The sequence below is a fragment of the Helianthus annuus genome, chromosome 8 (assembly GCF_002127325.2).
Source record: "Helianthus annuus cultivar XRQ/B chromosome 8, HanXRQr2.0-SUNRISE, whole genome shotgun sequence".
Lineage (NCBI taxonomy): Eukaryota > Viridiplantae > Streptophyta > Magnoliopsida > Asterales > Asteraceae > Helianthus > Helianthus annuus.
This window is the reverse complement of record NC_035440.2, coordinates 108,724,708-108,796,796: the sequence shown is the minus strand read 5'-3', so window position 1 is coordinate 108,796,796 and position 72,089 is coordinate 108,724,708. Positions and strand designations below refer to the sequence as shown.

General features: G+C 38.2%; 4 protein-coding genes, 1 long non-coding RNA gene and 1 other non-coding gene across 7 annotated transcripts; 5 read left to right on the top strand and 1 right to left on the bottom strand.

Annotated features, from left to right (window-relative positions):
* Positions 1–22,083: 22,083 nt before the first annotated feature.
* Positions 22,084–22,156, top strand: TRNAA-AGC. The gene has a single exon. It is a non-coding gene; the product is annotated as a tRNA-Ala (tRNA).
* Positions 22,157–22,250: 94 nt separating this feature from the next.
* LOC110873629 (50S ribosomal protein L13) lies at positions 22,251–26,242 on the top strand. The gene is made up of 5 exons (XM_022122592.2): positions 22,251–22,449; positions 23,755–23,826; positions 24,240–24,406; positions 25,625–25,736; positions 25,819–26,242. The coding sequence occupies exons 1-5, from the start codon at positions 22,411–22,413 to the stop codon at positions 26,035–26,037; spliced, it is 609 nt and encodes a 202-aa protein (XP_021978284.1). The 5' UTR covers positions 22,251–22,410; the 3' UTR covers positions 26,038–26,242.
* A 2,900-nt stretch (positions 26,243–29,142) lies between these two features.
* Positions 29,143–33,232, top strand: LOC110871433. The gene is made up of 3 exons (XR_002553731.1): positions 29,143–29,739; positions 32,604–32,711; positions 33,089–33,232. It is a non-coding gene; the product is annotated as an uncharacterized LOC110871433 (long non-coding RNA).
* Positions 30,183–31,873, top strand: LOC110871432 (glutathione S-transferase T3-like). Its single transcript, XM_022120192.2, has 2 exons — positions 30,183–31,138; positions 31,231–31,873. The coding sequence occupies exons 1-2, from the start codon at positions 30,440–30,442 to the stop codon at positions 31,594–31,596; spliced, it is 1,065 nt and encodes a 354-aa protein (XP_021975884.1). The 5' UTR covers positions 30,183–30,439; the 3' UTR covers positions 31,597–31,873.
* Positions 33,233–50,933: 17,701 nt separating the features above from the next.
* LOC110873630 (transcription factor ILR3) lies at positions 50,934–55,715 on the top strand. Its single transcript, XM_022122593.2, has 5 exons — positions 50,934–51,144; positions 52,529–52,591; positions 52,933–53,007; positions 54,234–54,396; positions 55,268–55,715. The coding sequence occupies exons 1-5, from the start codon at positions 50,999–51,001 to the stop codon at positions 55,547–55,549; spliced, it is 729 nt and encodes a 242-aa protein (XP_021978285.1). The 5' UTR covers positions 50,934–50,998; the 3' UTR covers positions 55,550–55,715.
* Positions 55,716–58,872: 3,157 nt separating this feature from the next.
* LOC110873631 (autophagy-related protein 18f) lies at positions 58,873–67,538 on the bottom strand. 2 transcript variants are annotated; one of them, XM_022122594.2, is made up of 7 exons: positions 66,788–67,538; positions 65,139–65,600; positions 64,130–64,558; positions 62,327–63,274; positions 61,629–61,795; positions 60,029–60,343; positions 58,873–59,149 (listed from the first exon to the last, which is right to left on the bottom strand). In XM_022122594.2, exons 1-6 carry the CDS (start codon positions 66,983–66,985, stop codon positions 60,031–60,033), a joined length of 2,517 nt encoding a protein of 838 aa, XP_021978286.1. In that variant the 5' UTR covers positions 66,986–67,538; the 3' UTR covers positions 58,873–59,149; positions 60,029–60,030. The 2 variants fall into 2 exon arrangements, with proteins under 2 accessions (XP_021978286.1, XP_021978288.1); XM_022122596.2 differs by having other exon boundaries at positions 60,029–60,322.
* Between the last annotated feature and the right edge of the window lie 4,551 nt (positions 67,539–72,089).

The window sequence follows — 72,089 nt, the reverse complement described above, 5'->3', positions numbered from 1 at the left end:
ACCAAAAATGCTTTTAGTTCATACAAGATCCGGGTTTTAACAAAACTAGCATTTTTCACTTGGTTCTTTCGAAAAACCACTTGTAGGTCTTTAGATCTACAAGTTTGTAACCTTATTTTTCAAGAAAAATTACATTTATTCAAGTTCATGGTTTATATATGGATGGTTTCATCATCCATCCTTCAAATATCTAACATTTACATCTTACTAGTTCATGTTCTTGAACATGATCTAGCATGTCTAGATGATGATCCATCCTACTTCTACAAACAAACAACATCAAGTAATCATAACTACACAAGATTTACATGATTTACCCATATATCTTCTCTTTATCCACCCTTTATCACTTTATGTTCAAGACTTGTTCATGTTCTTTAGAGTTTCTTAACTTTTTATCATTCTATCATCTATTAACCACCAAATACAAGAACAAGATGATGTTTTAGAGCACTTACTACTAGCACAAGGCTAGGGGAGAAACAAGGCATAAAAGTGGTGGATAAAAGAAAACTAGAGCAGTTCTTGAACTTCCGAGTGCACCATGCTTGTTTGTTGAACCTCTTGCACCTTTGAGTGTATGAAAATGGCTTGAAAGGAGGTTGATGGTGGTTGTAGGGTGGTGTGGTGGTTGCGGCCGTAAGTGGTGGAGGAGGAAGGAGAGAAAGGAGTTGTTTGGTGTGTTGTTGAATGAAAGAAGATGAAGATCTCTTAGACTTATTTATAAACCAAACTTCATGTTTATCCAATATGTAAAGTGTTCCTTAATGTCCAACAATCAACAAATTAAATATTCAAAAGAAGTGTGGGGGTGTCCCACACTTGTAACCATCGAAGGTGGGGGGGGGGGTATGGGGTTGGGATGTAATGGAATGGTAACTATCTAGTTAGTTTTAGTTAGGATTTTTGTTAGGGTATTAGTGTGTTATCTAATATAAAGGGTGTTAGGGTATTCGGGGACCCTAACTAGCTCAGAAAAATAAAAACAATGTGTTTGGCAATATTTTTATGTTCCGGGTAAAGTCTGGTTGTTCGGTTGGATGTTGATTCGTTAAAGTGCTAAATAAAGCTTTAAAGTGTCTTTTATATTGTTTTTAGTGACACATTAAATTTCCAACTCTTTGGAAAGTGTCTATGACTATTTTGCCAGGTTTTTGCACTTTACTAGCTTTGTTAAAAGCTGAATTTTTTGTATTTAGTGCAGAATTTTGCACTTAAAGTATGTTTTTGGCACTTCCCGGCACTATAACTATCACCTAGTGATGCAGTTTAATGGTCCTCACATCGCTACACTCCCTACTAGTGTAGTAATCTATTCCTGGCTCATTCTGGCCTCAAAAACAATGTCTGTTTAGTGCTGGCATTGTCAGCATGTTTACTGGGTTATCCGCTCACTGTGCTAACTGTGCTTTGTGCATCAAGTTTGTCACTATTGTTTGTGTATAATAAATGGAGTGACGGTATAAAATGTGATGCATGAGTATGAAGGTATCAGAAATCAGAAAGCAGTTTAATCATAAATGTAATCAAGCACAGTAATTAAGCACTAATTAAATATCAATTAATTTGTACGGATACCTGGATTTGTGAGGGTTGTCACATTCTTCCCCCGTTAAGAAAATTTCGTCCCGAAATTTTAAGTTCTGCTTCTAGTCGCAGGGGTTGTAACAACTGTCACTAAAATCAATAATTAAGACAATAATTAGACACTACGAAAACCCTAATTGAGACACCCAATTAAGTCTACACTAGCCCTAAAATTTTCAGGACAATCGAATTAGGATCAGGACCCCTAAAACTCAAGGGGGGTAAACCCTAATTGGATGTTTATCTATTAAAAACGTTGTTAACCTCTGATTGGTTAAAATTCTTGACTCATCCAAGCTACTCCCGTGCATGGCAAGTCTAGGACATTTAGGTATCCCTTACGGACCGTAAGGGATCAGGCTTACGGTCCGTAAGCAATGCCAAATTTTGGCTATAAATAGCCGACCTTGGGACTCGATCTGGGAAGTTAAAACGACGTCCAAATACTCTGTGTGCGTCGAATTAAGGCAGAAACACTACAATAAACACACACACGAATCACGAAGTGCTGCCGCAATCAGGGTAATAACTCGATCGCTATTACGATTCAACGTCCGATCGATTATAACTATCCAACGATTGTCCGAGTGCTGCTCAAATTGAGCTTCTACTTTGATTATTCGTCGTGATTGCGACTCGAATATTTGAGTGTTGTTCGAATTCGGACTATGCTCTGTTATTTGTTGTGAATCCGATTGAATTATTAAGTATTGCACTTGTTAATCATTGTGAGGGTTTAATCTCGTGAATTGACGTAACTGCTGTATTAAGTTACTAACCTATTGTGTGTGCATTATTATTAAAATAGGTTAAATCAAGGCTAATCAGTAGGCTTATACCTTGCCCGTTAAATCCGCAATGTGAGTCATTCTCTTTTTATCAACTGTTTTACAATACCTCAAAGTATTTTCAAAATGTGATAATTACAGGGATTAAGTCGTGGTTATCTTAACCGCTGGCTAGTGGGGTATTGTGCACATTACTAATTTCTCACCGTTAGGCAATAAGCCCTAACATGGGTTAGGCTGTTAAGACCTAACAGTGATAGAACGTCACTAATTGGGTGACTGGACCCAATAGTGGTATGACCATCGTCACACGGGTGGCAAGGCCAGATATTAATTAAGATACTGCCATAGTAATCGCTCTTATGCTGTAATTCATAACTATGTGTCATTTTATCAAAATGAATGATTCACTCAGTATTTCCCCGCTGACAAAACATTTTTACAACATGTTTCAGGTGACATACTGTGATTTCAGTACACGTGCTACGGAGCACCATCAAGCTTGAAATAGTGGCTCAATTAAATCAACATGTTTGTAAAATAATGAAATTATAAGATTTACGGGATTTATCCTGAAATGTAAATAAATAATATTCGGGCATTTTTCAAGTTTAAAACGATCCTGTTAAGACTTCCGCTGTAAAAATAAATACCACGGGATTTTCTGTCCCGCGGCTCCTGAAACGGGTCAAACCGGGTTGGGGGCCGTGACAGAAAAAGGTGGTATCAGAGCCACTGATCAAGCCACTGATTTAAGCTTACTATTGATTTTAGCCTATTAAAGTAATTGAGAAATACTTAGGAATTTCTAATTGTTATTTGATGATTATGTGTTTTATTATCTGACTAATTGAATACAGCATAGGACAGATCTTTATATGCTAGCCAATATAGCCATTAATGCATATCTTTAACCCAAGTTTTAGTACCTTTATTATCCATAGTTTAGAAGCCTTATTCAGTAAGTAAATAAACTTACAAATAAAACCTAGGGTATTTTAAATTTTAGTTGTTTTGGTAGTTAAACAGTATGAAATGATATTTCAAAGTTTTCTATCAAAATTTGTTATAAATTCTAATTTAGTAATTGTGCTATGTTGTTAAACAGTATGAGTGACTTGTCTGACGCCCTTCAGAATTTAAATCTCTATCCAGTAAGAATAGAAGTCTCCAAAGATTTTCATAGGTATATACCAGACATAGAGGAACCTATAGAATTCGATGCTTTACCTTGCGAGAAACCCAAGCCTAGGGAAATGGAAATTGGAGAAAATTCTAGGCAAATTGAAAAATTACCATCTCAGGAAGAGTTTATAATGACAAGCTATAACCCTATTGAACCTACTAGCGAAAATATTTTTATTCATTCTCTTGAAACACAACTCCCAAAGAACTTAGAACCAGATATTCCAAATCCTTCAATCCACTCGCAAATAGACAAATGGTTGACTAGTGAAATACAGTTACAAAACCATCCCTACAAGCTTTTTCCTCAGTACGATCCAGAACCAAAACCACCAATAAGCAATAAGAATATAGCTAGACTCAGCCACTTTGACTAAGAAATATTGGGAATAGGATCCAAGAAATTGAGGAACAGATCTCCTACGATGAAAGGGAACACCATTACTAGAATATCATCTAACAAAGAATAAGGAATTTATGGAACAGGGATTGTGTAATAATAATAGTCAAAATCAGTCTGTAAAATAACTACAAATAAAATTTTGTAAGATAATGATGTATATTAGGGCATATTATTAATCTAAGAAGAGAATCGAGAAATCAATAGTCTTGGCTATATAAAACTATATAATAATTTTGTGTATACTTGTTATTTATTTGATACTAATACAATTATATATATATATATATATATATACATACAATTAATTATCAGATGGAAAACGCGAATAATGAACCAGTTAATGAAGTTAATCAATCTGAGCAACAACCTGGGGATCAATATATGACTAGGCAGGATATAGAAAATATAGTTGCTCAAGGAATAGCTAACACTATTCCAACAATAATTGCTCAAGGGATAGCCAACGCTATTCCAGCAATCTCGCTGCTATTAAAAATCCAATAGAACCACAAATCATTCCTAGCAAACGTATTACTGAAGATAACTTCAGTAATAGTGTAAACGGAGGCAATGATCATGTTAATCATGATGAGGAATTACGACAAGCTCTGCTCCCTAAGAAAAGGAAAGCTGCAACGCCTGGTTGCACTTACAAGGAGTTCCTTGCCTGTAAACCTGTAGAGTTCGCAGGCAACGAATGAGCAACTGCGGCACTGCGTTGGTTAGAGAAAACCGAGGCAGTGATCAGAATAAGTAAATGTGTTGAGGAAGACAAGGTTATGTACGCTTCGCACCTTTTCAAGGAAGAAGCGTTAGAATGGTGGAATACAGTGTTACAAGCTAAAGGAAGTGACGTAGCCTATGCCATGAGTTGGGAAGAATTTAAGCAAATAATTGAAAGAAAATTCTGTCCCGAATATGAGAAAGAGCAAATGGCAAATAAGTTTTTAAGTCACCGAATGGTGGATGTAGATTGTCGAGGGTATACTTCAAAATTCTTTGAGTATGCCAGAATTGTACCTACTCTGGCTTCGCCAGAACCGGTACTTATCTCTCGCTATATCTGGGGTTTGATTAGTGAGATTCGTGACATTGTCAAAGCTGCGAGACCCCGCACGATTGACGATGCGGTAGAATTAGCTAACACTCTAACTGACGGATTGGTACGCACTCGGGAAGAAAATAGAAGGAAGGATTTAGCCCAGAAAATTTCCCAAGAATTTTATATGGGCAATAATAACAATTTCAAGAAAAGAGAAAACAGGCGATTTTCCACTATTCCATTTTGCAATACCTGCAAAGGGAAGCATTTTGGAAAATGCAAAGGATGCTGCAATTACTGCAAAATTCCAGGACATCTAGAAGAGGATTGCAGGAAAAAGAAGGCAATAATCTGCTACAATTGTGGAGAACCCGGACATTTCAGAACAAACTGCCCGAAATTAGGCAACCCAGCAAACGAAAAGACGAAACCTGCAGAAGGGACTACCAAGAAAAACGCAAGAGTTTTTCAATTAACTACTCAGGAAGCTGAACTAATTCCTGACATCATAGTTGGTACGTTTTAGTTCACAAACATTTATGCAAGTATTATTTGACTCTGGTGCAAACCAAAGTTTTATAAATACTTCATTCTGCCAAGTCCTTAATTTACCCTTAACCAACCGTAGGCAAACTTTTACAGTTGAAACGGCAGATGGGAATTCCGTTAAAATAAATAAGATTTTGCGAAAAGCAAAGATAAAATTTGGGACGTAAATTTTCTGCAAAACTTGTTACTAATTAATTTAAACGGATGCGATGTTATATTAGGAATAGATTGGTTAATAGCCAACTATGCTTGAATTCTCTATAATAAAAAGTTCCATAGAAATCCATACATCCGCAAGAGAATTAGTAATAATAACCGGGGATAAACCACAAAAGTCGCTGAAATTTATCTCAGTAATGAAGCTGGCAATTTCTTCAAGGAAACCAGGAATAGTATATAGGATATCGATAGTTGTTGATACCAAAGATAAGAAAATAAAAAGACATTCCGATTATATCGGAATATCCTGACATTTTCCCCAAAACCTACCATGACTATCACCTAATAAGAGGAGTAGAATTTAGAATTTATCTAAATCTAGGAACTGTACTGATAGCTAAGACACTATATCAGTTAGCACCTACATGCACTCTTAACTTTGTTAAGAAAGGAAAAGCTTTATGCCAAATTCTCAACTTTGGTTACAGGAAGTACAATTTCTAGGATACATGGTGAATCTTGAAGATATTCACTTAGATCCTGCTAAGATAGCAGCAAATTACTAAATGGAAGAGTCCGCAATTCCTAAAGAGAAATTAGGAATTCCGTAAATTTAGACAGATACTATAGGCAGTTTATTAAGAATAATTCTTAGATAGATATATCCCTAACTAAGCTAAAACTGTCACACCCCTTTCTGCGGCGGAAGCACGAGGTGTGATCATGAAAGGTTCTCATTGCATACGAAAGGTAAACATACTATATGCTCGAAAATAACTTTAAACGTTACATTACCGAAAACATAAGTCAAGTGTTTACAACACATGATAGCATATTGTCTTAAAAGTTACAACTTTATTTAACGATAAACAAAGCGACGTCCACGAGCATGCGTAGGACCACGCGCACATCCACCTTTAGTTACCTGAAATACATGTGAGTTTTGGAAAAACATCAACATAATGTTGGTGTGAATTCATGCAGTGATTGTTTTTGAATGTTTAATATCCTTGAATGAAAACATAGTATAAAACTGGTAGAAAGAATGATTGTTTGAATGTAACTCGTAAAACGTATGTATAACTGGGTACTATGACTGTTTGAATGTGTGAGTTTTGCTAGTGGTTTGCAAGGCCACTAACATATGTCACGACATAGGAAGCCACCAAACCTAGGCATTTTTGTCGACTTGACTGAGACACAGAAGCACTCGTTGGTAGAAGTAGGCCAAGAGTGGGGTTGCCTGAAACCCATTAGATCTAACCTTTTGTTCCGCGGTCTGAATGTATACGTTGATTAATGGTGCTTATGGTACCCTATTCGAGACATGGTCTGGAATGTTTCACTTGAATGTTTTTGTACCCATCATAACATATGCAAACAATATTCAATTTGTGACATGTATTTCACCCCCGAAGTGTAAAACAAAAACAGTTAAAGAAAAGGGGGAGCATGAACTCACAACTTTGCGTTCCTGTGCGTCGTAAACTTCACCAGATTTGCTTAATTAACGTCGTAACCTATACGCGTTTTCTTAACGTTAGTCACTAGACTTACGTCGCACAAGTTCAGTCACTCACTTTTGTGTATATTTTCTTGTGTTAAAAATATTTTATATTTTTAACTAAATGTCTTACTTATATTATTTTCTCACGAATAAATATAAGTCTTTTGTGTTTTGCACTTTGCACCCGAATTATGTGTCTTGTATATTGTATGTGTATTTTCATGTTTATACTCCTCATGAGTATTTAGTGTATTTTTACGTCTTAATACGCTAGCTCGTATAACACATACTATATACACTTAGCACAGAAGTTGGTGATAAAATAATATATATTTTTCTCTCAAAAATATACATACTTATATCCATTTTTATTCTTGAAGAAATCCTCATTTCTTATCACCAAAAATTAGGGAAACCTTGGTAATAATCTTAATTACATTTTTAGGGAATAAGTTTCTCAAAAACTTATATTTTTCTAAGTGTCAAGATTTATAAAAATTTTGACAGAGTTTCCCCTAAAAATGAAGGTTTCCCATTTTTTCAAAACATGTGTTTATTTTCTTTTAAATCGTCAATAATCACCAACAACAATTATCAAAAATAACCATCAACAACAATCACTAATTTTCCCCATTTCATGAACTCGAATATTTACAAAAATGTGTAGTAATTTACTAGCACATTTAGTAAGTCTTGTTATCTTTAAAAATAAGTTTAATTTCTTAAAAACTTTATTTTTAAAGAATATGAAGTTCTACAACTTCTAGTCGGTTTTTACGAAAATTATTTCTTTGTTAAAACTTTTGTTACACAAGTGTCCACACACTTGTTTGTTCACAAAAATCATTTTTGTTTGTGTAAGATCCGGTTTAGAACATGTGATTTCTTTTGACGCTTGGTCTTTTGAAAATACCACTTGTAGATACATAGATCGGCTAGTTTTAAACATTATTTCACAAGTAAAAATACTTTTACACAAGTTCATGATTCGTGTGTGGTAGAGTTTCACCCTTTAACCCTTGTTTCATTCAAAACAACCTTATGTCATGATTCATGATCATGACCAACCCAGGTTAAATGATGATCCGAGCTACCACAACATAGATCGGGTCCAAATAATCACACAAATCAATTACTACAACATTTACACATCATATGAGCTTTTAACCATCATTATTTATGTTTTTAGTAGACTTTTAATGCATTAAATTGCAAGATTCCGAGTTTTAACCGTTACATATCATATTAACCACTTCAAAATAGTTCAAAAATGTGATTTAAGCAACATACCACTAGCTCGAGGCTAGGGAAGAATCTACGCGCAAAGGAGGTGGATAAAAGCTAGAGAAAGAGGTCCTTCGAGCTCCGAGTGCACCAAGCCTTCTTATGCGTGACACTTGACACTTGTATGATGTTGGAATGTGAAGAACAAAATCGAAAAATATGATGGATGATCAAGGGGTGTTTGGCCGAAAGTTTTTGAGGGAGAGGAGAGAGTAGTTTTATGGTGTTGAGTGGTGAATTGTCTAATGTGCCATCTCAAGGTATTTATAGACATTCCATATGGCATATTCCTAGCATATTCCTGGCATATTCCTGGAATATTCCTAGCATATTCCTGGCATATTCCTGGAATATTCCTAATATATTTCTGGCATATTCCTGGAATATTCCTAGCATATTCCTGGCATATTCCTGGAATATTCCTAGCATATTCCTGGAATATTCCTAGCATATTCCTGGCATATTCCTGGAATATTCCTAGCATATTCCTGGTATATTCCTGGAATATTCCTAGCATATTCCTAGGTTTTATGCGCTGTCTGCGTTTTGCAGTGTAAGCACTGTGTCGCGTAGGAACACACGGTACGCGCTTAAACATGAAAAAAATAACGTTTTTAAGCGTTTTAACTTATTTTTTCAACACGAACCTGATTAAAATTAAATTTTAATCATAACAGAATATTTGTGGGATTAAATATTATCCGGGCGGCCATCAACGTTCGTCTCGCAGTTTTGTCGTAATTAGTTCTGCTCTTAAAGTGTGTTTCGGGTGCTTTTAGTGCTTATTTTTGCTTTCGCAATGTCTATAAATTAAACCCTTATATGTATTCTTGGGTTTTAATGTATTCTTGTCGTAGGACCTACACCTAGGCCTCCATTCTAATGTCTGACTGCTTTCTGCAGTTCTGTTGACACATTGTGTCTTACCGGTGAGTTTGCTTAGTATTTTTTTTTGACGCAACGCTCTCGTTTATGCATAAAGCAATATTTTGTAGTATACAACGTGCATGAATTCACTTGTTTAACATGTGTTCAGACATTGCTGACAATTAAGCACATAATTGTAGTTATTAAATAATAATTAAAGTGTACGGAAGTTACCGGTTTGGTGCCAGTTGTCACAAAAACAATTAAGGTTGAATGAGAACCTAAACCAGAAAAAGCCTTTCAGCATAAGGTTCCAATTCTAGCCTTACCAGAAGGAACAGAAGGTTTTAAAGTATACGGTGATACTTCAAAGCTAGAATTTGAATGTATAAATAATGCAACGCAATAAGGTAATTGTGTATGCATCAAGATAATTGTAAAAAAAAATACGAAGAAAGCTATACCACTTGTAAACCTAAAATTTGAAGCCATAAGTTTACCCTTAAGATTAGGAAACATCATATGTATGGAAGTAAGTTCACTATCCATACAGGTCCTAAAGAATTTAAGATCCCTAATTAAGCAACAAAAATTAAAAAGGAAATCCTCGATGACTACGACTGGGATATTTAATATCACGAAGGAAAGGCTGAAGGCGGTTAGAAGAATTATACGAATAATAAAACGAAAGTCATTGGAGTTCGAGTTGGAGACAAAAAGGCTATTGAAAGTATCTCCTTGGAAAGGAGTTATTAGATTTAGTAAGAAAGGAAAGCTAAGTCTAAGATACGTAGATCCATTCCTATAATTCAACGTATAGGACCAGTAGCTTATCGTTTACAACTACCAGAAGAGTTAGCAGGACTACATGATGTGTTTCATGTATCCAATCTCAAGAAAAATTTAGCAAGACGAATCCCTGCTAGTACCTCTTCAAGAGGTAGAGGTAAACGAAAAATTAAAATTCGTAGAGAAACCACTACAGATAGAAAATAGAAGAGTTAAGTTTCTTAACCATAAACAACTAGTATTAGTGGGACTCAAAGGAAGAACCCGAATATATCTGAAAACTGGAATCAGAAATGAAGCGAAGGTACCCTCATCTATTTCAGTAAATCTCGAGGACGAGATTTTTCTCAAGGTGGGGAGGATGTAACAACTGTCACTAAAATCAATAATTAAGACAATAATTAGACATTACGAAAACCCTAATTGAGACACCCAATTAATTCTGCACTAGCCCTAAAATTTTCAGGACAATCGGAATTAGGATCAGGACCCCTAAAACTCAAGGGGGGTAAACCCTAATTGGATGTTTATCTATTAAAAACGTTGTTAACCTCTGATTGGTTAAAATTCTTGACTCATCCAAGCTACTCCCGTGCATGGCAAGTCTAGGACATTTAGGTATCCCTTACGGACCGTAAGGGATCAGGCTTACGGTCCGTAAGCAAGGCCAAATTTTGGCTATAAATAGCCGACCTTGGGACTCGATCTGGGAAGTTAAAACGACGTCCAAATACTCTGTGTGCGTCGAATTAAGGCAGAAACACTACAATAAACACACACACGAATCACGAAGTGCTGCCGCAATCAGGGTAATAACTCGATCGCTATTACGATTCAACGTCCGATCGATTATAACTATCCAACGATTGTCCGAGTGCTGCTCAAATTGAGCTTCTACTTTGATTATTCGTCGTGATTGCGACTCGAATATTTGAGTGCTGTTCGAATTCGGACTATGCTCTGTTATTCGTTGTAAATCCGATTGAATTATTAAGTATTGCACTTGTTAATCATTGTGAGGGTTTAATCTCGTGAATTGACGTAACTGCTGTATTAAGTTACTAACCTATTGTGTGTGCATTATTATTAAAATAGGTTAAATCAAGGCTAATCAGTAGGCTTATACCTTGCCCGTTAGATCCGCAATGTGAGTCATTCTCTTTTTATCAACTGTTTTACGATACCTCAAAGTATTTTCAAAATGTTATAATTACAGGGATTAAGTCATGGTTATCTTAACCGCTGGCTAGTGGGGTATTGTGCACATTACTAATTTCTCACCGTTAGGCAATAAGCCCTAACATGGGTTAGGCTGTTAAGACCTAACAGTGACAGAACGTCACTAATTGGGTGACTGGACCCAATAGTGGTATGACCATCGTCACACGGGTGGCAAGGCCAGATATTAATTAAGATACTGCCATAGTGATCGCTCTTATGCTGTAATTCATAACTATGTGTCATTTTATCAAAATGAATGATTCACTCAGTATTTCCCCGCTGACAAAACATTTTTACAACATGTTTCAGGTGACATACTGTGATTTCAGTACACGTGCTACGGAGCACCATCAAGCTTGAAATAGTGGCTCAATTAAATCAACATGTTTGTAAAATAATGAAATTATAAGATTTACGAGATTTATCCTGAAATGTAAATAAATAATATTCGGGCATTTTTCAAGTTTAAAACGATCCTATTAAGACTTCCGCTGTAAAAATAAATACCACGGGATTTTCTGTCCCGCGGCTCCTGAAACGGGTCAAACCGGGTTGGGGGCCGTGACAGGGGTCTTGGGAAATAAATGGGGGTATTTTTCTTTCATACGATCCTCACGTTCCCATGTGAATTCTGGACCATGTCTGGCATTCCATCGAACTTTGACGAGCTTGACACTACTCCTGCGGGTTTTGTTTATCTTCCAGTCCGTAACCTCAACGGGTTCTGCAACCAAGTGGAGCGTGTCGTCGATATGAACTTCATCGGCAGGAATGACAACGGTCTCCTGAGTTGGACTCTTTTTCAGATTTGATACATGGAATGTATCATGAACACCGTTAAGTTCAGCAGGTAAGTCCAACTTGTATGCTACTAAACCAACCCTCTTCAAAATCTTGAATGGACCGATGAAACGCGGATTCAACTTTCCACGCTTTCCAAAGTGTGCCACACCCTTCCAGGGTGAAACCTTCAATAATACCATATTTCCTACCTCGAACTCCAGAGGTTTCCTTCTTCGGTCCGCATAACACTTTTGACGATCGTGAGCCGCCTTGATGCGTTCTCGGATCTGTGCAATCTTGTCTGTGGTTTCCTGGACCACTTCCGGACCAACTAACTGTCTATCACCTACATCAGCCTAACAGATCGGTGATCGAAATTTGCGTCCGTATAGAGCTTCGAACGGTGCGGCTTGAATACTTGCGTGATAACTATTGTTGTATGAAAATTCGACCAATGGTAGGTGAGTATCCCAACTTCCACCTAAATCCATTACGCAAGCTCTCAGCATATCTTCTAATGTCTGGATCGTTCGTTCACTTTGTCCGTCTGTCTGCGGGTGAAAGGCTGTACTCAGATTCAACTGAGAACCAAATGCTTCTTGAAAGGATTGCCAAATCCTTGACACGAATCTTCCGTCTCTATCAGAGATGATTGAGAGAGGCACTCCATGACGTGCAACGATCTCTCTCATGTATATCTCAGCAAGTTTACTCATATTATCTTTTTCTTTGATTAGCAGGAAATGCGCAGATTTCATTAGGCGGTCTACTATTACCCAAATAGTATCGTGACCTTTGGGCGTTCTTGGCAGCTTCGTGATGAAATCCATTGAAATCTGTTCCCATTTCCATTTGGGTATTTCAGGTTGCTGCAGTAGACCTGAAGGCTTCTGGTACTCGGCTTTTACCTTGGCGCACGTTAAACATTTACTAACATAAACTGCAACATCGCCTTTCATCCTAGGCCACCAGTAGAAATCCATAAGATCTTGGTACATCGTTCTGGGTAGTTTCGATGTTGTTATTGGGATGGATTGGTTATCTCATCAGCAAGCATAAATTCTTTGCAACGAGAAGATTGTCCGCATTCCTCGTTCTGGTAAGGAACCCCTCGTAATTCGTGGCGACAAGAGTGGTGCTGTTGTGGGCATCATCTCTTTCCTTAAGGCCCAGAAGTGGTTGCGAAAGGGCCACACTGCTATTCTAGCCCTCGTTTCTGACACATCCTCGGAAGAAAGGAAGATAGAAGACATACCTATTGTACGTGATTTTCCTGAGGTATTTCCTTAGGAATTACCTGGTCTTCCGCCTCATCATCAAGTTGAGTTTCAAATCGAGCTAGCTCCTGGAGCAGCGCCCATAGCTCGAGCACCTTATCGTCTAGCTCCATCAGAACTTGAAGAACTGTCCGCGCAACTACAAGAACTCTTGGAAAAGGGTTTCATACGTCCTAGCTCTTCGCCTTGGGGAGCTCCAGTGTTATTCGTGAAAAAGAAAGACGGTACCTTCAGAATGTGTATTGACTACCGCGAACTCAACAAGGTGACCGTGAAGAATCGTTATCCTCTTCCACGCATTGATGACTTATTCGACCAGTTGCAAGGGTCGAGTTTCTATTCCAAGATTGACCTAAGGTCAGGCTACCACCAACTGAGAGTCCGAGACGAGGATGTCCCTAAAACAGCATTTAGGACTCGTTATGGGCACTACGAGTTTCTGGTTATGCCTTTCGGATTAACTAATGCACCTGCGGTTTTCATGGATCTCATGAACAGAGTGTGCAAGCCTTACCTGGATAAGTTTGTCATTGTATTCATCGACGACATCCTGATCTATTCTAAGAGTCAGGAGGAACACAAGCAACACCTGAGGCTCATTTTGGAACTTCTTCGAACAGAGCAGTTGTATGCCAAGTTTTCGAAATGCAACTTCTGGCTTCGCGAAGTCCACTTTCTAGCCCACGTGGTAAACAAGGATGGGATTCATGTTGATCCATCCAAGGTTGACTCGATCAAGAACTGGCCTGCACCCCATACACCAACAGAAATCCACCAATTTTTGGGTTTGGCAGGATATTACAGAAGGTTTATCAAGGATTTCTCAAAGATTGCGCAACCTCTCACTTCACCGACTCAGAAGGGTGTCACCAATCGTTAGGGTGATGCACAGGAGTCCGCATTTCAGCACTTAAAAGATAGACTTTGTAGCGCGCCTATCCTCTCATTGCCTGAAGGCAAAAATGATTTTGTGGTTTATTGCGACGCTTCCATCCAAGGACTTGGTTGCGTGTTGATGCAACGTGACAAGGTCATTGCTTACGCATCGCGCCAACTTAAAGTTCACGAAAGGAACTACACTACGCACGACTTGGAATTGGGAGCAGTTGTTTTCGCACTTAATATATGGAGACATTATCTGTACGGTACCAAGTGCACCATTTACACCGATCACAGGAGTCTCGAGCATATCTTCAAGCAAAAGGAATTAAACATGCGACAACGTCAATGGGTCGAACTCTTGAATGATTACGAATGTGCGATCAAGTATCATCCGGGCAAAGCCAATGTCGTGGCTGACGCTCTCAGTCGAAAGGACACTATACCAAAGCGTGTACGTGCGTTACAGCTTACCATTTACTCTAACCTTCCCGCTCAAATTCGTGATGCTCAGGTTGTAGCACTGAAAGTAGAAAACATCAGGGCTTAGTCCCTGCGAGGATCAAGGAAACGGTTAGAACAAAAGGAAGATGGCGCCTACTATGTTAACGGGCGCATCTGGGTTCCACTGTATGGAGACTTACGCGAGCTTGTAATGGACGAAGCACATAAGTCTCGTTATTTAGTACATCCTGGTTCGGATAAGATGTACCATAATCTCAAGACTACATACTGGTATCCTAGCATGAAAGCCCACATAGCAACCTATGTTAGCAAATGTTTAACTTGTGCGAGAGTCAAGACTTAATATCAGAAACCATTAGGCCTCCTTCAACAACCAGAGATACCTAAATGGAAATGGGAGCAAATTTCCATGGATTTCGTTACTGGTCTGCCTAGATCTCAACGCGGAAATGATACCATTTGGGTGATCGTGGATCGACTGACCAAGTCTGCACATTTTCTGGCTATCAAGGAAACGGATAAGTTTTCTACTCTAGCAGACATCTACCTAAAGGAAGTAGTATCAAGGCACGGAGTGCCAACCTCCATCATCTCTGATCGTGACTCACGTTTTACATCTGAGTTGTGGCAAGCTATGCACAAGTCCTTTGGCTCTCGATTAGATATGAGCACGACATATCATCCGCAGACGGATGGGCAATCTGAACGCACCATCCAAACCCTTGAAGACATGCTCAGGGCATGTGTAATCGATTTTGGTAATGGCTGGGAAAAACACCTCCCACTAGTGGAGTTTTCGTATAACAACAGTTACCACACCAGCATCCAGGCCGCTCCGTTTAAGGCATTGTATGGACGGAAGTGCCGATCACCTCTCTGTTGGGTAGAAGTTGGTGACAACCAAATTACTGGTCCAGAACTTGTAGTAGATACAAACGAGAGAATTGCTCAGATACGACAACGAATGGCGGCAGCTCATGACCGTCAGAAAAGCAATGCTGATAAGCGAAGAAAGCCACTCGAGTTCCAGGTTGGGGATCGGGTGCTACTCAAAGTCTCACCTTGGAAAGGTGTAGTTCATTTTGGCAAACGAGGCAAGCTTAATCCGCGTTATGTCGGACCGTTCGAGATCATTGAGAAAATTGGCAAAGTCGCTTACAGGCTGAATCTACTGGCAGAACTCAGCGGAGTTCACAATGTTTTCCATGTGTCGAATCTGAAGAAGTGTCTGTCAGATGAGACCCTTATAGTTCCTCTCAAGGAGCTCACTATTGACGACCAGCTGCGATTCGTCGAGGAACCAGTAGAGATTACTGGTCGAGATGTTAAGATTCTCAAGTGTACCAGAATACCTCTTGTCCGAGTTCGTTGGAATTCCCGTCGTGGCTCGGAGTATACCTGGGAATGAGAAGACCAAATGAAACTCAAGTACCCCCAGCTGTTTAAGAAAAGTGCAACCACTACTGAGGCTAAAGCTACTGCAGAATTTCGGGACGGAATTCCAAACTAACGGGGGAATGATGTGACACCCCAGGAAAACCAGGAAAACCACGCAGCTTAACTAGCTTCCTCAGTAACCACATGCTAAATTTCGGGAAGAAATTCTCTTAACAGGGGGAGAATGTGACAACCCTCATAATTACATGTGTCCGTACGATTTATTTATGTTAATTAAAGTGCTTGATGTCTGTGCTGAATTACCTAACTGCTTTCTGATTTCTGTGTCATACTTACATGTGCTTGTTAACATACTAGTCTTGTGCAGAAAAGTTACTAAATAGTCCTGTATGCCTTCCTGGGTGTTGGGAATTAAAAATGTTACAAAAAGATATATATAGGACACTAAACAGAATAACTTGACACCTTAACGAACCGGTATCTAACCGAACAACCGGACATTACCCGAAACACCAAAATAATGCTAGAAGCATTGTTTTTATTTTTCTGAACTAGTTATGGTTCCCGAACATCATAACACCTCCTAAAAATATCTACTAACTAAAGTATGTAACTAACACTTGATTTATAACTAGATTGTAACCAAATTGGTTAGCACCTAAGCTAGACCCCCCCACCTATGACCGTCCAACATGGTGGCCCCACCATAGATTTTATTTGATTAATAAATTGGATTATGTTTCCTCTTTTTAAACATAAGAACCAATGGATTTTAAGTATTGGTGGATTTATAAGTAAACCTTAAGACCATAACCTTCATTCCATTCACATTTCACCAACACTTTTCTTCTCCTTCTTTCCCCCTTGATCTCGGCCGAAACCCACAACCATACCACCACCATCTTCAAGTCTTGTTCATCCAATTTCCTAGTAATACAAAGGTGTAAGAAGCTTGTTTAAGGAGCTTGGAGCTTTCGGAAGTTGAAGGACCTTCACCATTTGCTATTAACCACTCTATTTCTACACTTGAATCATCCCTAGCCTTGTGCTAGTGGTAAGATCCTTGATCTATCTATTTCACATCTATTTTAAGTGGTTAATGATGAATCATGATCAAAACATCAAGAACACTAATGAATCATATGAAGAAAACATGAACATAAGCTTGCTAGATGAAGATACCTTGATGAATATGAGTTGTTATGCTTGTTGATTCTTGTTTGTTTGTGGAAATGATGTTGATCATCATGTAGTCTTGCTAGATCATGATTAAAAACATGATCTAGCAAGATGAGAGGATGAACATGTTAAAGGTTATGTATCATCCTCACTAAAGTCATGAACTCGAATGAGTATAATGTTTCTTGTAAAATGATGAACAAAGTAAGTTTAAAGTCTTGTAGATCTAAATATTTCAAGAAAGATTTACCAAGAAACCAAGTTAAAAATACAAGTTTTACTAAATCTTGGTTTTTACATAAATATACATCATTTTTAGTGGTTAACGAAGTGAAGAAACACATGTGTAACAAGAAAAATACATGAAGAAGCATTTTTAGAAAATATGAACATAAGTTGTAAAGATCCATATTCTTTTAAAATGGAGTTTTTAAAGAAGCAATCACAATTTAAGGGGTAACAAGACTTACTAAATACACTAGTAAGTTACTACACATTTTTATAAATTTTCAAGTTCATGAAATGGTAATTTATGCTTGTTTTTAACAAGATTGGTAAGTAAAAATTGTATATTGTTGATTGATGATTGTTGAATAATTTTTGGAAAAGAAAATGATATGCTTATTAGCATGGACACATCCATTTACAAAGGAAACTCTGGCGAAATTTTCTGAAAATTCCAACACTTAGAAAATATTTTTCTAAACAAGCGTTACAAGTATATTTTATAACTTGTGTTTCGAATATAAACTTCGCCATAATTTTTGTAACAAAATACGAAGTGTCGGAGGTTGGTTTTTTGTAAATAAAAACAGGTAAATATATATATTTAGAATATATATATCTTACACTAGAACACTTGTGTGGATACTTATTTATTTTGTGAGATAGTTATATTATTTTAGCATAAGATAATATAACTTAACAAAGTACCTTGACATTAGAATTGTGTGGTACGTGATAGAAGTAATGAGTAGATAAACCATACGTAGGATACGTGTCATGCATGAGAATCTGATTGTTATCTGTACCTTATTAGGACGTGCTTGATTTCCTGATTATTTGAGTAATTAATCTAACCGAGCAAACCAAGGTGAGTTCACACCCTTTCTAAGGCATGGGATTCCCGGTGGTTTGGGAATGGGTTAAAGAATTAAAACGGAACCTACATATCCTCCTTGGGTAGGATATGTACCGCCATCCTCCTTGGGTAGGATGCCAATATTAATCCTGCGTATTCTCCTTGGGTAGAATACGTACGTTCGTCCTCCTTGGGTAGGACAACAACCTTAAAACTTACTAGACAAAACTCTATCATGAAGTCCCTCATTTTATATCGACTTAATCGCCGAGGCCAATGGCGAGCGGGTCATTAGTTAATAGCGCTATTAGGTTTAACAAACCTCACACCGTGCCAGTCGGACGGGCGTGTACTAATGGACTATGGCAAACTGTCAATGATGATAGACATTGACGTAGGGCACAACTATTGTTCGTCAGTTGTCGATATGGTAACGGTCTAGTAGTTCACATGGGGAAGCCCCCACTGATCATGGATATGGTTTGGGTAATAAAGAAGTAACTGGTTAATCATATTTTCAACTATGGGGTAACCCCGTTGGCAAGTAAGCCAGCAAAAGACAAACCATGTTTTCAGAAACAACGTAAAACTAAACAACCAAACGTGAACTCACTCAACTTTGTTGTTGACTCGTTGTTACATGCCTTACAGGTCGTTAGACGCTTATGGAGCTTGCACGAGGAGAAGGTCTATGTGGGATATGGACTATTATGTCTCGTGCTTAATAAATAAACTTTATGAACTTATGGAACTTATGTTTGGGTCTTTAAACTTATGAACTATGAACTTATGTTTTGGTTTTATGTTTTATGCTTCCGCTATTAACTTAAAGTCGGTTACCTTCTTTAGGTCACCAATTATATTGTGGTTGGTTTTATTTACTTAATTACGTTGTTCAATATGATTCGTGGCTCGATCCTGGTAATGTCACGCCTCCAAGCGGTGATACTCCGCATGGTGGATTTTGGGGGTGTGACACGCACCGGGACGATGGGGGGACCGCTGAGTCTAAGTTGATGGTTTCAGACTTTTAGTCAGTTCATACTTTTGTTATCAAGTAAAATTTTAAAAGCAAGTGGATATCATGTTTGCATTTGTATAAAACTAGTGTTTAGGACCTGCATTGGTAAACGTGTAAAAACGTTGAACCACAGACGCTTGTTACGACGTGCTAACTCATAAAAATTAGACCAAAATGTAAGACTTATAAAAGAATAACTAAGTCTGCTTAGGACCCGCGAGTTGTAACGGGGTCGTTAAACCACAAAAAATAGACGTAAAAATGTTGAACCACACATGCACGTTGCAGCATGTTTACTCGCAAAATTTAGACGGAAACGTAAAACGATAGATCTGTAAAAGATGAAAATTAAAGAGGTTAAAAGTTAAAAACTAAAGGGATTGATGTGTATAAAAATGAAAGTTGAGGGGTCAAATATGTAAAAAAAAATGAATAGTAAAAACCACTCACAAACCTTTTTTTCTAAATTAAACCTTTTTTGTTAAATTAAGGATGGATAATTACTTTTATATATAAACAAAAGATCAAATACAAATACCGTTATCATACAAAACGTACGAATAAGGTGAAAAGGTAAAAAATGTGGTGACATTTTCGTAACTATTTACTCGTGTAGTAATTATCAAAATTACCCTACAAATGATCTTGTAGGGTAATTTTGTAAAGGGGAAATGGATTATATCACCCTAAACTAAGCAAAATTGGCCAATACCACTCTCAACTTTCACTTTGGCTCACATCACCACCAACTTAACACTTCATGTGTCCTGTCACCCCAGCGTTAACCAAACAATAACTCAGTTAGTTTTTCTTTGCTGACGTGTCTTTTTATCTGATGTGGCAAGGTGATGTGTCTTTTTTAATTAAGAGTTAAATGCCATTTTAGTCCCTGTGGTTTGGGCCTTTTTGCCAGTTTAGTCCAAAGATTTCATTTTTAACATGTGGGTCCAAAAAGGTTTCACAGTTGCCATTTTAGTTCACTGGGTTAACTTCATCCGTTTTTTCTGTTAACTAGAAGGCCAATTTGGTCATTTTGTATGTAATTCGATTAACTAAAAGGGCAATTCAGCCATATAAAATGACCGAATTGGCCTTCTCGTTAACAAAAAAAATGGATGAAGTTAACCCAGTGGGCTAAAATGGCAACTGTGAAACCTTTTTGGACCCACAGGTTAAAAATGAAACCTTTGGACTAAACTGGCAAAATGGCCCAAACCACATGGACTAAAATGGCATTTAACTCTATAATTAATATACATATATGTAATAGTGTGTATATATTTTTATATATAAAGAAAAAACCTCTATCTCTCTAACTCTCCTTCTCCCTACCTCTCCAGCCACCACCAATAACCACCTTCGGCCACCACTCTCCAACCCACAACTAAATCTCTACCATTAAATCTCTTATAAAATAAGAACCAGATTGACACTTCTGAAGAGAATTTTGCAGAATTTTACCTTAATTCCAGATCAGTTCTCCTTTAAGCTAAAAGTTAGATTCAGATGCAGATGGAAGAATAGCAGATGTTCTTGGATTAGAGGTGCAGATGGAAGAATAGCAGATGCAGATTTGGTTTAGATCTAGCGCCAACGAGCCAAGACTTTTGGCGGCAACTAGGGTTTTGAATTGGGGGGACCTAAAGGCTTACTTGACTCTGGTCTATGGTGGTAGTACTGTAATTTTTGTGTGTGGAGGATAAAAACGACGCTGGTGATATTGTGCTTCGACGGGACGAGTGACGGGACGACGGTGGCTAGTGACAGGGACGACGACTGAAAGGAGGCTAGTGACAGAGATTGTGCTTCGACGGGACGAGTTCTTCTTTATCATCGAACGAGAACAGAGCATGGCTAGTGACAGGGACGACGACTAAAAGGAGGCGGCGACGGCTGGGTTTCAAATTTGATTTTGGGTTGTGTTTGTTGTTGATTTTGGAAACTGGTTGTTTTTATCATTGCCGGTGCGATTTGTGCTTCGATCTATGTTGGCGAAGGTGATCGCCATCGTAAACCATGGCTTCTCGATCGCCGGAGTTGGGGTTTGAGATGAAATGCATCTGATTTTAGGATATTTATTAAGAATACAGGGGTTGTTTAATGGTTTAATGGGTCTGTCCACGTAGGTTGTCCACCTCATCATTTCCATGCCACATAGGATTAAAAAACAAACTCAGTTGGTGATTGATTATTTAACGAAGAGGTGACGCTGACACCTAAATGTTAAGTAGAGGGTGGTGGGAGCCAAATTGAAAGTTGGGAGTGGTATTGACCAATTTTGCTTAGTTTAGGGTGATATAATCCATTTCCCCTTTTGTAAAATGTTATTGTAAGGTAATTTTGATCTTTGTAGGATAGTTTTGTAAAATGTTTTTGTAGGGTAATTTTGATCTTGTAAGATAATTTTAATCTTGTAGGGTAATTTTGTAGAGTATCATAATTACTCTACAAGTGTATCAAAATGCCACTGCGTTTTTATTTATTTTTTTATTTTTTCATGTCTTTCGTAGATAAGCCTGTTTGTACGTAAACTTAACTTTGTTATATAAGCCTATGAAATGACTAGACTGTATTTTAAACCCATTATTAGTAGAAGTTCAAGTTACAGACAAGACATAAGGGGATGTAGCTCAGATGGTAGAGCGCTCGCTTAGCATGCGAGAGGTACGGGGATCGATACCCCGCATCTCCATCTTTTTCACTGTATATTTCTTTTTCGATATTTTTTAAAACTACTTTTTTTTTTCTGAAATAAATAATCTAAACCGAGGCCCATTTTAATGCAACCGGCCCGGCCCATTTAATTGGGAACGGTGAAACAACAGAGAAAACACACGCGATAAGGGATTTCTAGGGTTTTAGAGGGTTAACGTTTCACAAAGCTTTCTCCGATACCTGTCGATTACCTGTGTTACCGGTGAATGATCGGAGATCTACTGCCGGAAAATGTCAGGAGCAGCTCAGGCCTTCAGCGGCAATCTTAAGGTATATTTTCATCTCGATTTTAAACCCTAAAATTGGTGGAATATTGTACTACTACTTGACTGTTGTAGCAGAGGAATGTGAATATTAGATCACTGTTTTATTAGGATCTTTCTGATTCATGAATTGTTAAGGAAATGTTTAAAAAGGCATATGAGAGTCAGTTGTTAGTGTTGAAAGTAGTTGGTTGCTGTAACTGTGTGTGAGAGAGAGAGAGAGAGAGGGAGAGAGAGTTCATAGTAAGTGTGCATATTGTAATCTGCAGCTGCATCTTCGTGATCTGTTTTTCCGATATGGATCGCGTATCTGTTTGGATGATCACTAGAGGAGTTAGATATGCAACTAATGATTCAGATTGGTCGTTAAGTGAGACTGAGTTATTTGGATCCAAAACAAGTTTCTGTACGACTGACAAAATTTGAATTTTCGTGTTTTCCTGGAGAGGTTCTTTACATGACTTTATAAAGGGGAACAGTTCTTCAATTTGACAAAATTAGAAAAAAGGAAACGTTTTATTATATGCCGCACGGGCATCGAGGTTATATGAACTTGAGGAACAATATTTGGCGAGCTGTATAATCGTTCCTATGTTTGAATTAATGGTGTTTAGAAAGAATTGTGCAATTCAGGATTATCATGATGCATTTGATGGTACTATTAGCAGGGTTCATTTTTCAAGTGCTAATGGTCTAAGCTGTGACGGCATTAACTCTTGCCTATTTTTTTGCTAAATTGAATGAAATGAACATGCAAAGGCAAAATATAAAGCCAACTTGAAACTTATCAGGGCACGCTAGTTAGTTACTTACAAGCCATATGTGGTTCATAGGCGATAGTAATCCAACTACTCCTAGCAACACGTCCCCTGTAGCTGGTAAATAATTAGCTATATTACTCAAGGCCAATGATTTTCATTCAACAACCTTCTCATCTAGAAGAACTTTGACTGCAGCTGAAATGGATGAAAATGGTTAAAGGAATTATGTTTTTTTTTCTGTAATGACTAGCTTGTTCTAGCGCATATGTGCTGAGGGAAAAGTTCTCAGCTTTATTACTTACAGTTTGAAGGCATAAAAGAAGATGATTCATCAGAAGCTGAATGGTAGAAAATGATCAGCATAGTGGATTACAAAATAACAACTACCACTTGTTCCAATTTTTTGCATCTATTTTTCCACTTTGTTTGGAACTTTAATTGCTTGCATTAAATAACTATTTTTTTGGTTGCTACAACTTAAACATTAGTTATTTTTCAAAAACATTAGATTTATCATTTATAGTATTTGACCCGAAAACGACTTGTCGCAGAAAGCAGTAGCTGGTATAAGACGTATCAATTTGGAAGGACTGAGATGGAGAGTTTTTGATGCCAAGGGCCAGGTAAGCTATTGCTACCCCCCCCCCCCCCCCCAAACACCCCCCAAAACACCCACACATACAAAAAAACGGATTTCGACATTTTGATGGCACATGTTATCTTTGAGTGAGATAACCATATCAATATTATTATACGGGTTATTAGATTTTATCACCCCCAATTATTAGCTATTGACCGCTGTAACCCCTAACTATCATTTTGACGCCCGTCACCCCAAACTTAACACTTAGTGTGTTCGGTCACCACGTCGTTAACTGATCACTAACTTTTAATCTTGTTACTACACTTTTTGGGGTGTCATAGGGATCTTGGGAAGGTTTTGGGGGTGGCAGCGGCCAATGGCCAATAGTTAAGGGTGATAAAATCTAATAACCCTTATTATACCAATGAAAGATTCCTTAATTTTTTTATGCAGGTCCTAGGGAGATTAGCATCACAAATATCTACAGTGGTTCAAGGAAAAGATAAGCCTACATATGCACCTAATCGTGATGATGGTGATATGTGCATTGTGCTTAATGCTAAAGATATATGTGTCACTGGTAGAAAGCTCACTAATAAGTTTTACCGATGGCACACGGGGCAAGTATCAATTTTCTTTTTCTTTAATAATCAAACTTTTATTTTTACTTCTTTGTCAAATGTTAAGGGATGCTAAATTGGTAGTGTTCGCGGTCGAACCTGAAAATCTTACCCCGACACAACACAAACTCGAAATTGTGTTAAGACACGTGAAACTGAACATGAGTACATGACACACGAATTCATGGGTTGACATGAACACCGTTTAACCCGAAACTTTTCATGCATATCAATACTTTTAAAATTATCAATTTACAACCAAACTTACAAATGGGTATAAAACACGGGGCCGGCCCTGAGAATTCGTGTACCTTATTCGAGCTTGAAAAAACGTGCCTTTAGGCCCTTAACGGGATATATAATAAAGGTCTAAACCTAATGTCTATGTCAATGGGCTAATAACTAATCTAAACCATAAGAATAGTTTTGTAAGTGGGCCTATGTTGGTGTTTGTATGTACCCTATTAAGAAAAAAAATTACATATACATATTGTTTTTTTTTAAATAATGTACCCTTCGAAATATCAGGCCCTGGCCGGTGGTCTCCTCGCTCACCCCTAGGGCCGCCCCTGATAAAACAGTTACGTTAAACCGTAATATTGGTGCTGTTCTCTTTTAACTTCTCAATGTTGGAATAAAGTAGCAATTAGAGTAAAATGCGATTTTCGTCCCTGAGGTTTGGCTAGTTTTGCGACTTTCGCCCAAAGGTTTGTTTTCCCGCATCTGGATCCAAAAGGTTAGAAATATTGCCATTTTCATTCGGCTCAATAACTTTTATCCATTTTTTCTCCGTTAAGTCAGTGGTATTTCCGTCCTTTTTGCTAACTTAAAGGGCAATTCGGTCTTTTTAACTTTATGTAAAAAGACCGAATACCCCTGAAAAAGACCAAATTGCCCTTGTTAACAAAAAAAAGACAGAAATACCCTTGACTTAACTGAGAAAAATGGATTGGAGTTGACGAGCCGGATGAAAATGGCAAGATTTCAAATCTTTTGGATCCAGATGCAAAAAAACAAACCTTTGGATGAAAGTCGCAAAACTGGTCAAACCTCAAAGACGAAAATGGCATTTTTACTGATAAATTATGACATTCTTTTAAAAAAATAAATAAATTGGTCAAACCAATACACATTTAGATTACACCTAACCTTGTGAATTTTGTTTTTGGTTCGTATCGTGTTAGGAGTTCACACCGTTACTAATATCGCATATTACAGGTATATTGGACATCTAAAGGAAAGGAGCTTGAAGGACCAGATGGCTAAGGATCCGACAGAAGTCATCAGGAAAGCTGTTCTACGTATGCTCCCAAGAAATAAACTGCGTGACGTGAGTTTGTATCAATTTTTAATGTTTTCTGGTTTTAGTTTTTATTTTTTATTATTCATATCTGTTTTATTGTATGTTACAGGACAGAGATCGAAAACTGAGAATATTTCCAGGCGGTGAGCACCCATTCGGTGATAAGCTGCTTGAGCCATATGTGATGCCACCTAGACAAGTTCGTGAAATGCGTCCACGTGCAAAACGGGCCATGATTCGGGCCCAAAAGAAAGCTGAGCAACAAGAAGGTGGTAAAATTTCAAGCAAAGGCAAGAAAAGAGATGAACAAACAGTGTTGACATCCTGAATTTCTTGACCAGTCAATGGTTGCTATGGAAGTCAAACTTAAAAATGTGAACCCTAGTCTGATCTTGGTTATATTGTAGACATCACAATTTGAAATTCGCAGGCCTTTTCTTTTTGTTAAGATGCGGTTAATTCAAACAGTCCCGTCATCGTTTTCATGCTGTGTTACCAGTTTCTCAATAAACCTTTTCCTGAGTTTTCTTCAAGAACAGCTTATTTCATTAAGCACAAGATCTGACTGGCACATGAGTAAAACAATAACCACATGTAAGCAGAGAAGAAAATGACAGAAAGAAAAGGCTGAAGTGTGTTAAGTTCCCAACCCAAGTAGCCCATTTACCTTACTTCACGTCCATAAGACTGTGCGCTGGCGTGAGCCAAGTTGTCCGCCACCTGGCTCGCGAGCACCGCAACCACAACGGGGTGCCGTGAGCGATGAAGCGCGAGCGCCAATGCGGGGGTGGTAGCAGCTGGAATATAGAGGTTGGACATGGTGAATCCCCCGACTAGCAGTTGCGTTTAATTAAAAAATCATTTTTTTTTATTTTAAAACCTATTTAAGCCCTTAAACTCTTTAAAAAATACCCGCTTCCTCTCTTTCTCTCGACTCCTACCATTAAAAAAAATACTCGTCTTCATCTCCTTTATAAAAAGACAATGAATCCCAATTTGTGGCGCGAGAATTGTTATTGGCCCTTGTTAGAATCCGACGAGTATGACACAGGGTTGGAGCGTAACATGAGTCAAATGCCACCGCTTTCTCCCGACTTTTTTATTCCGGATACGCAAGACGACCCGGTTCAAGGTAAAAAAAAATAAAAGAACTCAAAAAGGTTCCAAGAAAACCAGAAGGGGTGAAGCTTCCAAAAAGACGAGAGAAACATCCGGACCAAAACATGTCACGAATCCTTGGACGAAAGAAGAGAAAATTGCATTGTGTCGGGCTAGGATTGAAATATCGGAGGATTGACGTGCCGATATGTTATTGCATTATGTAGTGGACTACCAAAGATTTAGAGTATTTTGGAATAAAATACGAGAGTTGTTCTAGTAGGTGGGGAGTGAGGTACGTAATCAAGATATGATATCGGGACGGTGGTCCGAAATTCATAAATACGTTGCGCTATTTACGAATCTACATAACAGAAATAGTCATCGACTACGACCAAGTGGGAGTGATGATCTTCAAATTTACCGATTCATTTGCGAAGAATGGAAGCAAGAGGTGTTTCGTAAATACAAGATTACGAAAACGTTTGACGAGGACCATTGGCGGAAAATTCTTCGGAATTGTTCGAAATGGACCGAGTTAATTAGCGTAGATGAGATGGGCGACTTGGGTTCAAAGCGTACGGAAACTAATTCGTCCGGGGCATCCGTCTCCTCTAGTAGCTCGGAGGCTCATATAGGAATTGAGCTAAACACCGACGTGTGAAGCAGCAAAAGAGGCACAACGTCGTTCAGCTTGAAGGAACCGGGGAAAAACAACTTTAGAAGCCGATGATGAATTTTGTGATGAGATTCGGAAAATATCAAGTAGTATCGTGGCGACAACCCAAATAAAAATTGAGAAACAAAGGTTGAGGAACTTGGACTTTCTTATCAAGGACTTCAGCAACCTATCACCAAGTCGCCGAGTGATACTTGAAAAAGGCAGGAGCGTATCGCAAAGGAACTAGAAAAAGATCAAATCACGAGGGACTAGATTTGTTTTTTTTATGTGTTTCTTTTATAAATGTTTTATTATAAAATTTGTCTTTTTAATTTAGATTGTTTATTTACATTTTTATAAAAATAAAAAAAAAAACTCGCTGAAGCCACTGCTCACCTGGACCACAATAGGGTCATGAGGCTTCAGCAGTGGCTTTAACCAATGCCCAGTTAGCACCATGTGGAGCAATATTAAAAGATGAATCCTGATGCTCACCTGGACCACAACAGGTATTCTAATGTAGTAGTATTAGTTGCTTGCTTGATTCAGTTTTCCCAATCTCTCTCAAATAACTTCTAAATTCTCTACTAATGGGGTGGTGGTCCCGACAAAGACAAAGCCTTTAAACACCTTAGAAGAGGGAGGTTTTGGATTCAAGTCCCACAGACGACATGAATAAAAAGAAATTTTCCGTTCAAAAAAAAAAAAAACTTCTAAATTCTCTCTAACTTGGACCATAACAAAGCCTCACGACCACTCTCCTTCGGCCCTTCTAACTATTTCTTCATGGTGTTTCAAAAACCAATCCAGTATAGAGAAGACGAAGTATCACTGATTGATCTCCATACCTGTTGTGATGATGAGCCAGGTTTCTTTTCTTTGTAGCAATAATAATGATGACATTTACCACAAGCATGAGGACTTTTGTACTTTTGGATTTTGATGTTCCAAACGAGAGAATTCAGTTGGATATATTTAAACAAACAAGTTTATTTGGAATAGTTGTTTATAAATCTTCAGTGTAAATCAGATGTGCAAATGAATCAAGCCTCTCCTAACTTAATGACCAAGGTTGGAGAACTCGCTAGTCGTTAGTCGGCCGGTGAGGTGAGGACCAGTGACTATTCGGGATTAATAGGATGAGTTTTTTATATGTAATTTTCAGTTTTATGTATACATATACACATTTTTATAGATAAATATTTTAAGTTGAAAGGTTTTAACTCTTCCTCAACTCATTTGTTTAAGTATACAATATTAATTGTTAGAATTCACATGGTTTGGTTGGAAACTGGCTAATTTACAGGTTTTGGCAGGAATATACAGTTTTTTTTGCCGGAATCGCCGATTTTGGCCGACTGACTAGGCCCGACTAGCGATTAGTGGACTGACTAACAAAAATACCCTGTTACCGGCCGACTAGCGATTAATCGCGATTTTTACAACACTGCTTATGACCAAATTTTTTAAAAGCTTGAATAACCCAAGTTTAAACGAGCTCGAGCCATATTGTAATGCTTAAACGTAGTTCTACAAACGAACTGAACGGACATGAACAAGACCATGTGTAACACCCTAAAATATGCAATTTATTTAAATTACCTTAATGTCTAATTATGTAATATTAACTAAGTTAAAAGAATGTGATATTAGTTTAGAAAGAATGAAAAACTGAGATAGTTACCTTTCAGAAAATTCTAATGATAGGCGAAATGTCTATGTTTTATTCTTCTGAAGGTGGGAGAAAAGATAAAACTAAAATAAACCGGATTTTAAATCCAAACTTAAGATTTAAGTTTGAAACTCATTTTATTAACTTCTTTTCGTTAACCCGAAAAAATGGGATAGATCTACGAGAAATCTTATTAAGTTAGATATGGTAGATTTAAATGGGATACAAAAAGAGTTGACTGGCGAGCCGTATGAGGTAGGAAACTCTCAAGTACGGTTCTAAGGGAAGGAATTAACCCACCTATTCCGACCGAGGAGAACAGGCCATTCGCCAGGGGGGTTCTGAAATTGCGGAGGCTTGGTTCGACCAAGCCGAACAACAACTAGAATTAGAGGTGCCGAATTTGCAAAAATGATGAAAGTTATTAATAAACAAGTAAAACACAAAACACACACTCTAGGTGTGTTCTGTGGATCGACCAGGAGCAAAGAACCAAGAAGAAACCCTTGTTCAAAATTCTCAAAATTAGAAGGGTTTAAGAAGCCAACTCAGATGCATGAACTCAAAATCTTAATCATCTAAGCTTGTTCATCAAAGTGGTAAGTTGAATTTCTTAAAATGATGAATTGTGGAAAATGGGTTTCAACCCAATCTTATAGTAATGTGAATAATTGTGTAATTGTGAGTTAGGATTACACAATAGAACAAGAAATTTGTTTGAGTTTGGTTAATCGAACGATTTGAAGCATAAACCCACTTGAATTAGGAAGATTGTGAAGAACATGAATGAGTTATGTGCATATTATTGTAATGGCTAAGTGTGAGAATTGATATTAGTGAATAAATGATAGTTGAAACTGATTTGGATTGATTGTTGTATGAAATTTTGGTTGATCTTGATAATCTAAGAATGAATTGGCAGAACCATGCTTTGAACACTTGTACTTTATGCTTTGTTGATGTTATGCACACCAAGTGTTTGATGAAATGCCTTAGGGTGGGGGGTATGATGTGCGGGGAGTTAAGCGGGGAGGGGGAGTCACCGAGCGGTGACCATACCCTCATGTTGAAGATATTCGGTGAGTGGGTGAGAGGTTACCAAAATCGGTGTGTAATCACTGAAGTGATTGATAAGAGAGGGCTTTAATTTTTTTGACCGTTTCACATTTTTTTGACCGTTGTTTTAAATTTTTGAACGTTTTTTTTACCGTTCCCCATTTTTTATATAAAACCCATATTTTCAATCAATTTAAACACACAACTCTTTCAAAAATCTCTCTTTCTACACCCACAAACACCATGGATAAACAAAACAAATGTGAACCCAAGAAAAAAGGTTCCACTAGCCGAGGATCGGATTCAAGAAAAAAGGTTTCGCAAACGAGACAAGGTGATTTTAGAGGTCCAAGTGAACCGGTTCAAACCTCCTACGGATATTCACCAACCACTCAACCTCAATTTTTTTACCCCCAAACTTCACAACCAACTTTTTTTAGCACCCAACCTAATTTTCCACCACAAATATTTTCACACCCAAGCTTCACAACCGAGTTTGATCCATTTGGATTTAGGACCCCGCCAATTCAATCACCAAGAGAGAATGTCGAGCGCTCACTTCCTATCTACGATGAACACCAAGATTTAGAGGTTGTCCCCGAAACACAACATTTGGATGTAGATAGTGGCGAGGATGAAGAAGAATATGAGGATGATGACGATGGTATTGGTGAAGCAAGTGAGCCGAAACAAAAGGGAGTCAAGGCGGAGCGTCAAACTTGGACGAAAACACATGAAGAGGCCTTAGCCAAGGCATGGGTTCATTGTTCTTTAAACAAGAAACAAGGAAATGCACAAAAAGGGGACAATTTTTGGAAAAAAGTTCTCGCCCATTACAACGAAACGGTCGGCGGAACTACTCGAACAATTCATCAAGTACGTTCAAAATGGATGCCTATGTTGACTAAGATAAACCACTTCAACGGTCTTTGGCAACAAGCGGTAATATTTTATTTGAACATTTAAAAAATATTTTCCATAACATTGTTTATGTTTAATTTTTTTTTTTTACTTTATATTTGTTATCTATGTAGGATCGTATTCGTGGTAGTGGGGTTAGCGACCTCGACGTCATGAATAGGGCTTTAAGTGATTTCAAATCCAAATATCCGAGTGGTTTTCAACATATTGAGGCATGGGAGGTCGTTCGTAAACATGACAAATGGGCACAGGTACCATTGTTGGGTGAAGATAGTGGAAGTTCGGGACAAAAAAGAAAGTCGTCCGATTCGGGCAACTACAATACGGGTACACCGGGAACTGAGTCACCGATCGATATACCGGACATAAACGTAGACCGTCACCAACAAGACAAAAAAGGAAAGAAAAGAGGCCCGCAACATCATCAAACGATAGCCAAGAGGCCCTCACCGAGAAGCTCGCGCAATACACTCTTATGAAAGAAGAAAAAAAAAGCACGGGCGATAGAGTTGACGAGTATACAAAAGAAACGCGAGGAAGACACCATAGCGTTAGTGGCGGAACAACGCGAGGCGGTGAAACAACTTATGTATGATCGGGATTTGAAGACATTTACTGAGCCACACGACCATGCTCCACCCGAGATGTTGCCGTTTATTCTGGCAAGGAAACGAGATATCGCAAAAAAAATATAACTGGCCATGCAATTTCTAAATATTAGCTTTATTTTATGGTTTAACTTTTTTTAGTTTTAAATGTACTGTGTTTTTTTAATTAAAAGTACTTTTATTTAGTTTAAAATATGTTTTATTTATTTATGCATAGTTTATAATTTCTAGAAAATAAAAAAATATATAACTCAAACACCCTAAAGTGATTAACCATACCTAGTGATTGAGTGCAAAATGGAGAGTGGAATGGGGAGTTGACATGGCATAATATTATTGGGTAGGATTTCACTCAATCACCCTAGAGTGATTAACCATACCCTCCACCCTTAATAAAGAATTCAGCCATGTTAGTGATAAACTTTATGTAATAATCATGATTTGAATGTGCTTATGAAGTAGATGTAAATTATATGATGTCTTATCAAAGGGTGTATGTAAACGAGTATAAGACATAAATTATAAGTACGAATGGTTATGTATAGGCATGGTTGCAGAAATCGGCCTAGGCGGCCGATTAATCGGCGACTAGGCACTAGGTGGCCACTTACTGCCTAATTTTGAGCTAGTCGGTCAATTAATCGGCCGTGGTCAAAGTCGGTCAAAGGCGGTACCTAGGCGGTCAAAAATCAGATTAATCGGACTATATTAATCGGTCAAAATCGGTCCTAGGCGGTCAAAATTGGTCAAAATCGAACCATACTATCTGAAACTTGAAGTATTTATGTGAATTTTGAAGTATTATTTTTATATTATTGGGTATATATATATAATTTTGGAAAAATACTTATAAAAATCCCATTCCGATTAATCCCTAGGCGGTACCTCACTGCCCGACTAGCGCCTAGCGCCTTCTACAACATTGTGTATAGGTGTAAAGGAAGAAAGTTCAAGTCAAGCAAAGCAACAAGGGAATCAAGATCGAGGTACGCTACTTGTACGATTCCTGGTTTTATTATAGTTTTGCTTATTACTATCTATTGTGGCAATTGTAATGGACACGGGAAGAACCAAGTTTAGGACTCATTGCGAATGGGTCGGATATATTAGAATGATATGCAAAAGAAGAAATTTATGTTAGACCCTTCATGAACGGGTCGAAAGGGTTAGAATGAAAGAATAAGAATGATGGTATGATGTTCATTTTAGGACATATTCAAGTAAAAGAATGATGGTACTAGTTAACAAGCACACTTGTAAAGTTACGCTAATGGTGTGATTGTCTTAATTTCGTGAGCTAAAATCTTATGTAATAGTAAGGAATTTAGTTTTTAATGAAACTTACTTTGATGTTGTGATATAGGTAAAACTCAAGTCTAAATGGTCAAGCTTCGCTCGAATCGAACACATTTCGAATGCCCTCCATGCACTTCTGCAACTTTTGAAATAATGTTAACGGGTCAAAAATACTTTTGTTAAATAGCTTATGTTTGGTAGTTAAACTTTAAACTTGATATGCTATGTCTTTTTTAAATCCTAGATGGTGGTAATTGTTTAAAATGATATGGTTTTTGTAAGGATGATTATGTTGTTTATTCTAATGGCATGTAAAAAGTTTAAATTTGGTCATGCTTTTGTCGTTAAAATATTGAATTTTGACCTTACGAATAGTGGACGTTACACCATGTTCATGTTCGTCTGTTAAGAAATATATGCGTTCATGAACTGTTCATTAACACTTACCGAACGAGATTTTATATCTGTGTTTGTTTGTAAATGTCACACCCTGGCTTTGCGGAAGCGTGGGTTAATTTGGTGTGACTTCTTAATATCATAGCTTAATCACAACAAAGCTATATGAAAGTAAAACCATGATGATCATCCATAGATTCACGTTTTAAAATAAAAGTACAACAACATTGTTTAAAACGTCGACACATGCAACGAGATTACAACATAACAAAATAAAAACATTGTTCATAAAACACAACCACAAACATGAAATAGACACAATTTAAGACTTGTGACTCGTCCAGGTAAAAGTCACAACCCCTAAACTTGGATGACCTCATTTCCCTTATGCAGCGTGAGAACGTAGCATACCTCGCCAGATCCCTAATTCCCTGAAATACATGTAAGTTGGAAAAATCAACAAAAATGTTGAGCGAGTTCATGTAATGTGAGTATGTAAAACCTTTGTAATATGAAAATCCCTGGTATGTAGCAAATAAGGAAATAAAGAGATCACCAATGGTTTGCAAGGCCATTGATATGTGTGAAGTGCAGTAGGAAGACTCAAACCAAGCAGATTTTTGCGTCGGGCTCAAAGTCACCCCGAGGTCCGTTCTGTTGGGCCTGGGGCTGGGCTCACTACACGCAGATAGATCTACCGCTAATGACCCTCGGTCCTATAATGAGGATTAATGGCCTCCAGTTCCCGCCTACCCACTCACATGATCTAAATAGTAACCCTCCTTACGCTAACCATACCATGTAAAAAGTATTCGTAATCATAGTAACATGTATTTCACGCCCGAAGTATAAAATCTGAAAACAGTTAAAAGAAAAGGGGGACATGAACTCACTGAAGTGCGTCTCGAAATAGTATCTCCCAATCAACCTGCTGCGTGACGGCCTACACGTACTAACCTCTATTAGACGGACGACCGTGCCTTGGCTTAAGGTTTAAGTTTTTGGGAAATAGTTAGGCAACTATTTCGTATTTACACTTCTTAATTATCTATTAAGTATGTTCCTTCCCAAGGATGGGGGTTTTAATACATGTGCGTTTTTTTTTATAACTTCAAAAATATATTATTAAGTCTCACTTAATAAAATATATTTTAATTCATTTTTCTAAAATACTTATCTCCAAAATATACATATTTTTCCCAAAAATAATATATTTTATTCCATACAATTTCCCAAAATAATACTTTTATCAAAATACGCATTTAAGAGTATTTTCTGAAAATACATAAGTTACATTTTAAGGTTCGCGTGGTAGTAATAGTACCGGTGTAACTTAAATGTTTACTTGTGAAGGCGTTGGTATTATTTTGGGGGTCGTAACTTTATGATATTCCAAGTGATATTATTTTTACTCTAAAATAATATACATATAGTTCACAAAATAATCATAAAATCACAAAAGTGTTTTACTATGAAATATATATTCTAAATGTATATTTAACAAGTTTTATTTATGAAAATCTACCTCCGACACTTGGTAATTTTGTAATAAAAATCATGGCGAACTTTATTTGGAAAAACAAGTTAAAAATATTTTCATAACACTTGTTGCAGAAATATTTTCCAAGTGTTATATTTCTGGAAAAATTTCGCCAGAGTTTCCTCTGTAACTGGAGGTGGCCACGCTTACTAGCGTATCATTTTCTTTTCAAAATTCAATCAACAATTTTTCCAATCACCAATATACAATATTCAAGCATCCAACTTCAAACTAGTCAAAAATAAGCATAAATCGCAAACACATGAACTTGTAAGTTGTGTAAAAGTATGTAGTAAGTTTATAACATATTTAGTAGATCTTTCAATCTTTAAAATTAAAATTAGTTTCTTGAAAACTTTATTTTTAAAGAAAATGTAACTTTACAACTTCTAGTCCAAAAATTACAAAATTATTCCTTTGTTAAACCTTTTGTCACACAAGTGTTTACACACTTGTTTGTTTGCAAAAATGCCTTTAGTTGTGTAAGATCCGGCTTTTAAACAAGATTTGCATGTTACACTTGGTTCTTCGAAAATACCACTTGTAGATCTTTAGATCTACTAGTTTAAAACTCTATTTTACAAGAAAAATCCCTTTTACACAAGTTCATGTTTATGTAAGGAAGGGTTCGCCATCTTGTATCTTCTACACTTAACATATTGCTAGTTCATGTTCCATGAACATGATCTAGCATGGTTAGATGACGATCTGTTCCACTACTAGCATCAAACAACATAAAATAATCATAGCTAAACAAGATTCATAAGTTTTACACCACTAGCTTTTCTTTAACCATCTTGTTCATCTTTCATTCAAGACTTTTAGTTTTGTTTTCGCATGTTCTTGAGTTTTAACCATTAAACCTCTTATTAACCACTTGAAACATGAACAAGAGAGTGTTTAGAAGCACTTACTACTAGCTCTAGGCTAGGGAAGAATCAAAGCGAAAACAAGGTGGATAAAAGCAACGTAGTGAGGTTCTTGAGATTCCTTAAGCACCGAGCCTCCTTGTATGTGACCTTTCACCCTTGTGTGTATGTGAAATTGCAAGATCAAAGCTTGATGATGGTGGGATGGTGGGCTATGGTTTTCGGCCGATTGTAAGGAGAGGAGAGGGAGAGTAGTTTTTGTTTAAGTGTTGGTGAGAATGAAATGTTATTACCTCCTAAACCTTCTTATAGACCATCCATTTTCATTAACCATTATGTAAAATGTTACCAAGATATTAGACAAGCCAAATAAAATATTCAAAAATTGTGGAGTGTGTCCCACATGAGGGAACCGATCGGATCATGGGGGGGGGTATTTAGTTTGATTTCAATGATATGGTTAAGTACTAGTTAGGTTAGTTAGGGATTTAAGTTAGTTATTAGTGTGTAGTGTATTATAACGGGTGTTAGGGTGTTCGGGGACCCTAACTAGCTCAGAAAAGGAAAAGCAATGTCATTGACAATATTTTTATGTTCCGGGTAAAGTCCGGTTGTTCGGTTGGATATTATTCCGTTAAAGTGCTAATTAAGCATTTAAAGTGTCTTTAATGTTAGTTTTAGTGACACAATGAATTCCCGACACCTTGGAAAGTGTCTAGTATTATTTTCCCATGTTTTTGCACTTTACTAGTTAACTTAAATGCTGAATTTTGTAATAAAGTGCAAGATTTCGTAGTTAAAGCATGTTTTAGGCACATCCGGTCACTATAACTATCACCTAGTGACGCAGTTTTACAATCCTCACCTCCCTACACTCCCTGCCAGTGTAGTAATCTATTCCTGGCTCATACTGGCCTTAGAGACAGTGTCTGTCTAGTGCTGGCTATGTTAGCATGTTTACTGGGTTATCCGTTCATTGTGCTACTGTGCTTTCGGTCATCAAGTTTGTCACTATAGTTCTGTGTAAATAATGAAGTGATTGCAATAAAGTATGATGCATGTATGTGTAGGTATCAGAATTCAAGTAGCAGTTTAATCACAACTGTAAGCAAGCACAGTAATTAAGCATTAATTAAATATTAATTAATTCGTACGGATACCTGTTTTGGTGAGGGTTGTCACATTCTCCCCCCCTTAGAAAAATTTCGTCCCGAAATTTTAGGTTCTGCTTCTAGTTGCAGGGGTCTTGGGAAATAAGTGGGGGTATTTCTCTTTCATTCGGTCCTCACGCTCCCTGGTGTATTCTGGACCGTGTCTTGCATTCCAACGAACTTTGACGAGCTTGACACTGCTCCTGCGGGTTTTGTTGATCTTCTAATCTGTAACCTCAACCGGTTCTTCGACAAAATGGAGCGTGTCCTCAACATGAATCTCGTCTGTAGGAATGACAACAGTCTCTTGCGTTGGACTCTTTTTCAGATTTGATACATGAAATGTATCGTGAACACCATTCAGTTCGGCAGGTAAGTCCAGCTTGTATGCTACTAAACCAATTCTTTCCAGAATCTTGAATGGACCAATATAACGCGGATTCAACTTTCCACGCTTCCCGAAGCGTGCCACACCCTTCCAGGGTGATTCCTTCAACAATACCATGTCACCTACCTCAAACTCTAGAGGTTTCCTTCTTCGGCCCGCATAGCATTTTTGTCGATCGTGAGCCGCCTTGATGTGATCTCGGATCTGTGCAATCTTATCTGTGGTTTCCTGGACCACATCAGGACCAACCAATTGTTTATCACCTGCATCGGACCAACAAAGCAGTGATCTGCACTTGCGGCCATATAGAGCTTCAAATGGCGCGGCTCCAATACTGGTGTGTGATGTGGAAAAGTAGTTCAACTAATTAAACTAAAATTACCCTAAATTAAGACTCAAGTAATAAAAATCTAGACTCTTTAACCTGACTAAACTACTCACCGGCAAGTGTACCGGTCGACTCTAGCACAGAAAAGTAAGTCCGGATGTCGAACCCACAAAGACTCTAATGAATTACGTTAACGACTAAACTTAGACTAGACACTGACACGATTAAACAATTGTTGTGTTTTAAGGGGGGTTTTACTAAAATCCTAAAATTGTGATTAAATTGAAATTAAATTAAAATACGAACGAAAGCTAAGGTTTTGTTTCAGATGAGATTAAGGGCTACCTAGACTTGAATCCAGTTTAACTACGAATGGACTTTTAACGATTTTATTGTTGTATGGAGCCGGGATCGTAAAATACTAAACCTTAAGGTATTTCAATGCTAAGACTTCCCGATCCTTCTTAGGAAGAAACCTAGGAAACCCTACAAGGCTGTTATAATTACCGACTGTTAGATTTCCTCTCAGTCCTCTAACGACTCTAAAAGTGCCCTAATACGACTATCTACCTCTCAGCGCGACAATCTAAGGCAATTCTAGGTTCTGACTTGGTTTACTAGACACAACTGCAATTAGGGAACTAATGTCGACTTCTCTCAAAATCTAAATTAGCTATATACTGCACCGCGACCTAATAACTAACCCGAGCCTCTCAGCGACAAGTTAAGCAGAATATTTACTTCTAATTGTATTTTAATTACTGTTTCTAAGGCTATCGGCCGATTTACCCAAAAATTACCCGAACCCGCAAGGATGCAAATAATCAACACAGATCTATTATGTGATAAAGACCGTCACTAAAATCTATGTGAAACAGCAAACAATCCACAATCAAAAGTAAATACGCACACGCACCAAATCAGAAAATCTAGAATACTTTACTTTCAAAGTAAATCCATAATCAATTCAATAAAACCGTTAAAAGATCCAAACATAAATTAAACCTTCATCAAATCTAGGTAGTATCTAAGTTTAGCCAAGAAACATGTTGTTCAAATCAAACAAAACAAGTTCAAAACAAGAATTCATCGTAAAGTATCGAAAACGCGAAAATAAGGAACACCGGGAGATAAAACCCGAAAGATCTTCACTCTCACGATCCAAGCTTCAACCAGATGATTCCCGTTAGCCAAAATACTCCGAAAAGCTCAAAATCTCCTCTGAAATTCGTCCTAGGGTTTCTTGGTTCGTAACTAGGGTTTTCAGTTAAGTTTCTTGGTAATATGAAGTCCAACCCTAAAATCAGAAGTCAAAATCGGTCAAATAGGGACCCTCGCGTGACGCGAGGGTGGCATGGCGTCACGCGGCGCCTCCAAACTCAATTTCTTGATTTTTTTATTATTTTCCGAATTCCAGCTTCTCCGACGCGCGTACGAATCCCGTTTTTCTTCCGAACTGCTCGTTTTTACTCGTTTTTCAACACTTTAAGCTACGGGACCTGAAATCAAAGCTTAACGTCAGCAGTATCATAGTTCTAACCTAAAACAGACTCAAAATGACTGAAAACTGACCAAAATATACACTATAAACATATGTACTTTTCAGTACATCAGTGTGGTAGCTGTTGTTGTATGAAAATTCGACCAAGGGTAAATGTTTATCCCAGCTACCACCCAGATCCATAACACATGCTCTCAGCATATCTTCTAATGTCTGTATCGTGCGTTCGCTCTGTCCATCGGTCTGTGGGTGAAATGTTGTACTCAGATTCAACTGAGATCCAAATGCTTCTTGGAAGGACTGCCAAATCCTTGACACAAACCTTTCGTCTCTATCAGAGATGATCGAGAGAGGCACTCCATGACGTGCAATGATTTCTCTCATGTATATTTCGGCCAACTTGCTCGTGTTGTCTTTCTCTTGATGGGTAAGAAGTGCGCAGATTTCGTTAATCGGTCCACTATTACCCAAATAGTGTCATGACCTCTTGGCGTTCTTGGTAACTTCGTTATAAAATCCATTGTAATTTGTTCCCATTTCCACTTGGGAATCTCAAGTTGTTGCAGAAGTCCTGAAGGCTTCTGGTATTCAGCTTTAACCTTGGCGCAGGTCAAACACTTGCTACCATAAACAGCAACGTCGCCTTTCATCCTAGGCCACCAATAATAATCTTTAAGATCTTGGTACATCTTATCCGCTCCTGGATGGATAGAGTACCGTGATTTGTGAGCTTCATCAAAAATAACTTTTCTTAAACCATCAAACAGAGGAACCCAAATTCGTTTCATGAAACATAGCGTTCCTTCCTCGTTTGGCACTAATTGCTTCTCCATCCCATGGAGATATTCCTTTTCAATGTTTCTTTCCTTCAGAGCCTCTTTCTGCGCGGCACGAATGCGCAGGGAAAGATCTGTCTGGATAATCATCTCCAAAGCCCTAACCCTTATGGGCTTGATCCTTTCTTTTCGACTCAGGGCATCGGCAACCACATTCGCCTTCCCTGGATGGTACTTGATCTCGTAATCGTTCAGTAATTCGACCCAACGTCTTTGTCTCATATTCAGCTCTTTCTGGTCGAATATGTGCTGCAGACTTTTATGATCCGTAAAGATCGTACACTTTGTACCATATAAATAATGTCTCCAAATTTTTAACGCGAATACCACTGTGCCTAGCTCCAAATCATGCGTGGTATAATTCTTTTCATGAACTTTCAACTGGTGTGACGCGTAAGCTATGACTTTCTGGCGTTGCATCAACACGCAACCCAAACCTTGACGTGAGGCGTCACAATATACCACAAAATCATCTGTTCCTTTCGGTAGTGCTAAAATCGGCGCATTGCAAAACTTGTCTTTCAACAGCTGAAACGCTTCTTCCTGTTTGATTCCCCAATCAAACTTCTTATCTTTCTGTGTGAGGAGTGTCAGTGGTTGAGCGATTTTTGAAAAATCCTCAATGAACCTTCGATAGTAGCCAGCCAAACCCAAGAATTGTCGAATCTCGGTTGGCGTCTTTGGTGTCTCCCAATTCTTGATTGCTTCGATCTTTGTGGGGTCCACATGAATCCCATCCCCATTCACCACATGTCCAAGGAATTGGACTTCGCCCAACCAAAATTCGCATTTTGAGAATTTGGCATACAACTTTTCCTTTTTCAGCAATTCCAAAATAGCTCTCAAATGATGTTCGTGTTCATTCTTTGTCTTTGAATAGACCAAAATATTGTCTATGAATACAATCACGAACTTGTCGAGATACGGTTTACAAACTCTGTTCATCAAATCCATAAAAACAGCTGGCGCGTTTGTCAACCCAAACGGCATAACTAGAAACTCGTAATGTCCATAACGGGTTCTAAAGGCTGTCTTCGGGATACTTTCCTCTTGTATCCTTAGTTGATGGTAACCTGATCGCAAATCGATCTTCGAGTAAAAGCTTGAACCTTGTAGCTGATCGAATAGATCATCAATCCTTGGCAGAGGATATCTATTCTTGATCGTCAACTTATTCAACTCCCGGTAGTCAATGCACATACGAAAACTACCGTCTTTCTTCTTGACGAACAGGACTGGATCTCCCCAAGGCGAGAAGCTTGGTCCGATAAATCCCTTGTCTAGCAACTCTTGAAGTTGTGCCGACAATTCCTGCATCTCTGAAGGGGCAAGTCGATAAGGTGCCTTAGCCATAGGCGCGGCGCCTGGAACTAAGTCAATACGGAACTCCACTTACCTTTGGGGTGGAAATCCTGGCAAGTCTTCCGGAAAGACTTCAGGATATTCCCTCACGACAGGGATGTCTTCGATCTTTAGCTCAGCAGCTTTCTTATCCACGATGTGTGCCAAGAAGGCAGCACATCCCTTCTGTAAACACTTTCGAGCTTTCAGGCAGCTGATGATTCTTAGAGATGTATCGCGCTTTTCTCCATGAACTACGATCGTTTCTCCATCTTCTGTTGAGATGCGAATGACCTTTTCGTGGCAGACAATCTCAGCCTTGTTGCTCGATAACCAATCCATCCCTACTACCACGTCGAAGCTTCCCAACTTGACTGGTAGTAGATCCAAAGTAAACTCACGCTCTCCCAACTCGATTACACAACCTCTAACAACTTCGTTAGCTTCAACTAGCTTTCCATTAGCCAGTTCGATTGAGTACGGGATATCTAATTTACTAGCGGCTAACCCAAGCACACTTTTAAATTCTAACGACACGAAGCTATAATCGGCACCAGTATCAAACAAAACGGATGCAAAGCGTTGGTTTATAGGGAACGTACCAGTAACAACATTGGGATACTGGCGCGCTTCCCTCGCCTCAATGTTAAAGACTCTTCCCCGTGCTTGGTTCAAACCTGGGCAGTTCCTCTTAAAACGCCCAATGTCACCACAGTTAAAACAACCCAATTTTTTACCATTACCACCTCCATTCCCAGCTTGAGTGTTGTTTTGGTTGCGATTCCCACTACTAGTTTCATTCGCAACGTTTCCCTGGTTCCCATTTCCGTCATTGTACCCTCGTGGGCGATTCGCATTACCACCACGGTTGTTGTTCCTATTACCACAACCTCCTTGGCCTCCCCGACTAGCACTGGCCCAGCAAGAATCCTTCAGGTGGCCAACTTTTCCACAAGATTCACATACTTTTGGCCCACACCGGCCAGAATGATGACGCTGGCAGGTGTTACATTTGGGTAGTGAACCCATATAACCTTTTCCTTTCTTCCCAGCACCGGTTGCAGCTTGGACCGGTGTGCTTGATTCTCCTTTCTTGCCAACACCGCTAGTACCCTGCTTGAAGTTCGAGAACTTCCTTTTGTTCTCGCCAGATGACTCTACGTGAGTCTCCTTCTTCTTTGGCTCAACATTTGAAAACTTGTTTAAACGGATAGCCTCCTCAGTAAGAGCTACGCTCAGATCGATGGCCTCTGTGATTGTTGCAGGCTTGGAAGTAGTGACCATACTCATGATCTGAGGAGCTAAACCCCAAATAAAGCGCTCGATACGTTTGAATTCCGGTGTAACCATATAAGGTACCACATGAGACAGGTCATGAAACCTTTGAACATACTCCGCAATCTTGGGTCCTTCCATTTTCAAATGCCAAAACTCAGTCTCCAACTTTTGAATTTCAGCGCGTGAGCAATACTTCCTTCGCATGAGCTCTTTCAGCTCATTCCATGTCATCGCATAAGCTGCGGCTTCACCAAGAGTCTGTACTTGTAAGTTCCACCAGGACAGGGCTCCGTCCAAGAATAGCCCAGAGATGTAGGTAACTTGTTGGTCTGGAGCACATTTGCTCATTCTGAGAACAGACTCAGTCTTTTCCGCCCATCTTACAAAGGCAACAGCACCTCCGGTGCCGTCGAAGTTCACAGGCTTGCAGTCAAGGAACTGCTTGTACGTGCACCCTGCACATACGTTAGAACATACAAATGGCATTAGCGAACGTGCTATAAATATTCAAATGTATCGTAGCATGTCTCAACGACTTAACATTACCATGGGGTGGATTGTTATTGTCGTTGTTATTCGAATTGCTTCCACTGGTTCCTCCTTGTGAGGCTGCATACTGCGCTATGGCGACAGCAATGATTCCTTGAAGTTCTGCCTCGTTGGCAGGCATACGCGTCTGGCGTCTTGGAGGCATCTTCTAAAATATGTTTCACGTTGGTCAGGTCATAGTAAGTAAAGTGTACGTATGTAACAACAATATCAACACATAACATCTCATGTTATAAATAAATCAACCACATAACATCTCATGTTATAGAACATATACAATCAATCAAACATCACATATAATGAGAATACTGCGATTGTGTTGTCATAAATCGAGACCACAATGTAAGGTTTACAAGTACATGACTGTATCGTACATCATCAATGACTATGGGCCATATCACCCTAGTCCAAACTATCTAGTCAGTGTCAACAACATCCAATATACAAAACATCAAAATCATAATCATCCAAAATGCGGTCTCCAAAAAGGCTGTATAGTCTGCACAATCGCGGTCCTCTCATCAAAAGTCTACCCGTGTCGTACAAAAAGGCCTAAGCTGATGGCGGTGGAGGAGGGGGAAAACGAGAAAAGAGCAAACGTCGCATATGAAGCCAATCCTCCTCCATAGCGCGATGAGAGCGCAACAAGTATGCTATCTGCTGCTCAGGAGTCCAAAAACGAGCGACAGAATCAGGAGATAACGGATGAGGAGGGTGTGATACTGCAGATGGAGTCTGGCACTGGCACGGGAGTCGCTGAGCTCTCTTCAGCTCCTGTACGCGACGAGTCAGCGCCTCCTGCTGTATCATGAACGATCTGAGAATATCCTCCGTGGAATAACCCATGTGATATGGGTGATACGGATCTGATGGTGGCATAATGGGGGGCGAAGTCCAGAGGAACGGCTCACTAGATGGAGCGAAGGATGGTACAGCAGATGGTGTAACAGGGGGAACAAAAGTATGATGAGGAACCTGGGGTACAAACTGGTCTCCTCCTGACACGAAAGGTATATGACCAAATGGCTGACGAGATGAACCCTCTCCAGGACGGGTTGGAGGTATGTCCTGAAGAAATGTGACAGGAAGGTCTGCGCGATGCGCATCTGTGACGTGTGTGGGAAACAAAGGTGCCTCAATGGGAGCTGAAGCAGGTGTAACAGGTACCACGAAAGGCGGGTAATCATCATCATCGTCTATCCACCCATTGTGGGTGTGAGCGTATCGTGGATCAATATGGGTCGCAAAAGGTGCATGGTCTAACATCACTGGCATAGGATCAGGATGTGGTGCGACAACAGGTAGGTCCGCAACGGGTGGTGCGAGAGCTGGTGCGACAACGGGATCCTCTAACAAAAGTGGAGCATCAACATGAACATCAACGGCATGATCATCCACTAATGGTGGAGCAACAACAGGATGATCATCAACAGGTATGTCATCAACGAAAGGGGCAACAATAGGTGCATCGGCATGATCATGGTCATGCTCTAACGCGGGGTCGGGAGCAACAACTGGCTCAGGGGCCACAGCAGGCTCCGGATCAACAAACTCCATGTCAAAGTCAGCTGGATCAACAAACAAGGGATCGACAGGGGCTACGGGATCCTCCATGGGCTGATCTAAATGAATAAACTCAATGTCATGGTCAGGATCAAAGCCAGGTGGAAAAACAGGATCTGAATCATCATCAACATCATGATCAAACTCAAAGCTATGGGCAGGTGCAGGTGCAGCGGATGATGCCATGTCAGGGTCTGTGTCGTGCGAATGGTGCTGCACTCCCTGCGTGTGCGAAGGTGCGGATGCCACAGACTCAAAGGAGTCTGGAACAGGGGAATGAACGGGTGCCTCCTCTGCAGGAGCATCAGCAAGAAGTAGGATATCACCAGCAGCAATATGGGCCTCGCCCTCAAATGGATCCTCCTCAAATAGATCGACATCGTCGTCAGAAACTACGTCGAGGGGCATATCAACAACAGGATAAGCGGCAAGGGGCACAGGAGCAGGGATCACCGCGAGTGGAAAATCCCCAACAAGATGGCCATCAGCAGGTTCTGCTACGACATTAGGCAGCGCAAAGGGCTGGAAGTCGTCATCGTCTGTGCTGGTAGTATCTGAAGTATACATCTCGTGCTCTGATGAAACTATGTCGTCTGATACTATAACCATGGGATCTGTAGTGTCTGACTCTCCAGTATCTGATGAAGGCATGATGTCTGTAACACAAACACACATATGCACAAACAATCAATCATATAATCAAATAAGCATGTTAGTCACCAATAAGCAATCAAGTAATTCTTCCTAGTCCCACTAAACTATCCTCCCAGCCTCTCAGACTGGTCCTCCTAGTCTCTCAGACTATCATCCCAGTCTCTCAGACTGAACCTCCTAGTCTCTCAGACTAACTCCCTGGTCCCACAACCATAACCTCCCTAGCCACCCGGCTGAACCTCCCCAGCCACCCGGCTGAACCTCCCCAGCCACCCGGCTGAACTCCCTCAGTCTCCCCGACTGAATCCCTGGTCTCCCGACCAACCAAAAATTTTTAAGAAAAAGATGCTCAACTTTTGTTTTTAAAAATGTTTTGTACCTGGGATCTGGACGTAATATATGCAATGTAAAAATGTTTTCGTGAGAGCCTTAGTGATCATAGTCTAGACTCGAGAAGGAATCCTAGTTCGCTATGATCAAAGCTCTGATACCAAGCTGTCACACCCTAGCTTTGCGGAAGCGTGGGTTAATTTGGTGTGACTTCTTAATACCATAGCTTAATCACAACAAAGCTATATGAAAGTAAAACCATGATGATCATCCATAGATTCATGTTTTAAAATAAAAGTACCACAACATTGTTTAAAACGTCGACACATGCAACGGGATTACAACATAACAAAATAAAAACATTGTTCATAAAACACAACCACACACATGAAATAGACACAATTTAAGACTTGTGACTCGTCCAGGTAAAAGCCACAACCCCTAAACTTGGATGACCTCATTTCCCTTACGCAGCGTGAGAGCGTAGCATACCTCGCCAGATCCCTAATTCCCTGAAATACATGTAAGTTGGAAAAATCAACAAAAATTTTGAGCGAGTTCATGTAATGTGAGTATGTAAAACCTTTGTAATATGAAAATCCCTGGTATGTAGCAAATAAGGAAATAAAGAGATCACCAATGGTTTGCAAGGCCATTGATATGTGTGAAGTGCAGTAGGAAGACTCAAACCTAGCAGATTTTTGCGTCGGGCTCAAAGTCACCCCGAGGTCCGTTCTGTTGGGCCTGGGGCTGGGCTCGCTACACGCAGATAGATCTACCGCTAATGACCCTCGGTCCTACAATGAGGATTAATGGCCTCCAGTTCCCGCCTACCCACTCACATGATCTAAGTAGTAACCCTCCTTACGCTAACCATACCATGTAAAAAGTATTCGTAATCATAGTAACATGTATTTCACCCCCGAAGTATAAAATCTGAAAACAGTTAAAAGAAAAGGGGGACATGAACTCACTGAAGTGCGTCTCGAAATAGTATCTCCCAATCAACCTGCTGCGTGACGGCCTACACGTACTAACCTCTATTAGACGGACGGCCGTGCCTTGGCTTAAGGTTTAAGTTTTTGGGAAATAGTTAGGCAACTATTTCGTATTTACACTTCTTAATTATCTATTAAGTATGTTCCTTCCCAAGGATGGGGGTTTTAATACATGTGCGTTTTTTTTATAACTTCAAAAATATATTATTAAGCTCACTTAATAAAATATATTTTAATTCATTTTTCTAAAATACTTATCTCCAAAATATACATATTTTTCCCAAAAATAATATATTTTATTCCATACAATTTCCCAAAATAATACTTTATCAACATACGCATTTAAGAGTATTTTCTGAAAATACATAAGTTACATTTTAAGGTTCGCGTGGTAGTAATAGTACCGGTGTAACTTAAATGTTTACTTGTGAAGGCGTTGGTATTATTTTGGGGGTCGTAACTTTATGATATTCCAAGTGATATTATTTTTACTCTAAAATAATATACATATAGTTCACAAAATAATCATAAAATCACACAAGTGTTTTACTATGAAATATATATTCTAAATATATATTTAACAAGTTTTATTTATGAAAATCCACCTCCGACACTTGGTAGTTTTGTAATAAAAATCATGGCGAACTTTATTTGGAAAAACAAGTTAAAAATATTTTCATAACACTTGTTGCAGAAATATTTTCCAAGTGTTATATTTCTGGAAAAATTTCGCCAGAGTTTCCTCTGTAACTGGAGGTGGCCACGCTTACTAGCGTATCATTTTCTTTTCAAAATTCAATCAACAATTTTTCCAATCACCAATATACAATATTCAAGCATCCAACTTCAAACTAGTCAAAAATAAGCATAAATCGCAAACACATGAACTTGTAAGTTGTGTAAAAGTATGTAGTAACTTTATAACATATTTAGTAGATCTTTCAATCTTTAAAAGTAAAATTAGTTTCTTGAAAACTTTATTTTTAAAGAAAATGTAACTTTACAACTTCTAGTCCAAAAATTACAAAATTATTCCTTTGTTAAACCTTTTGTCACACAAGTGTTTACACACTTATTTGTTTGCAAAAATGCCTTTAGTTGTGTAAGATCCGGCTTTTAAACAAGATTTGCATCTTACACTTGGTTCTTCGAAAATACCACTTATAGATCTTTAGATCTACTAGTTTAAAACTCTATTTTACAAGAAAAATCCCTTTTACACAAGTTCATGTTCATGTAAGGAAGGGTTCGTCATCTTGTATCTTCTACACTTAACATATTGCTAGTTCATGTTCCATGAACATGATCTAGCATGGTTAGATGACGATCCGTTCCACTACTAGCATCAAACAACATAAAATAATCATAGCTAAACAAGATTCATAAGTTTTACACCACTAGCTTTTCTTTAACCATCTTGTTCATCTTTCATTCAAGACTTTTAGTTTTGTTTTCGCATGTTCTTGAGTTTTAACCATTAAACCTCTTATTAACCACTTCAAACATGAACAAGAGAGTGTTTAGAAGCACTTACTACTAGCTCAAGGCTAGGGAAGAATCAAAGCGAAAACAAGGTGGATAAAAGCAACGTAGTGAGGTTCTTGAGATTCCTTAAGCACCGAGCCTCCTTGTGTGTGACCTTTCACCCTTGTGTGTATGTGAAATTGCAAGATCAAAGCTTGATGATGGTGGGATGCTGGGCTATGGTTTTCGGCCGATTGTAAGGAGAGGAGAGGGAGAGTAGTTTTTGTTTAAGTGTTGGTGAGAATGAAATGTTATTACCTCCTAAACCTTCTTATAGACCATCCATTTTCATTAACCATTATGTAAAATGTTACCAAGATATTAGACAAGCCAAATAAAATATTCAAAAATTGTGTAGTGTGTCCCACATGAGGGAACCGATCGGATCATGGGGGGGGGGTATTTAGTTTGATTTCAATGATATGGTTAAGTACTAGTTAGGTTAGTTAGGGATTTAAGTTAGTTATTAGTGTGTAGTGTATTATAACGGGTGTTAGGGTGTTCGGGGACCCTAACTAGCTCAGAAAAGGAAAAGCAATGTCATTGACAATATTTTTATGTTCCGGGTAAAGTCCGGTTGTTCGGTTGGATATTATTCCGTTAAAGTGCTAATTAAGCATTTAAAGTGTCTTTAATATTAGTTTTAGTGACACAATGAATTCCCGACACTTTGGAAAGTGTCTAGTATTATTTTCCCATGTTTTTGCACTTTACTAGTTAACTTAAATGCTGAATTTTGTAATAAAGTGCAGGATTTCGTAGTTAAAGCATGTTTTAGGCACATCCGGTCACTATAACTATCACCTAGTGACGCAGTTTTACAATCCTCACCTCCCTACACTCCCTGCCAGTGTAGTAATCTATTCCTGGCTCATACCGGCCTTAGAGACAATGTCTGTCTTGTGCTGGCTATGTCAGCATGTTTACTGGGTTATCCGTTCATTGTGCTACTGTGCTTTCGTGCATCAAGTTTGTCACTATAGTTCTGTGTAAATAATGAATTGACAGCAATAAAGTATGATACATGTATGTGTAGGTATCAGAATTCAAGTAGCAGTTTAATCACAACTGTAAGCAAGCACAATAATTAAGCATTAATTAAATATTAATTAATTCGTACGGATACCTGTTTTGGTGAGGGTTGTCACAGTAAAGGAAATGAACTTGTTCGTGTTCGTTTGATAATTTTAGTCAACAAACAAAACCGAACGTTGAACACAAATTAGCACAAACTAATGTTTATGAACGCGAATGGAAACAAACGAACATAAACAAACGTTCACGAACAAGATATATAATACACTAACACTTATTTGTTGGAATTTTGAAGTATTTAAATAAAATATAAAAACAAAAAACACTAATGACTATCGAAGACAAACGAACACGTATCGAACACTCACAAAATGAACAAACGCGACCTCTGTCCATTTCGTTCATTTAACAACTAAACGAACTAATTTTCTTGTTCGTGTTCGTTTGTTTAATAAACGAACGAACACAAATGAACTTCCCGCCCACGAACTGTTCACCGAATGTTTTGTTCGTTTGCAACCCTACTTAAATGTAGAGGTGCACAAAATAACTGGTTAATTAACCGTAACCGGTTATTAACAGAAACCGTAACCGGTTAATAACCGATCGAGGAATCATCAGTTAATGGTTATTTTTAACCGTAGGTTAGTAACCAGTTATAGATATTCAGTATAGGAACCGGTTATTAACCGGTAGATCGGTTAACCGAAAACTATAAAAAGGCAAAAAACCGGTTACTAACCGAAAATAACCGGTTAAAGTAATTGACCGGACCAGTTTAAAAAAATAACCAGTTAAAGCATTAACCGGTTATAGTCAAATTAACCGGTATAACTGGTTAACCGAACCGGTTTTTTAATACCCGAGCACGAGTATGACCGGGTTTTGATTTTTCGGGTATTGACCATACCCGGGCTGGGTTCGTTCCGGGTATTGGCCAGAAAATCTATACCCTGTGTACTCGGGTTCGGGTTCGGTTTTTCAATAACTGGGTATTAGGATACCCTATTTCCGGGTCTGGGTAGGGTTCAGGTTCGGGTATAGATCGGGTTTTTTGATTTATCTTTTTGGCATCAAACATATAAATATATTGGGAAGCCTTAGTTATACATATTATATGCCTTGAAATTTGCCCAAAAAAGCCTCACGCAAGCTCTGAACGTTCAAAAAAAATTGTTGTATACAATGGGTCCGGGTATTACGAAAACCCGGGTCCGGGTATTACAAAAACCCGGTTACAGGTATTACAAAAACACTGGTACACTGAAATTCCAGGTACAAACCGGATATGAAAAAACCCAGGTTCAGGTTCGGGTATTGAACACAATATGCATACCCAGTCCTACCGTATGGGTAGGGTAAGGTTGGGGTTTAAAAAACCTGATTTTTCTAATACCCGAGTTCAGGTTTTTTTTTCCGGGTTAGGTTTTTTTTTCCGGGTTAGGTTTTTTTGCGCACCTCCAACCTATACTTAAACGGGTCAAAGCTACATGTTGGAACGTTATTTGGGCTGATGGGCTTTTTAATAACATCTATGGTTAAGCCCAAAACCACGATAACGTTTACTACACGAATAATTAACGCCGTGAGTTCGTGACGACAACACTACCGTCACCGAATAACAATAACTAAATAAAAAACAAAACGTAAAAAAGACTCCCAACAACTTCTGACCGGTGGATAACCAACATCGGCGATGGTTTCACCGGAAAACACCAACTGGATCTACGATTACGGCTTCATCGATAATGCGGTGGTTCCCGGCGGCACGTTCCTCACTCCGGCCGGTGGTTCCAGCTGGCACATGCAGCCGCCGTTCAACGCTTCATCATCAAACCCTATGTACGTGTTTATCACTTATTCGATTTGTTGATAACTGCAATTGAGCTAATTAGCTCACACTTGATCGAAATCGGATCAACTTATCGATTATTGTATTTAGGTTTTCATCATTTCATGCGCTGGTGTAATAGTTTGTTAGATTTAGGGTTTGACGAGTGGATTGTGCCGATTAGTTAGTTAATTTGGCGAAACTGTATGAATTCTCGTTAATGGTTAGTTAATTTTGTAATTCAATTAAATTAGTGTTCTGTGAAACCAGAAAGGGTGGATTGGTATGTGGAATGTGTTGGTTAGTGGTTATGGATATGATTGGAATTTGTTATTTATAAACAAATTTTCACCTTATACCTAAGTTTATGATTTTAAGTTCTCGTTGATAATCGGTTTGAAATACGCCATCTGAAACTGTATGTTGAGAACAAGTTGCTTCTGCCTAAAATAAGTATATTAGTGTAAATACTTTTCTTAGCCAAAACAGTTGTTAGCGCTTTTCTGCTTTTAGAGAATGCAGTATGTAGATAAGCTGTTTAAATGAGTTATTCCAAACACGCACTGGTTGTGTGATTGTTTTAATCTTCTGGTTGTGTGATTGTTTCTGAGTGTGATAATGATCGAGGTTTACTATGCATTCATTCTTCTTTCAGTTTCAGTTATTGTTTTTTTGTTCATAATTTTTGCTTGGAATTCATTTTGTAGTCCTTTTAGATTAGTGTCCTTGAAACCAGAAAGGGTGGATTGGTGTGTGAAATGTATTGATAAGAGGGGTGTTTGGGATTTTGCTTTTTTTAAACAGCTTATAGAAAAACAAACGTACCCGGTAAAATCCTACCCATAGCAGAAGCTACTCCTAGAGTCTGGGGAGGGTAGGGCGAGGGCAAAGCTTTACTCTATCTCAGGGGATAGAGAGGGTGCTCTCACTAAGACCCCCGGCTCTAGAAACCCGCTTTTTTTTACATGTAGAGTGTAATAATAGAGTTAACATAAAGTGTGGCTTAGGGAATTGAAACAAACAACCAGACAGAGAGAGAGTACTAGTAATAATAGAAACGGTTTACAAAAACAACTTTTCACCTTAAACGTAAACTTGTAATTTTGAAACCATCGATAAAAGTTGGTTTGAAATGGGCAATCTTAAACGACTTATGGAAAACAACTCACTTCACCCTAAAATAAGCAGATCCACATAAACAATAAACAGATAAGCTGTTTAAATAGGCCATCCCAGTTTCCGAGAATCATTTGAAGTTTTAAACTTATAATTATGTTTGAGGTTTACTATGCGTTCTTTATTCTTTCAGTTTCGGTTATGTTTTTTTTATGTGTTCATATCTATGTTTGTTGGTTTACTCGCCTCTTCACTTTGCCTGCTTAATCATGCTTTTAGTGCGGAATGCGATGGCTCACTTGCAAGTTCAGATGTACGTAAGGAAACTGGTTCAAAAAAGCGGTAAGTATTGCTCTTCTTCGTCTTATTAGATTTTTAACCAAAGTGAACTTGTTTTATAGTCTTATGTACCTACACTTTGGCTTCTTTATAAGGGAAGCCACGATATTGTTTATTCCTTTATATTATATATGGATTTTCCATTTTAATGTTTGTCCACCATGTAGTTGTGGAAATTATTTCATGAGACAATGTTAGTAGCAAAAGAAATAAAGAAATCAAATTTAATTGCCTAACAAGCTCCAATACTTGATTCACTTATGTTTAGCTTGCTAGAAAGTAGAAACAGTTGAAATCTATATTTTTATCTGTTGAGAAAAAAGTGACCATCTTGTGTACAACAGGGGAAGGGAACCAGGCAGTGCTACAAGTTCCAAAGCATGCAGAGAGAAATTAAGGAGAGATAAACTAAATGATAAGTATGCCATTCTCTTTACCTTATGCTTTCTGTTAATCTCAAGGGGATGTTTGGTTTGACGTATGCATTTGATAATGTTCTCTCTCTAATATACCAACAAGGCACGAACTTATGATCACATAATATCAAGTTGTACTTGAAAACCACCAGACCGCGTGGAGGTTGGTATCATAGTTGTCAATAGCGAATATCGGACGATAGCAACAAGCTACCGATACGCTACGTATTATGCAGTTAATATCTCGATATATCTCCGATATATCTGTGATATAACGGTTATCGGTTCCCTGGTGAGATATCGGTGCAAAGTATCGGTCAGAATATCATTACCGATATTATCGGTGAGATATTGACCGCTATTTGGCCAATATTGGACCGATATATCACCAATTTTCCCGATATTAGTACCTTTCTTGTTAGTTCTACCATTCGTCTTTCTTCTTATTGCTGCTATTAGTGTTTTAAGTCTTAATTGTTAATTGTTAGTGTTAAATGTTAGTGTTTTAAGTCTTAACCAGTTCCTACTTGCTACAATTGTTAGTGTTTTGCAAGTTGCAAAAGGTTAATTTGTTAATGGTAGGAAAGTATGCTGAACTGTTAGTGTTAAATTGCTACATATATAAATTCAGCATGATATTAAATTTACCCATATCTCACCGCGATAACCGATATCTCAAATATCCGATTTTTTACTGCATTAGTTGCTTAGGCTACGTAGCTATAGCGATGAAATAGCGGGTGCTATTTCATGTTTAGTGATACACTAGAAGAAACTTTTAGAAGTATTTTACATGTATATTTTATAAAAAAAATCCGGTAAATATGGAAGAAATACACTCCTATTTGAATCCTGAAATACGCTTCTTTTTTTCAGTCTTTATCTGTATTTATCCGCTATTTATCCAAAAAGGAGAAAGAAAAACTAAATCCGCTATTTTCACGCTATTTAGGCGCTAAACATCATATAGCGGGAAACTCCCTCTTCGCTACAGCGAGCGCTATGCTCGCTATTAACTAATGTTCAAGTATGTTTGGTTTAAGGGTATGCATTTGGACGAACAGCATTGATACCCATAAAGTTGGGAATCCTCTGAACCCACCTAAAGGGATGGGTTTAGAAATCCATACCCATTCCCTTTCATTAACGTTAGCAAACCTGTACCCATACCGAGTGCAAATAGCCACCACCTTAATGGCTTAATTATAACAATATGACATAACATATAGGTTTGTTGAATTGGCTTCAATTCTTGAACCTGAGGGACCCCCTAAAACAGACAAGGCTGCTATTTTGGTTGATGCTGTACGAATGGTGACTCAACTGAAAAACGAAGCCCAGAAGCTCAAAGACTCGAATTCAGATCTCCAGGAGAAAATTAAAGAGCTCAAGGTGATCCCTGTGCCATGCTTTATATCATCCACGTTAATTTTATATATATAGTTAGACGTGATGAATGGTTAAACAAGTAGAAGATCATCCAAAGTGTGTTCTTTATGCATGCAACCTCCTAAAGCGTTTTTATCCAAAGATTAGATTATATTATTATAATTGCAATATTTTTTTTTTTGTAACAAATATGTTTACAAAACAAAAGTGGTTGTAGGTCAACCAAACTAGGGGTGTGAATTTCTGACACGACCCGAACCTAACACGAAATTTGTGGGTTTGGGTTTAGTCTAATTGGGTCCGGGTCAGTTTCCGGTTGAACCCGTGAACCCGTTTAGCAAAATGGGCCGGGTTCGGGTCAACCTGTTCATGTTGCGGGTTGACCCGTTTAACCCGCTTGTATTATGTTATATTTTTTACTATATGTTTTGTGTGATAAATTAATTTGGCTGTGTATTTTACGTAATAATTATAACTTAACGTGATTAACATAAGATTTTATAATATATGTGTAATTGTATTATATACATTTGTGGTTTTTTTTGTAGCAAAATTTAATTTTAAGATATTAATTTGTGGAAAAAAATAAAAATAAAATAAAAATTTTCGGGTTGATCGGTCGTGTTCGAGTCAACCCGTGAATATTCGGCTCGTGTTCGGGTTCATATGTATGACTCGATTTTTGGGTTCTGTTCGTGTTCGGGTTCGTCTAAAATTTTCAGTTCGGGTCAGGTTGAATCCACCAACCTACAAACGTGACCCATGTACTTTAAGGTGACTGTTTCAACTTGAATTAAACCTGTTGCCGGCCGACCCGTCTTGCCAGTTATACTTATTATATGCTAAAGTTTGCTAATTTACTTGACGTGTGTAGTCTGAGAAAAACGAACTCCGGGATGAGAAGCAGAGGCTAAAGACAGAGAAAGAGAAACTTGAACAACAAGCTAACGCAATGAACACCCAACCTAGTTTCTTGGCCCCGCCGCCTGGAATCCCTGCCGCCTATCCTGCCGCGATGGCACTCGCACAATCCCAAGCAATGGGAAATAAGTTGATTCCTGTCATGAGTTACCCTGGAATGGCCATGTGGCCGTTCATGCCGCCTGCTGCTGTTGACACCTCGCAAGATCACGAGCTCCACCCTCCGGTCGCCTAATTTGGCTTTCGTTTTCATTTAAATGTTCATGGCCTGCTTGTCATTGTTTTATCACTGTTAGGTATCAGTGTGTAATTTATATGATATATCATACACTCTTAAGTCGTTATACCTGTGGCATCTTTAGCAAGTAAAATTTAATGCTTATATATGTTGTTTTTCGGTTTCTGTTGGTGGAAATGTTCTTTTCTTTTGCAACTTAATTTTATGTGATCCGGTTAAAAGCATAAATCTTGATGGCAGTGAAGAATTGGGAATCGATTATTTTCATTAAGCTTAGACGCACCCAGATTACAATACATGGATAAGATACATAGAGAACCTTTATGGTTTTAGGCTTGGTAAACAAGAAACCCAAACCGGGGCTTCTAAACACTTGATTAGAACAAGCCAAATAACAAAGACTACAAACTCAACATTCTTCGGTTCAGGTGCCAGTGTTCGTTCTCCATCTCTATAATCAAAGAAAACCGTCAAAAGGGCCCACAGGCTTGAAGCCTGATCGACACCCTGACGCTCAAGTAAAGAACAAGAATAACAAGTATCGTTTGTAGGGAATATGATGCATTAGTGAGAGCGTTAGCGCATCAACTTTTACCTTTTGAGTCTTGTATATACAAGTTTCTAAGAAGGGAGGTAGATGATTTCTCAAATGTTGAGTTATTAAGAATAAATGTCCCCTCTAACGTGACCTAGTGCCATCAAGATGAGGAAAGGAGTTGGTGGGGAGGTGGGTTGACCAAGTCATGAGTTCGACCGGTTCGGGTCTAGAAGTAGGGGATACACTACTGATGTAATGGTTTTAAACTAGAAAAAAGACAAACAGAGTTGTATTACACGTGCATTGATCGGATTGCTTGGGGTTGAACCGGGTAATGGTTGGCGCTTGAAATGGCATCGAAACAACGATACCAGTGTTGCTCATTGCAGTGCTTGAATTGCAGCGCAGTCAGCGAAGGGAGGAAAAAAAGAGCATTCATGTGTTGAAGGTCGGAGGGAAGTAGAAAAAATAAAAAATTATTAAAAAAACCCAATAAAATGGATTTAAAATAGGTTGTTTTTAAAATTATATAAAAAATAAAAGAGTAAAGTGCAATTTGCCTCCCTGAGATTTGGTCCACATTGTCATCTGCCTCCCTCTCTTTCAGTTTTTGCCTTCTGAAGCCTTAACATGGTTATTTCATTACCATATGCCCCCGCCATTAGTCAACGGTTACGTTGACCGTTAGATTTCGGGGCAATAGCCTTGTCACCTACGAATCTTCCTAGCCACACTTCAAACCTCCCTTATCTTTTCACTATAACCCTCTGACACTCCAGTCTTCACCTACCCTTTTCCCCTTCTTCACCGGCGATTCACAGCTCCGGCGACCAGCAACCACTGACGATCGACCCAAGCATACATAATGGAATTCACTGTCGATTTTTACAACGAACACGTCCATGGTACGTATATCAAGCACTTTTTATTGCACCATTGTTGATTTCAGTCCACTGTAAGTTTAGGGGTTACTACCATCGTTTTGATAAAAAAGCCCTTCATCGATAATGTGGTCGTTTGTTTGTGTTCATTCGATTAGCTAGAGTAATGGTCCATCAACCAACGCACAGTGGTTCTAGTCAAGGTGGTCCTGCGGTGCTTGATTCTATTAACTTTGGAATGGTGTTCCCTCAATCGCACCAACAATCACGTCCACCATCCCCATGACCACAAAACGGCATCATCTCAACGTTGATTCACAACCACCACCATCACCAGAATAGAGCATGCCCATCTTCACCAAGACTAGTGTAATACTAGTGTTTGTTATTTTGTTTAATGATCATATTATTTAGTGATATGTAATTATGATGATGATACATATAATATGGTTAGGATGTGTTTATATTAGCTTTAACTTAAACTTTTGTTATGTATAATTATGGTAGGGATGATAATGTTTTTCATTTGGATGTTTTAATATGTAAATCTATTAGGATGATGATGATTTATGATATATGAGTAAGTTTATGATGATGATTTATGTTTAAACTGTATGATTTATGATGATGATGATTTATGATTAAACTGTATTATGATGAAGATGCTTTATGAGATCATGAACATGATACTTCATTACCTATTGTATGATGATTATCACCATCATAATCATACATATGGTGTGCATAGTGTGATGTATGATGATGATCATATGTATGACTTCATTGGTCAACTGTATGATGAGCATCATATATGATCCTGATAGTGTGCATAGTATGTCTGTGTATTAGTGAGTCTGTGTGTGTCCAATTAAGTGTGAGTCTGTGTATTAGTGATCCTAATAATGTGCATAATGTGAGTCTGTAGGTTGGTTCACAGTTTCATACAAGTTAATTAGTGACTTTGATGTTGTGAATATGAACTGCAACCTTTTCATGATCGTTAACCCAAACCTTGTAGTCACCATTAGTAGAAGAATGGATAGCCATAGGCTGATTAGTTAACCAAATCTTCTCTACGCCATCTCTTACCTTCAATCGAACACTGCCTTTGATATTGCAGCGATCAGGGAAGCTTGGCTAGCAAGACAAACACAGTTAACCAAGGAACCCGAGGATGAGCCTAACGGACCACTCCCAGGTCCGATGAAAGAGTTTCATACAAGTTAATTAGGGACTTTGATGTTGTGCATAAGTGCAGTTTGTTACCCAATTAAATGGATTAGCATAAGTGAAGACACATTACCCAATTAAGTACAGTTTGTTGGCCAATTAGGTGGATTAGTGACAGTGATGAGCTAGATGCAGATTAGTTGACCAATTAAGTGCAGATCATTGGGTGCAACTTTGCTGCACTTGACCCACTAAAGTCAAAGCTTGAATGCCATGCCCAAGATGCAGGTTTAGTGCAATTTACCTAGGTAGATGAGTTTCAAATAAAGTTGAAACGATGAAACGGGTTTCAATGTTTTAGTTCTGAGCTTATAAAGTCAAAAACGAGTTGATGATGCTTCAATATTTTGACTTCATAAAGTCAAACCTGCACCTAATGTGAAAATGGAGGGAATTTTGAATATAATATAGAGCGAGGGGCAATATAGTCTTTTAACATAATCTAGTAAGAGCAAAAGGGTCTTTTTACAACATGTATTAACAGCCTTTAACGTTTCGGGGGCAGATGGTAATGTAATAACCATGTCAGGGTTTCAAAGGGCAAAAATTGGAAGAGAGGGAGGCATACAGCAATCTGGACCAAACCTCAGGGAGGCTAATTGCACTGCACTCAAAATAAAGTTATATATAATTCAAATAATGTAATCTGAAATCATAAATACAAATTCAAATTCAAATCGAAATTCGAAAGATCAGTTTCATTCGAATTTGGAGTCCACAACATAATCTTTCAAAGACCAAAAACATATAAACATGAAGAAGGGGCAGATTAAGAAGTTGCACATGACTATCCACATCGTTTTACAACAAATTATTTGGGTGTTATTTACAAAAGTCCGTAGTCAAAACAACAAACCTTAAAACACAATCCCCACACCTCACAGATAAGAGCTCTCAACTGCATACGGCTGCTCTCATTATTCTTTAACATCATATATCATTGCCTGCCTGCAAACGAAAACTAAATCGTTAATATGAAAACCTTAATATAGATGCCAGTTTCATAGCATTAACATAGAAGAAACAAAGCTTGACTTGGGCTGCTCATGGGTCAAACTCATAATCTTCTTTAACTGAAACGGAAATGGGTTGAGCGGGTTGAAAGTAACTCATAAGATAATGAAAAAATAAAGAGAAAATCACGAAATTAAACATTTGACCCACCCACTTCACCAAAATACTCTTCAGCCAATAGAAACGTGACACGTGTCATCATCCTTAGTTTTTTTACTTTTCCACCATGATTTTTAAACGAGCATAACTTTTTCATACGTTAATATTTTTTTAAAGTTTACGCCAAATTAAAGATAATAAAATTATCTTTAATTTGGTGTATTTTTATAAAAAAAAATACTATCGTCTATCGTATGAAAATGTTATATGCTCGTTTAAAAGTCATGATGGAAAAGAAAAAAAAGTAGCCGCGGAAACCCATGGCACAATCTCAGACGCAAAGTTTGAGCCTTTGACGCAAACTTTGCATGGATTTCAGGGATCGCGTCTGTGGCAGACGCGATCGATGTTCAATTTGGTAAAGTTGATTGGTCAATGTCCATTTTGGTGATTTTCCCAAAAATAAAGGTCAGAATTACCAACGTCGGCTACCATGTCATTTTGACCCGTCAACTTTAATTTTAAAAAGAACACAAAATATTAACAATTCAATTCCCAACCCAACCCATTTTGACCCGTCAACTTTTACCCGTTTTGCCGGTTACTCAGCACACTAGTTCTGACTCACCTGTTTTGACACGATAACCAACCTGTCCATTTATCACCTATATACGATTATAATAGCGACGGACTAAAGCTATAATAAAAGCTTACCTTTAATCGAACTCATTGCCTTGATCTTCAAATTGGTTCTCGAGTTTCTGATCTATGTAATTATTTACAAGCTCAGACTGGGTCCCACTCTCTCTATTATCTACAGTCTCAGGTCGAGTGTGAGATATTGGACAGTCATCACTATTTACAAAGCCATTGGAACCATCTATCGGCATTTGATCAGCAGCATCCTCCCCAGTTTCTTCATTGCCATTCTCACATGCACCATCTGTTATTGGATCAGAGCTGCTCTCGTGTTTAAAAAGCTTCTCGTGTTCATACAATCCGTTATTGCTGTAATCAATATCAGAAACTCTGGATAACAAAACTTTTGAAGTTTAAATGACGATGATTAGAAAAATACATGTATGATATAATATGATAAGTGACCTTCATTAAGAGAAACAGCCATGGTGTTAAAGAAAATATATTTGTTAAAAAAAATATGCAAATTTGCATATATAATTCCAACCCAGTTGTTTCAGGGTGTGGCAATTTCAACCCATTTATTTACAAACCGATGAGTTACACCCTGCTCCGCGGCGGGGGCGACCCGATTTTTATTAAGTTTAAAAGGAAACGTAGATGCAGTGGTAAAAATAACGTTAATGGCGGAATCCGGTTGATGTTGGTTCGTTCATTACGGTTTCCATACGGTACCAACACTCGATATAGCAAACAAAAGACGAAACTTAAAAAAATAAAGTCGTGATAGTACATAAGGATGTCGACACATGTTTTACATGGATCGGAAACTATAATAAACGAATACCAGTAACGATTCTAATAGGTACCATTACCGGTACCGATGTTTGTTGGTGGGTAACGGCTCGATCCGTCCGTTTAAAAAAATTATATCACGTATTTAGTTTTTGTAAAAAAAACTAACGAACGATAGTTATAAGAGAAATTAAAACTATTTGATTAAATGCGTATATTATTTATAGCGCTTGAATTTGAAACTTGAAAAAGAAAAAAAAACAGAATAAACAAAAAAGTTAAGTGTATAGCACACAAGTTGTGTTTTATATATATATATTTATAATTATAATTATAATGGCCAAATGGACCAATTCAGGTTATACATTTCTCGCTAACAAGCAAAGTATAAAAATTAGCTTAATAAAAACATGTCGAGCCAAGAGTCTTATAGATCGTAGTTACAATGCATAAACCTCCTAAATCATTTTATTCAAAAGTCGTATTGAAATAATATAATTATTCAAAAGTCGTATTGAAATAATATTATTTTTGATAATAAAAATTAGCTTAATAAAAACATGTCAAGCCAAGAGTCTTATAGATCGTAGTTACAATGCATAAACCTCCTAAATCATTTTATTCAAAAGTCGTATTGAAATGATATAATTATTCAAAAGTCGTATTGAAATAATATTATTTTTGTAAGAATACAGCAATCATTCAAAATTTGTCATCCCAGACTGTTTTGACTCGGTACAAAAATATACATTTAAACCAATTACCTAACCTGCCCGACAAGCCCATTTTACCATGGCTAAAGATATTTTATCAAAGTCCATAAACTCACCACTCAAATCAAGATTCGGCGAATTACTTCTATATATAATTATATACATACCTGGTCGTTTGCACCTTGGATTCCGGAAGATAGCCAACAGCAGGAACCAAATGTCTAGACCTTGCTTCAACCGTGTGGGTTGGAATCTTCTCTATCTCAAATTCACCCATTGAATTGCTTACCCCATCCACATTAATATCACCTATAGTTAAAGATTGAAAATTTATCTGCAAAAACCAACATGAAAAGAGAATCAGTTGGTACTTGGTAGCTTGCAAAAAAAGTCAAACAGATAAAAGTAAAGACACTAACATAAAAATTTGTAGAGTAAAATGCCATTTTCGTCCCTGAGATTTGGTCAATTTTGTCCAAATGTTTGTTTTTCCGCATCCGGGTCCAAAAGGTTTGAAATCTTGCCATTTTCATCCGGCTCGTTAACTCCACCCATTTTTCTCCGTTAAGTCAGGGGTATTTCCGTCTTTTTTGTTAACCGGCAATTTCGGTCTTTTTCACTTTATGTACAAGCATTTAAAAAATCCCTAACTGAATCCGTTCGACGGAATTGCCCTTTAAGTTAACAAAAAAACGGAAAATACCCCTGACTTAACGGAGAAAAATGGATGGAGTTAACGAGCCTGGTGAAAATGGCAAGATTTCAAACCTTTTGGATCTAGACGCGGAAAAACAAACCTTTGGACGAAAGTCGCAAAACTGACCAAACCTCAGGGACGAAAATGGCATTTTACTCTACTTTGTACCTGCGCTCTTGCCCATAGTGGGGTCTCTAATTGGTGCGTATGCAATTCAACTTCAGAAATATACACATGGGTATTACTTTTTCCCTCAAGACCGACATTTTCTTTCTTGATTTTACCCATCCGATCAAAATAATCAATATTTCCATTTTCAGTTCTTTCAGGGAATACTTTTCGGTTATCCGTATGCCCATTTTCGCCATATATATCAACGTTTTCTTCTCCTCGATCCCTTCTGTTCTGTTTACTACAGATATTCCACTTCTGAATTGGCTCAACGATTAATTTCGAATCAATATCAGACGACAACAACGATTCATAGGTAGTATCCACTTCCGATGATAATCTCAATGCATACTGTATCACACAACCAGAAGATGAAAAAACAAGCATGTGGTACTTTGACGTTGTGGGGCCCGAAACTGCAGCCGTAATGTTACTCTTGCATTTATGGAAAGTAGATGCGATAACCCCTGAATACGAATTTAGCTTACTGGATGCTGCCACTGCTGCCGCCCCGGTCACCACATTTCTCCACCCACTATTTCCGCTTCTTATTCTGCTGACAGCAGAGAGTGTAACTGGCGGCTTATTAGCGGCATTGTAAGCGTATCCCTGACCGCAAGTAGTTAAATATTCTTCGGTAGATCGTATATTAAATAGATGGCTGGTGCCTCTTGATGAACTTATGGTAATCCAACGGCTGTCCACACTAAAACTTATGTCCTGTATAACCGCATTTGTAAAACCACGTTGAAGCTTATAAAGATGTATGTAAGATGCACCGTTGGTGGGTCCCGGTATTATACGAAAAACATTAAAGTTATGACCATGAACAGAAGCGGTCACTAATAATGTACCACTGGGATCAAAACATAGTGATGCGATTGGACTATCGTGTGCCTTAAACTGAGCAATTACTGATTTACTCACAACATCTCTAACAATAACCTGATCAAATAAGAAGATCTATTCAGTATTAATAATCAACAATGTTTGCATTGTAACACTAAAGAGCAGGCTAGAAAAATTGAATTTTAATTGATGCTGATGTTTGGATTTTTAATTTAATATTATTCAATTTCATATAAAATTTCTTTGTTTCGATTATAAAGAGTAAATTTCTAAAAATTGCAATATACTTTTGGTGGTGGTCTTTCTGGCAATTATAACTCCCGGTTCGTTTTGGCAGTTACAAGTTTTTATAAGAGCCACTTTGGTAAATATAGGTTCAACATGTAAACAAAAAAACTTAATTAATTGCAATATAGCAACAAAAAAGCTTATATAATTATCAGAATAAAAAAAATACTTTAGTTACCCAAGTAGGCCGTTCAAAAAGTTTATGGTTACAAAAACAGATAAAAAAAAGTTGAGTAAAGTACACGGATGGTCCCCGTGGTTTGCACTCTGTAACGCATTTAGTCCCCAGCCAACAAATCTACAGGTTTTAACATGTCCAAGTTAGGGACTAAATGAGTTACAAAGTGTGAACCACAGGAACCATCCATGTACTTTTGGAAAAAAAACTGGGGACTAAATGCGTTACAAAGCGCAAACCACAGGGACCATCCCTGTACTTTGAAAACCTAGGGACCAAATCCAAAATTTTGGGGTACCTTTGCTTTACTCAAAAAGTTATTGTTACCAAAACAGACCATCCACCGCCAAATGTATGTCATTAATTTGTAACATTTACCCGATTATACGTCCTATCCAATCAAAGTAACTTATCAGTTATAACTAGTTCAACATCAAATTATTCAGAAGGTTAAAAAGGAAATTTTCCATCATTTAAACATATACCATTCCAACATTATCCGTATCCGGTAACCGGCCATTAGGGTTTCCACGATCTTTCCGTACAGGGTCACTTAACGGCTGAGAAACGTTGTCATCCGGTAAAAACTCAGAGTAATACCTCGAAAGCTTCTTGTAACCAATATCCCCAAGAGTAGCAATTCCTACAGCAAGTTGTTTGCTTGATTGTTTTGCATAGTGTGCAACAATGCTCCCGTTTGAACCAGCGGAAGTAAAAGTTTTGGAGTGAGTAAGATGCTGTGGGCTAACACGTGTGTTCGGTAATGCCACAATACTACCGCTGTACGCAATCCATCTGGGACCCACGGCAAGCGGTCCCAAGCCTATATTTTCGAACCGTGAAGAGGTTGTTACTATAGGATTTGTGAGAATTGTGTATTCTCTTTCTAATGTTGCAATATCGAAACAGTGTACCTGTGAATTGTAATACATATACAATTATACATATGACTTATTATGTTCACCTTCAATCCATGCTATGCAGTTAATATCGATTATCGGTCCCCTGGTGAGATATCGGTGCAAAATATTGGTTAGAATGTCGGTACCGATATTATCGCCGATATTTGACCGATATATCACCGATTTTCCATATATCAGTACCTTTCTTCATAATTCTACCATTCGTCTTTCTTCTTATTGTTGCTATTAGTGTTTTAAGTCTTAATTGTTAATTGTTAGTGTTTTAAGGCTTAATCAGTTCCTACTTGCTACAATTGTTAGTGTTATGCAAGTTGCAAAAAGTTAACATGTTAATGGTAGGAGAGTATGCTGTATTGTTAGTGTTAAATTACTACATATATATATATATATATATATATATATATATATATATATATATATATATATATATATATTAGTTCTATATGGTATTAAAATTACCAATATCCCACCGCGATAACCTATATCTCAAATACTGTTCCTTGACCGATATCCGATTTTTTACCGCATTAACTGCTTAGTCAAACACTACTTGAATGAGAAGCGAACAAACCTGTGCTGCTTGTAAAACAGCAACAATGCGGGAACTGCATCTTACAGAGTAGACAACCGATCTGAACTTCAATTCCTTTATGTAAGATTGAGATTTTAATGAATAGAACCATACAACAGTAGGCACATATCCACCGTTTATCTGATCATGATTGTTTTTTATATTACCATTGCTATAAACGGAGGGCCCGCTCTGAGCATTTACACATGCAGAAAACGACCCGTCTGCACAGATTACCAGCAGAGGGCGTTCGTTTGGATATTCAACATGGGAATGGTTTACGGTTGGTTTTGGCAGTATTTGCATAAAGGAAACAGCACCATCATATCTAGAGACTATGTTACGCACATTGTTCGCATCTTCAACATCCCACACTTGAAAACCGTACTGATACCCGAGCAATAGCAAACGGCGTGAGATACCCCCCTCACATTCTAGGTTGTCAAATCCAGCCCATAGCACCTTTTGTTTGGAAAACATAGAAAACTCACGGCTCAATTGCGGGTATTAAAAAACCAATAAAACTATCTATTAAATGTGCGTAAAAAGATATAAAGCAATAAAGCTGTATTTCATTTGACGTGAGATACAGACTTACAACTTCTTTTTTAGCATTTATGTAAGTAACCTTCTATAGCATATAATATAATGATGTGGCAAGGCGTCATGTCAACAAAAAAACTGGTGCCACATCATCATTTACCTGCTATGGAATGTCACATAGCATAAGATTGAAAATTATGTTATAGACTACAGAAAAAAACAGAATTTTCTTACATACAAATACAAAAGGGTAAACTTATGTTATATTTTGGTGTAACTAAGGCTTATACGCCAAGATGAACCACCAATAATTGAGCTATACTACAAACAAACCTACAGCTGGATCCTATTTTCCTAAGCAACGCCAATGTTAAAATAGTTAAAGTAAACCATGACAAACAAAAACTATGCACGGTAACTAATAACAAGAATCTAGACATCAAGTTCCGAATATCCAAAACGATCATAATTCAATCTCCCAGATATAGCTGGACAGGATCTTGCCTAGACGCTCATACATTTCATACTTTCATTTTGTTTCGGTTAACAAATAAAACGCAAAAGGCTTACACTACACACTTTTAAGTATCAAAAATCTTCACAGTATACCACAATACTTAATAGCAATGCAAGTCATGCCACTTTATTTGTTGAAGGATAAACTAACTTCACGTATGCAGTGGCGAAGCTTGAGATTTCTGACCGGGGGGTCGAAAACGTATATACCTAAAAAAAATATAAAACAGGGGGTCGAAAACGTCTATACCTAAAAAATTGTATACGAAAACCACATACTGAACACTACTGAGCGAACCCCCCTCCCCCCCCCCCCCCCCCCCCCCCCCCCGGGGCCCTTCTATCCTGCGCCCATGCACGTATGGACTCAGAATTATATTCACTCTTTCAAATATAGAAATAAAACACCTCAACAAACATATGATAATACATAAGAACCTCTCATTTCTCATTTTCATGCTACTAAGCATGGAACAATCCAGATTTTACATTATGCATTAACACAGCAACATAAAACAAATACTAGTTCCACTTCCAAATGTGTAAACAAACTTCTATTTATAAAACTATTCATGAAAATACAACCTCACCTGATCAGGAACAGCATCGGTATCACGCTCCACAATCGTCGACGCAGACGAAGCCGCAGACCGAACCGTAGACGCAACAGTGGACGCACCAGACTGCACAATCCTCAAATAACTCGAAAGCGACCGAAACGAACTCGGTATAAATCCATTACCACCACCACCACCACCATACCTCTGCTTCTGATCAATCTTCCTCATCACCACACCTCAAAACAACACAAAACCTATCCAATTCACCACCAAAAACCCTAATTCTTCCCCTTTCTACACTAATCATAACCACAAAACCTGTTTTCAACACTCACCAGTCACCACAAACATCAAACATCACTTAATTTAAACAAACAAAGCATCCGATCGGTGCTATCAACACTTCAAACCGATCAATCACAAACACGAACGAATTCGAATCCTTCAGCAAAAAAAATAACGAAGGATTTGATCCGATTCAAGTATTTACAAAGCAAGGAATCTGAGAAACTAACAAGCACAAACTGAATCGAAACAAAAACGAACAGATTAACAGATTATGCAATGAAATTGAAATAGTTAGGGTTTCTTTAACTATGAAATTGAAAGAGGTACATGTATATACATATCTATCTATATCTATAGTTATAAATAGATCTAGGTCTGTAATAATTAGATATTTATTTATTAAACGATTTAAGATGAAGAAATCGAGTGAAGTTTGTCAAATGGATAACGAATTGAATCGAAGAAATTTATGGAAAGAAACAAGTTCAAGTTTTTTTTTTCTCGCTTTGTTCAAGATTTTATATTATTATTCGATTGGTGGGTTTTACAGTTTTAGTCCTTGTATTATTGGTTTATGTCGTTTTTTGTCTTGTGTTTTTGTTGTTTGTTAGATCTGATATTTTAAATGAGTTGAGAATAAACCGATAAAGTGTGCTTCAGATAACGGATCATAACCGGAATATTCGAGAAACTGAATTAACTGAGGATTTGTTGGTTTGATGGTTTCTTTTTATTTATTTCATCTTTTTTGTAACAACCTCTATGGTTTCAAATTAGATATTTTAGGAGGTGTTTAACATTTGTGTTCCCGAGTCTCATTTAACAGGGGGAGAGGAAGGAAAATAAACTAAGAGAGAAAAGGATGGAAAAGACATGACTTTTTTCGTGTTCCCGAGTTTAATAAAAAGTAAAGAAAAAGAGAAGAAATCAAGCATTTTATGTGTTCCCGAGTTAGGAGGAAAAGAAAAGCAAATAACAATTTTACCATTATACCCTTTAAACATAAAACATTTTAATTAGATATGAGGGCAATTTAGTAATTAATAATATTTTATCTCCTAATCTTTCCAATTTGGGAGGATGAATATATGGACAAATTTTCTTCTCTTTTCCCTCACCCCCCCCTGTTAAATGAAACTCGGGAACATGGTTTTTCATATTTTCATCTCTTTTCTCTCCCCCCCCTGTTAAATGAGACTCGGGAGGGAGCTGATATCTGTAGATGCACAGACGTTACCTTAAAAATTGTTTGTTTTTTTAACAGATCTGAACTCTGCTTTTTTCATCTTAAAAAATAAGCTAAGAACCCCCTTCTTCAAACACCTTCACAAAAACCCTAATATACCCATCCCTCATATACGCTAAAAATATTAGCCCTCTTCTCCTCGCCGCCCCTCCTCCTCCTCCGACCAGTTTTCCGGCGACCTCCCTCTTCTCCTCGCCGTCCGATGACCTCCCTCTTCTCCTTGCAGAAGTAAAAAACAAACAGTCTTATATTTTCAGCTTGCAGAGCTTCAGACCACATCTTCAGTTGCAGATATGAAAACAGATGAAATCAGCTTGCAGACAATTTATGTCTGCAAAAACAAACAGCACCTTAGTGTTTTCTATGTTATGGAAATTCAAATCTTATAACATTGTAAATTACGGGTGGAAGGGGCACCATTGGTGACCCCTTCGGTGAGCCTTGTTTACCGATCGGTGAGGTGCCGCCGGCACAATATTGGTGAGTGGTGAAGGAGCAAAACGGTGAGTACTCACCGAATGAAAATTTGAAATGTTATGAAAACTAGGACCGTTGGGGTTACCGTTGGAATTTAAAAAAAAAATGTTTTCTTTATAAAAGCCACATATTTCACTCATCTCACACACCACTCTCACTAAAATTTCTACACACCACACCATGGATAAACAAAACAAAGGTGAACCCAAGAAAAAAGGTTACGCTAGCCGAGGATCGGGTTCAAACCCAATAGGACGCGTGTTGCAAACAAGACGAGACGGTTCTAGCAGTCCGAGTGCACCGTTTCAAACCCCATATGGATATTCAACAAACTCTCAACCTCAATATTTTTACCCCCAAGCTTCACAACCGACTTTTTGTAACACCCAATCCCAACCTAATTTTCCGCCATAAATATTTTCACACCCAAACGGTCGAACGATGGTCGCACCCGGCTTGTACGATTACTTCATGGAAGCGCAAAACTCATTCGATCCATTTGCATTTAGGAGCCCACCAATTCAATCACCAAGAGAGAATGTCGAGCACTCACTTCCGATCTACATGACAATGAAGACTAAGATGTAGAGGTTGTCCCTGAAACACAACATTTGGATGAAGAAATTGGCGAGGACGAAGAAGAATACGCGGCGAAAGACGAAGACGAAGATGTTGGTGAAGCAAGTGAGCCGAAAGAAAAGGGAAGAAAGTCGGAGCGTCGAACTTGGACGATAAAACAAGAAGAGGCCTTAGCCAAGGCATGTATTCATTGTTCTTTAAACAAGAAAAAAACAATCAACAAAAAACGGACACTTTTTGGAAAAAAAAGTTCTCGAGCATTATGATGTGCTTAAAATACAACATATAAATTATATCAAATACGGCGTAAAATCAACATTTTTTCACTACTAGTGTTGGAAAAAGCTTGTTTTCCTATTCCTTTTTAATTTACAGGGTCAAGAGCTTAAATGTGCAAAAGGAGCAAAAAGACAGCAAAAACCAACATAAATACAAAGAAGGAGGAATTGACGCAACTTGCTAAACCCCAATCCACATCCAAACCCCAAGAATAGCAAGATCAAAAGACCTGACACGGGGTCGTGTCCACCAGACACGGGTCGTGTCCGAGACTGGATGCTGTGTAGAAGAAAAGACAACAGCAAAGGACAAAACTGACAGCCAACACGAGGTCGTGCTAAGCCAACACAGTGCGTGGTCAACTCAAAGATTTTCAGAATCTGCGATAGTACAACAGGTAATTTGGCCACGGGTCGTGCCGTTGACACACAGGGTCGTGTTAGTACAGGACCTGACATAGCAGTTAATGAGGAAGAGAGAGAGAAAGATAACCACAGGGCCGTGCCAGGCGAGCACGGGCCGTGGTGAAGCCACTGATTTCAGCTATAAATAGATGTGCTTGGTTCCATTCCAAACCATCCCTTGGCAAACCACTTCTCTCTCACTTGCCACCACTACAACACCATCATTCACCACCATCATCCATTTTCCATCATTTAGAGTGTGTGTAGTAGTCTCGGGATCCAATATCGATAGTAAGAGTCTTTGTCAAACAAAGGCCATGCTTGGCTAAACTCTTACATCACTTAGTGAAGACAATTGTTTTATGTATTTCTTTTATGATTTCTAATATTTGGCAACTTTTTAATTGGGTATGTATTAATGACTTTAATAACTAGTTTTTTATATTGAAGGCAAATTTATCTAATCATTCATCATATGCCGTTGATTCACATATTCGTGTCTTTACGGTCTATATAAGCGCGTTAATTGCCTGGAAAGGGGTTAGAAGGGTGGTTGGGTAAATTTTATGTCTCACTAAATGTATAGATCCTACGAGAACCTGGTTGGGCAACGGCGCCAAAAACTTGATGTGTGCGGTGTGTTATAAGTTTTTATGTATATTTTTAAGCATTTTTTAACACTTTAGTCAAGTTTTAAATTTATAAAACACGATATTTTACTAACACTAAACACATATATGGGCAAGTACACCCATCGTGAGCGTAGTATAGCGTTGGTAAGATACCGAGGTCGTCCAAGGACACAAGAGCTTTTAGTACCGGTTTATCCTCAACGTCTAATCAAATCAAAATTTTAGAAAAAGTTTTAAACATGAAAATAAAAACTAAAAATGCTGAAAATAAAAATAAAATAAAACAGATAGACAAGATGAATCACTTGGATCCGACTCGCCTTTAGTGTAACCTTTGATGATTTCCGCACTTTTGCACTTTTTAAGAGACTATCTTAGTTATAGTAGTAGGCCCCTCTTTTGAAGGTGACGTTACCCCAACCCAGTAGTTTGAGTCAGCAAGGATACAATCCTAAAGGGTCGGAATATTGGAAGATAATTAATTAAGTTATTAATGCGTAATGTGGTAGGCCCCTCTTTTGAAGGTGGCGTTACCCTCGGCTAAGTGGTTTGAGTCAGCAGGGATACAATCCCAAGTAGCCGGGTTAATGTATTAATAGTAGGTTACATATGAGGGGATCAAGCCATTCGCACCCCCACCATCCAATACCAGTGGGTATTGAAGGAGGTCATAGTAAGCTTGACCCAGGTCCTTGCAGGATCTATACACTGAACAAGGCAAGAACCTTACCAAACCATTCCCTTAACCCCCGACCAGGTAGCCAACATATCTCTATATAGACCGTAGAGATATGAATGGTGTAAATCTTTTATTTTATATAGACAGTAAAATAACGCCAAGACACCACGGACAAATGATAAGGAAGTTTCACCTTCAACATAAGAAACTAGTTATTAAAGTCATTAATACAAAACCAAATAAAAAGTGCGAAAAGATAAAAAAAAAACAAAAGTATTACACTAAATGCTTGTCTTCGCCAAGTGACGTAAGAGATTTAGGCAAACATGGCCTTTGATTGTCAAGAACTCTTACTATCAATCTTGGATCCCGAGACTACTACACATACTCTATGATGGATGATGGTGGTGGTGGTGGATGAGGGTGTTGTGATGGTGGTGGAGTGTGGGTGAAGTGGGAGAGAGGTGGTTTGCCAAGGGATGCCTTTGAAGTGAACCAAGCACCTCTATTTATAGCTTGCACAGAAGCCCGGACACGGCCCCGTGTCCATCCACTTTCTCTTTCTTCATTAATTGCAGTTTGTATGTATTAGTTGACCACGCCCCCGTGTTAGCTAGGTACGGCCCCGTGTGCAGAAGCGTATCTGTACTATCAAGATTTGCTTGGATTCTGCGAATCTTAGCGTTGACCACGACCGTGTTGAGCTGGGCACGCCCCCGTGTTGGGAAATAGAAGCTTCTACAACTTT

Coding starts and splice junctions, on each gene's coding strand:
- LOC110873629 (XM_022122592.2), top strand. CDS start 22,411: ATGTCAGGAGCAGCTCAGGCCTTCAGCGGCAATCTTAAG. Junction 24,407..25,624: donor TTTTACCGATGGCACACGGG/GCAAGTATCAAT, acceptor CGCATATTACAG/GTATATTGGACATCTAAAGG. Junction 25,737..25,818: donor CAAGAAATAAACTGCGTGAC/GTGAGTTTGTAT, acceptor TGTATGTTACAG/GACAGAGATCGAAAACTGAG.
- LOC110871432 (XM_022120192.2), top strand. CDS start 30,440: ATGGATAAACAAAACAAATGTGAACCCAAGAAAAAAGGTTCCACTAGC. Junction 31,139..31,230: donor ACGGTCTTTGGCAACAAGCG/GTAATATTTTAT, acceptor TTATCTATGTAG/GATCGTATTCGTGGTAGTGG.
- LOC110873630 (XM_022122593.2), top strand. CDS start 50,999: ATGGTTTCACCGGAAAACACCAACTGGATCTACGATTACGGCTTCATC. Junction 51,145..52,528: donor GCTTCATCATCAAACCCTAT/GTACGTGTTTAT, acceptor TCATGCTTTTAG/TGCGGAATGCGATGGCTCAC. Junction 54,397..55,267: donor AGAAAATTAAAGAGCTCAAG/GTGATCCCTGTG, acceptor TGACGTGTGTAG/TCTGAGAAAAACGAACTCCG.
- LOC110873631 (XM_022122594.2), bottom strand. CDS start 66,985: ATGAGGAAGATTGATCAGAAGCAGAGGTATGGTGGTGGTGGTGGTGGT. Junction 64,559..65,138: donor CTGTTTTACAAGCAGCACAG/GTTTGTTCGCTT, acceptor TACAATTCACAG/GTACACTGTTTCGATATTGC. Junction 63,275..64,129: donor ATACGGATAATGTTGGAATG/GTATATGTTTAA, acceptor TTATTTGATCAG/GTTATTGTTAGAGATGTTGT.